Source organism: Solanum dulcamara, chromosome 5 (genome assembly GCF_947179165.1).
Source record: "Solanum dulcamara chromosome 5, daSolDulc1.2, whole genome shotgun sequence".
Classification (NCBI taxonomy): domain Eukaryota; kingdom Viridiplantae; phylum Streptophyta; class Magnoliopsida; order Solanales; family Solanaceae; genus Solanum; species Solanum dulcamara.
Genome location: NC_077241.1, coordinates 38,310,984 through 38,383,072, shown reverse-complemented (window position 1 = coordinate 38,383,072; position 72,089 = coordinate 38,310,984). Strand labels below are relative to the sequence as shown.

The 72,089-nt window shown below is 35.0% G+C and overlaps 1 protein-coding gene, 1 long non-coding RNA gene and 1 pseudogene across 8 annotated transcripts; 2 read left to right on the top strand and 1 right to left on the bottom strand.

Annotated features, from left to right (window-relative positions):
• Positions 1-8,740: 8,740 nt before the first annotated feature.
• Positions 8,741-12,346, top strand: LOC129889140 (EIN3-binding F-box protein 1-like). The gene is made up of 2 exons (XM_055964321.1): positions 8,741-9,024; positions 9,629-12,346. Exons 1-2 carry the CDS (start codon positions 9,000-9,002, stop codon positions 11,611-11,613), a joined length of 2,010 nt encoding a protein of 669 aa, XP_055820296.1. The 5' UTR covers positions 8,741-8,999; the 3' UTR covers positions 11,614-12,346.
• Positions 12,347-25,476: 13,130 nt separating this feature from the next.
• On the bottom strand, positions 25,477-25,998 carry LOC129890543 (uncharacterized; annotated as a pseudogene).
• Positions 25,999-28,795: 2,797 nt separating this feature from the next.
• On the top strand, positions 28,796-54,696 carry LOC129889139 (uncharacterized). 7 transcript variants are annotated; one of them, XR_008766811.1, is made up of 6 exons: positions 28,796-28,938; positions 29,825-29,886; positions 30,707-30,775; positions 31,578-31,687; positions 45,153-45,233; positions 54,469-54,696. It is a non-coding gene; the product is annotated as an uncharacterized LOC129889139 (long non-coding RNA). The 7 variants fall into 7 exon arrangements; XR_008766813.1 differs by lacking the exon at positions 30,707-30,775 and having other exon boundaries at positions 45,153-45,212; XR_008766809.1 differs by lacking the exon at positions 30,707-30,775.
• The last annotated feature ends 17,393 nt before the right edge of the window (positions 54,697-72,089 follow it).

Sequence of the window (72,089 nt, the reverse complement as noted above, 5' to 3'; positions counted from 1 at the left end):
GTGCGGTCTATCGCTTGTGGTATAGATTGAGTCTAATTGGTATCCTTGAATTCTAATTGGTATCTCAACGAGGTAAACTGGACGTCGTTGTCACGGTTGAAGGAACACAAGTAAAGAGGTTGGAACCAAGAAGGTTCCAATTGGTATCTTGCCTGAGAGGCGGTGAGAATGCATGGATGATCAACTAATGATCATCCATGAAGCGGACTTAATTGACATATTTTAAACTTGCTTGAGTTATGTAGCTGGTATTTATTTGTTTGCATAGTGGTTTTTGACTTAATGTGTGAAACACCTTTGCCTGTGAACTGAAACTACGTGATATATGCTTTATAGTAATTTATAAGCTTGATGTCACAAAAGAGTCATAGCTGAATTATGTGCACTAGTCTTCTGTGAGATCCGAGTTGATTAGAGAATGTATTTTAATGTGTTAAATTATATACTCATGTGAGGAAATGCAGCCTGTAAATGGTGCATGGACTTACCATTGGTAATAATTGGTAAGGGAAATTAACAAGTGGGGACTGTAGAGAAACTCCAATTTTGGGGCAGTCGAAACTTGGTTGGAAATCAGGTGAGAAAAAGATTTAGTGTTGAACATTGGTCTAATAGTGATCATGAAAGATCATTAGCATATTTCGCACTTGAGCCAAAACAAAGTGTTGCTGAATTATGTCTATTTGATGTAAGGGATTGAACCATTGGCTTGAGTTAATAAGAACTTGATGTCACAAGTTATTTTAAATGATGCGTTGTTTATGTTGATGTACGTGGTCTAATGGGGGTGATAATCTCCTATGTGTGGTGTTGGGTTCGACTCTGGGACAGTTCATGTCAAGATTCTCATGGAAAAAGGAGTTAAATGAGTTAAGTTTAATCTTGGGAGTCTAAAGGAGAGTATGGGGCGGGAAAAATGCCTAAGGGAATTCTCTGAAGTTACTGTCTCGACGAATCCTGCACCAGCAGAAATATCTCGCCAAAGCGGGATTTCTTGAGACAGAATCCTCAGAAAGAGGTCCCCTGGTTTTCCCCTATTTTGGCAATGATCTTTTAAGTGCGGTTGGCTAACTCTAAGGTTGTGTAGTGATCAACTAAGACTATATAGAATTAAAAACGATAGTATTAATACGTACGATGATGTGAGGGGATTAAAAAGCATCCAGTGCTAACAAAAAATAGGATAAATAGTAAAGGAAAGAAATAAATATTTTGTTTCTTTCCCAAACGGGGGAAGGAGGGGAAGTGTCGTCATTAGAGTCCAGCCTCTTCAGAGGGTACTCGCCAGCCCAAGCCTCGTTCAGGAAGTTGAACCCTCGAAACATCTCTGGGCTCCTCGGTGGGGATATCTCTTTTGAGAGAGACATAAGAGAAGATGACCTTAATGGTCTTCCACATCCGCACCATAAGACAGTCTCTCTCTATGATCTTCTTCCTCTCCCACCACAGCTGGAGACAAAGCATCTCCACCTCCATAGCAGTAGCTGGTGGTACTAGGGTAGGGGTCTGGGCAAAGCGGCCTCCTAGTCTCCTCCGAACCGCAGCTAAGTCCTCATCCAAGTGAGGTTCAACTAGTGGCTGTGACTGAGTGGGAGGGGAAGAATCCTCGTCCTCATCCCCTACTGCTGCTGCTCGACTGCTCTCAGCCCCGTTATTCCTCTACTTCTTCAACACCCGGGAAGAGGTTCTCCTAATAAGAAAGGGGGTAAAGAGGGGGATCCATGGAAAGTACCTCAACTGAGTCCAGCAGTGGCACCCCCGTTGTCTTGCACATGGCAGTGATCAAATCCGATAGGAAAAAGGCTTTTTTATTACTGTAGTAGAACATCTTCCACTAGGACACAATCTGAGCCCCCATATTCAGGCCTATCCTATGAATGGCGCAAGTCACCACTAGAGCGCGTGGAAAGGTCACGTTTGTGAGGTTTCTGGAAGAGCGGATCCTACTAGCCACCAAGTGTAGCCACCTCTTAGCATCGTCTAACCAGTCAGTACTAGTGATACCCTCTGTACTGGGCCAGTAGACCCTGCTCTGACGCTCTGGGATCACTAGCATGTCCCATAACCATTTCAAGTTCATCTCCCTCAGTTTGGCCTTATACTCAACATTGGGGGCCTTGAGTATTTCCAACACAACATTAACATAAGCGGGACTCAAGGGGATATTCACTCCTCGGATGCAAATGGCGGGGTCAGGGTCATCCCAGCGAATCGTGGAGAGTATGGCATATAACTCCCTCACCTAACTGGTGTGTACTGAGGGAGGGGATTCGGTTAAAGGACCCCACCCAAACTCCTCCAGTCGGGCATAGAAGGTAGGGAGCTTGTCGGCCACACCAAACATGTGAAAGCCCCTCTCGGGAAGGAATTTGTTGTTTTGGAAGTTATGGTGCCTTTCCTGAGAGGCAGCATCGGGGAACTGGACAAATAGGAGGTTGGCATTGTCGTGGTGAGCCATAGTGAGGTACCTGCAACTTCCACAAAAATTCCAATTAAGATCAAATAGTATAAGTGTGAAATCAGAAGCTGAAGGAAAAAGGGGTCCCTTAGGCGAGGCCACTGCCTGGCAAAATCTCGCCACAGCGGGCTTCATCCTTGATGAACTCCAGGTGCGGTTATGACGCCTCCCCACCCCAAATCACAAATTTCCTCCAAAATTTTGTAGATCAGTACTCCTAAGTGTCCTAACAACATTATCTACAAAGGAATTTGGGTCAAAAACTCCAAATAACTAGCTTAATCAAGATTTGGGCCAACAAAAACCTTTTAACTTCCAACCCCACATTCTAGTCTGATTTGGGTGAAACTTATTGTTAACCTTATGCCCAAGACATCAAGGAGACATTATGGACGTAAGGGGAGAGTCCATGCGACGCTAATCTAGTAAAGCAAGTGAAATATTTCTAAGGGAGTTGAAAACTACCTTATTAACCTTTGATTTTATGAATTCCTAGCATGATTAAGCATTGAATGTAAATGGTAGCATGAAGTTAAAGTTAAGAACGAGTTCTTATGATTACACAGGCGATCGGAGTGGAATGTTTGAGAGAGTTTTGGGAGATTTTTAAGTGAGGGAATGTGAAGAATGGGAGAAATCATTCTTCTCCCATCCTTTACTGATTGCACCCATCCCGCTAGGGCGGCAGTATCCCACTCCAACGGCGCTGCTCCATCGAGAATATTCTCATCAAAGCGGGATGAGTTGGGTGAGTGTGGTTTGAAAAGTGGGTCTACCTCTTTTAGGTAATTCTTATCGAGCATGTATTGGAGGTGATTTCATTCGTACCATAATTCGGAGTATGCAAATTTTCCTTAGATTATGGACAATGGTCGTTTCCTGTAGTGTTCCCTAAACTGACTCATACCTTTTCTTACGTGTTGTTCAAGGACGAACGAGGGGTAAATTGATATCTATTATAACAACCTGAACTGTCATTAATTTTAATTAAAAAAATCAAAAGAATCTGGCTTGACTGGGTCCTATTATCCTACCAGAGGAGGAATATGGCTGCTAGAGCGGAAGATCGTGGGACAGAACTTAACTCGTGAATTTCTTATTTTCTCCACTTCTCCCAAGTGTGAGTTAGAGGTGAGGGTTTCTGCAAAACCCTCCAAAAAGGCTGCTCTTGAATGAAGAAGAGGAGGGGAGGGAATCTCAACTTTTGGAAGGCTTCAACCCGTGGAATTCAATTTGATCTTGCCCGTGGAATATCTGAAATTAATGATTTCAGCAGTGTTATCTCTCTGCGAATTCTTGGCGCCCAGGTAGGCTAGGCTTCTTCTTTTTTTGAGTAGTAAATCTATACTTACTATGTAATATAGAAGGAAAATTAATGAGAATTCATATACTAAGTTGTGGATTATGAGTTACGGGCAGAGATCCGATTGTGATAGGGTCAAATTTGAATGTGACCTGGGTAGAAAGGTGCTGCAGTGAATTGAGAAGTTATTGATTGTGATATTTTTGTGTGCATCTAGTTAATTTATATCGGGCATAGAATCTCATACCGAAAAGTAAAACTAGTAGATTTTGAGGTTAGACCTATAAGGTTTGCTAGGGTAGACATTGATTGTTCCCGGAATTGTCTTCAATATGTAATTGAGTTACTTATGATATGCCTAAACTTATACAGATAAGGGTAACAAGTTAGTCCTTATATAAATGAGCACTTGTTGGCCTATTATTGTGATGAACCTGTTCTTAGTGATATAAATGATGTGAATACTGAATATAATTGTGAATGTGGTATGTTGAGTGTCACATTCCGACACATATATGGATTGGGTGTCACGTTTCGGCATGTATTTGAATTGGGTGTCATGTTCTAATTCATTCTTGAATCGGAGGTCATGTTGCGACACAAATATGACTGAATTGGGTCCCCTAAGAGGGCCAAGTATGTGTATGTGGATGGTCCCATGAGAGGACCCGATGATATATGTATTTTCATGTAATAATAAGGTTAGTAGTAGATGAGCCATAGACTAAGAACAAATAAACTCTTGAGTTGAGGTGTGCTATATATAGAGAATTATATCTATTGGGGTGATGGAATAATAGTAAGGTGGGTCCCTAACCCACAGGTTTTAAGTTGTGACTAAGGTGGTAGTGGAACGGTGTTGTGTAGGGTGGTAAATACCCTAAGAGTGAGAATAAGGAGTGCACTTATTGGGCTAGGGTGACTAAATTGAGGAAGTTTAAGTATTATGATATCTATTATTTCTCTTTTCATATATTATGCGGTGGATATCAGATTGAACGATGATGCTTACCAGTTTGTGTTGTTTGTACTGATACTACTCTTGTTATGCCATTTGGCATAGTCTGGTTGAAGAGTCAGTTATGTCTCTTAGGTGAAAACAAATGTGATCCTCCAGCAGCTTCTATTTTTCCCTTATCTTGATAGAAGCTGAGTCATTGGTCTTTTATTTTATGTCTACTCTTAGTAGCTCTTGTACTTGTTTATATTAGTATCCTTGGGAGATTTTGTATAATTATATAAATTGGTCTTTAATATAGTTTTCTTTAGAAATTTTAGTTTAATTATTTAAGTTTGTTTTAAATTCCGCAATTGTTCTTATATAAGGGGTTAAGGGTGTTGACACTCAATTTTGACACTCCACAACGCAAATTAGCTATTGAGTTTTTTTGAATTTCAAACATTTTTGAAATAGATAGCTTTTATAAAAACAAAGATATTTTCATGTTATTCTTAACTATTTTTTTTAAAAAAATTAGTATAATATACATATTTTTATATATAACTATATCTTTAATTACTATTTATGTGGTTATTCAAAAATTATCTCAAAAAAAATTATTTTTAACTAAATACAATGTTAGTTAGGTTAGTTTAATTATAATTTGTATTTTTTAATTTTTTTAGTTTTTTTTAAAAAAATTGAAAATGCACTTCTCCACATCGAAAATGTATGAAAATTTGGGTATTTTGGAGCCTATATAAATGCTCATATTTCATTAAGAAAGAAAAAGAAGAAGTGAGAGGTTTTTTAGCCATCCCAAAGTTAGAAATTTTCTTAACTTGACTAGGATTTTGGACTATTGTCCCCAACCTAAAAGTTGTGAAAATTTCTAGCTTTCAATCTATATTTTTTTCTTCAAGAAAAATAAGAGATTGAAGTCGAAATTTACGCTAAGAACAATGTTCTTATAACATCGAACTCACGAAGGTTCGAGTCTAAATTTTTAATTTTTTTTGTAGATTGGAGTTCCATCAAGCTCTTGGGTGGTGGTGAAATTATCTTCCACTCGTCGTCTTTAGTCTCACTGCTCGGAAAGAGGTAAAATCTTTTCTCAACTTTATTTCATGTTTTATATTTAGTTGATTCGTAGTCTTATTTTTTTTAGTTAACATGTATTAAGAATAATTAGATTAATGATAGAAATTTCTTATAGTTAGCATGTGTTAGGCTTAATTAGCTATCATGTGTTAGGATTATTTCATGAAAGCTCTTAGTTTTGTTCATTATTTTTTCAAGTAATTTTTTTTGACAATATAGATTTTCATGTTTTTAATTTCTTCTTTTAACATGATTTAGATAATAAAAATATACTTAAAGTTGTTATTTACGTAATTTTATTTTGGTGTATGTGATATCAATTCGAGTCCATCTTTGGACTCCATCCTTGTATATCATTGAGTTTTGAGTCTCCCATCATCTTGCTCGAATTGCTGAAAAGTTGATACATGGAAAGGAAGCTAATATACATGATTTGAATATTGATATTGGGATGTATACATGGAATACAGGTGAAAAACAGTGTCATATACACTGATATACAGTATCTATACTGTCTGATATGCAAGAAAATAATATTGTATACACTGATATATAGTATATATACAGTCTGATATATAGTGATATACGACAGATACAGGGAACAAACAAGTGGTATATAGTGTGTATGCAGTTCGATATACAGAAATAAAATTACGTAAGGGTTCTCCTACTCAGGTCATAAAGTGAGTGCCCGCACGGCCCGGTGGCTTAGATTGTGACAATCGCGAATCAATAAAAAAATTGTATGCATTATAGCTATGATTTTTCATCCCATTTCCACAGGCCAAGCAGCTAGGAAGAAGTGCAACGAACGAAAGTTGTTGGAACTGAATGATAAGCATGTTTGATAGTCTACGTTATATATGTTTCTATCCCAAATGGTATTTGATTTTATGCTTTTAATAGGTACTAACAACATATATGTGATGACTTTAATTGACCAAAAAAAATGCAGTTGAAGATGTACATGCAAAAACTCGGTTCAATGAGATGCTGTTGAAATACCGCTGTGTATAAGATAAGAGACTTTAGTATTAGACTACTGGTCCAGAGCATGCTGACTTCACCGTGAGAAATAGAAACATATGCTCTTAATATAAATAGATTCGCTTTTAATCACTTCATCTCCTTATTATAAAGTGATGAAATTGCTTCATTTGGTTGCTGAAAATGGGTAAAGTTAAATACCAAGTTGGGACATGCATGCTTTCCTTTTCTTACCCAACTGAACTAACCTGTTGTCATAGTTAACTAACCACATACTCCATCCCATCCGTTTCATATTACTTGATCACTTTTTATTTTGCATGATATTTAAGAAATTATAAATAAAAAGATTATTTTACTAATGGGTGAAAATCATTTTCACCTCAACTTTGCTTTTAAAATCAACCCCCCCTCTAAACTTTGAACAATAATCAAACTTCTCCCTTTATCCTATACATTGTCCAGTTTACCCTTATTATATCACATCTATTTAATATCTCTTTATATTATGTATAATTTACTTTTTAACATAGATATTTATAATTTTTTTCTTTAAGTTCTTTAACATTATAAGTAGAATAATATTTTAAAGAATTTATCATAAAATTTAATATTATTTTTATGACCGTTATTTCAATACAATATGCGTTAAGTGTGTGTATATGTATGTATACGCATATTTTTTCTTTTCTCCACTATTTCACTTCATGCGTTTCATATTACTTGACTCTTCTTGATATATATGACACCCCTTAAAAATTAATTAAAAGTGTATTTTACTAAACTAACATTATTAATAATATTTTGAAACCTTAAATTTGACTATTATTACTTTATGCAGTTATTTAAATAGTAAGGATAGAAATAAAAAGATATTAAAAAATTCTTAAATTTCATAAATTGGACAAGTAAATTTAAACAATTATTTTTAGAATGAGAGTCAAGCAATATAAATGGTGGTGGATATTGTCTTCTCTATAAATAAACAAGTTTTGATTGACATTGATGGAGTATTACATAAATTATAATCTAAAATAATTTAAAATCTAAATAATACAATCTTTAAAAATTTGTCCTTAATTAAGTTAATTATTTGTATTTTCTACATTGAAATATATTTGTATAATTATTATTCTATGCTATTTTCACTTCTATAAATAAATATTAGAGTTTTGATTATTATTAATAAAATTAATTTTCTCATTATGCTAATTTATTGCATTATAGAACATCATTAACTTATATACTTAATTAGTATTTTTCACTTTTTTGTCAAAAAAAATAATGTTTATACTTTTATGAAAAATTTGTAACATTAAATTTCAAAAATGAAAATATCATAATTTCTAAAGAAGTAAAAAAAATTGATAATAAAAGGATCTAATAGACATTTTAAAAATTTAATTAGGATAAATGAAGAGTTTTATTATTGTTCAAAGTTGAGGGGATAATTTGATTTTAAAAGGAAAGTTGGGGGATGAAAATCATTTCCATCCTTTTACTAATTCACTTCTTAATTTTTTTTTTGAAAACTTTATAAGCATATACGAACATTGAAAGAATAATATAAAAAAAATAATTAATATTTTTTGATGAATAATTAATATAAAATAATTATTTTTAGTATAAATATCGATTAATATGGGACGGGGAGTATATGTGTTTGATGGTTAGCCAATTTCATTGAAATTTGTGGATTCCTTGATAGGTAGGTCTTTGGGTTAAATAAAATGAATATTTTCCACCATTAAATAATAAAATAAATGCAAGGAACATTGAACATTAGCATCATGTCGAGATCATTTATAGATTTGGTTCATTGTATCTGAATGAGATACTTTTCTTCTCTCTTTCCTAATAATAAAATAAAAAATAAAAAATAAAAAATAAAAAATAAAAAATGGAAAACCTTAACCCCACTTTACCCGAACAAAAAATATAGATAGACAGCACCACCCACACAAAGTTCATAATTTTGTACCTCATCCATCCCCCACCTTCTAATCTCTCTTTTTTTTCTCTCTCTTTTTGCCCTATTCAATAGGGTTTCCATACGATCTCTTGCTACCCTGTTTTCTGATGCAATCAGTTGTTCAAGCTATTTTTATTGTGTTTCTGTTGGTTGATCTGTCGATTTTTGCCCTCCATCGAGGGTTTTTTAGTCCTGGACAGTGCAGATTCTACCTTCCTAGTGTTTTTCAACCATACTTATGTCTAAAGTCTTCAATTTTAGTGGTATGCTCTTCATCCTTATCTGGGTTTTGCTTAGAAATTCAATCTTTTTCTTAAAACTTGTGTTTTAGATTTTAGTTTTTTCTGTTAGAGTTCATCTGTTTTTAATTTATGTTAACTTTCTCTTTGAAACTAGTGGAGTTTCTACATCTGGATCCTTGGTTTTAGTCAAATGTGATTTCCACTTCGATCTATCTAGATATGATACAATTTAATCTCTATTTTTCCTTTATATGTCGGAATAGCAGTTATGTGCTTATATTATGTTGAAACTAGACGTACTCTACTATGGATATTCAGATTCACAAATTAGCTGTTAATGATATGCTAATCTGGAAAAAAATATGCCAATAATGACCAGAAAACTCATTAATGGATATATGTTGAAAATAAATTTTTTTTCATGGTTGACTGAAATTTTTGTCTTTACACAACTCTTCAAAAATTGATTAACCTGGCATAGGAAGTATCTTGTATTTCTGTAATATATGCTCTAAATCTGAATCTGAGCAGACTTGTATGTGAAGTGAGTTTGGCCTTTCTCAAGATTTGTTTGGTCTCAGCTGTGATCTTTGGCTGATGTTCTTTACCATCTTCTGGGTTTCAGGTGATGGTGCTTTTTACCATGGTGGGGCTGTGTACCCAAGTCCCAAGGAATCCAGCCTATTTCTGTCCCTTAGGCATCATGTGGATGTCTATTTTCCTCCTTGCAAGAGGTCTCGTGTTACGGCCCCTTTCATTTTCACTGAAAAGCAGCAGAAGTTGTCTTCCATTGACGTCCTACCTGATGAATGCATTTTTGAGGTATTGAGGCGCCTTTCTGATGGCAAAGAGAGGAGTGCCTGTGCTTGTGTTTCCAAGCGCTGGCTTACAATTTTAAGCAGCATCCGCGGGGATGAAACATTCATCTCAGATCCCAATCCATCTTCGGAGACCCAGGAAAGATCTATCCAAAATGCCCTTGTTAAGCCTGTGGACTGTATTAAGAAGGGTGAGGTTGTGGACCCTAATGGTGTAGAAGTTGCTGAGGCTGAATCTCAAGATATTGAAGGAGTGGGTCATCTTTCTAGGTGCCTTGATGGAAAGAAAGCAACAGATCTCCGACTTGCTGCTATTGCTGTTGGAACTCAAAGCCATGGAGGGTTAGGGAAGCTTTCTATTCGAGGAAGCAACCCAATCCGTGGTGTGACTGATACTGGCCTCAAGGCTATTGCTCGAGGTTGTCCTTCTCTCCGGGCTCTTTCCCTGTGGAATGTATCTTCTTTCAGTGATGAAGGTTTATCTGAGATTGCTCAGGGATGTCATCTGTTAGAGAAGCTTGATCTTTGCCAATGCCCTGGAATTACTGATATGTCTCTGCTGGCTATTGCAAAGAACTGTCCTAATTTGACCTCTCTAACGATAGAATCTTGTTCAAAGATTGGGAATGAAAGTCTTCAAGTTGTAGGTTGTTTTTGCCCGAAGTTGAAGTTTGTCTCTCTCAAAAACTGCCCACTCATTGGAGATCAAGGAATTGCAAGTCTCTTTTCATCAGCTGGTCATGGTTTGACAAAGGTGAAACTTCATGCATTGAACATCAGTGACATCTCCCTTGCTGTTATTGGACATTATGGCATTGCTGTGACTGACATAGCCCTTATTGGTCTTCAAAACATAAATGAGAGAGGATTTTGGGTCATGGGAAATGGCCCAGGTTTGCAGAAGCTGAGGTCGTTTGCAATAACTGCTTGCCATGGAGTTACTGATTTGGGACTTGAAGCTCTTGGTAAAGGTTGTCCAAACCTGAAGCTATTTTGCCTCCGAAAATGTACAGTCCTGTCAGATAATGGCTTGGTTGCTTTTGCCAAAGGTTCTGTCGCACTAGAGAACCTCCAATTAGAAGAATGCCACAGGATCACCCAGGCTGGGTTTTTTGGTGTTCTTTTGAACTGTGGTAAGAAGTTGAAAGTTCTGTCCCTGATGAATTGCTTTGGTGTTAAAGAGTTAGCATGTCGATTTCCGTCTGTGCTGCCTTGCAACTCACTGCAGTCTCTGTCTATTCGCAACTGCCCTGGAGTTGGTAATGCTACCCTAGCCATAGTGGGTAGGCTGTGCCCCAAACTGACTCATTTGGAGCTGAGTGGCCTTCTTGAAGTAACTGATGAGGGTCTTTTCCCTCTTGTGCAGAGCTGTGAAGCTGGTTTGGTCAAGGTGAATCTAAGCGGATGTGTTAATGTTACAGACAAATCAGTTGCATTCATAACTGAGTTACATGGGGGAAGTCTCGAGTCTCTGAATGTTGATGGTTGTCGATATGTTACTGATGCAACCTTGTTAGCAATTTCCATAAACTGTTGGTTGCTCAATGAACTTGATATTTCAAAGTGTGGAATAACTGATTCAGGTATTGCATCTTTGGCCAGTGCAGTGCAACTTAATTTGCAGATCCTCTCACTGTCGGATTGCTCTATGGTTTCAGACAAAAGTGTACCCTTTCTGCAGAAGTTGGGACAGTCACTTATGGGCTTAAACATCCAGCATTGCAATGAGGTCAGTAGCAACAGTGTTGATCTTCTCTTAGAACAACTCTGGAGGTGTGATATCCTTTCTTAAGTGGACAGGGTTTAAGAATCAACACAACTTACAAGTTGATGGCCTTTGAAGATGGAGCTTAGGAAGGAAGTTTAACTAGTCTTTCTTGGTTAGTGTTAGTATAAAGTTTTTTGGTCCATGATCTTGGGTCTTCTAATGGTCCAGTCCCTCGGCCTCCTTTTTCCAGGGTTGCGGTTGGTTCTTTTTTTTGCAGCTTCTACACTAAAGCTGTTTTTGGGAATTTTTCCTGTTCTTCCAACCATACTTCCCTGAGATGCAAATGCTGAGTTTTTGGATTAAGAGTCACGTCCGGTACTAGTCCTTGTTGCCTCTAGTAGTTTTTAGCTTCTAGCCTTGCATTGATTACCAACTCTTGCAGTGGTAGAAGCTTTTCAACATTGTCTTAGTCTTTTATGTGTGTGTGCTTCTAGTTTTACCGAGTCTTGCATGTCGTTGAACCTTTGTGTTAAAGTTCAGCACGTGATGGTTGGGTTAAGATTGTGTCTTGTTCTTCTGGTTGATTTTGGGCAGTTCTAGGTATAGTGCCTCACTTTCATGGGCTTTTGGCCATGGCAGCAAAGTTTCCTTTCTGCCATGACAACCTTCAGGGGTTGTTTTTTCTTTTCACCAAGCCTTAGTTTTGCAGGCCTCTCTTGTTCTTGAACTCCCAATGCAACTTGTTTTTACTCATGAAAATGTAGTTTGTATTTATGCCTTTTATTAAATTAAAAAAAAAAAAAAAAGTTAGGTTGTATATCAGTGTGTTTGATCTCTAGAAATTGGTTTCTAGATTCTGCCCTACTAGTGTTTTTTTGGTCTTGAATCAAATGAATTCTTAGTTGAGATGATACAATTGAACTTTGCCGCTAGAATCATATATTTCCTTTCCCATGGACTCCTTAGTATTTGATAGAGGAAATATGGGTTCAAGATTATATATATATATATATATATATTTCCTTGGAATTGGGTAGAGTATAATAATGAATGTATGATATTGTAACGACCTTTGGCTTTTGTTGGGGTCAATTGAATGTGTACTTGTCCTTTTCTTCAACACGGGAGCGTAGCCTTTAGGATCAAGGAAGAAGATGTCACTCAAATTGAATGGTGGAAAGCAGCCTCTCTTTTACGCATACTTTTTATGTTTCCTCCGTAATAAGGAAGGTGCCTTGCCTAACCATATTTATTGGAAATTGACCACATCATTGACAACGAACATACACCATTTACCACATGGCCTTTCCTTCAATTTTTTATAGCAAGGTTTCAACCAATAAAATTTCAACAAAAAAATAATTCAAACAAAAATATATTTTTTTTATTGAAAGGTGTTTTTGAGGGGGGGGGGGGGGAATGCGACTTTAGAGATAATGTTGCTTACCTACATATCGTTTGAAAACATGTTTCTCCAATTTAGTTAATTAAATACTATTTTTAACCATGATTAATAAATCTGTATTACCATTATTTTTAATATCGTTTGAAATCAATCTTGAAGGCTACAAATAAAAATAAAAATAATAAGTGGCTTTGCCACAACTTTTAATTTAAATAAATACATGTCGTTTGAAAGTATATTTCCCTAAGTTTCTATTTAAATTTGTGCCTATTAAAATATTAAAGGCCCAGGTTTAATTATATACTAGTTTTAACCATGATCAAAGTCCATATTACCATTATTTTAGGGAATAAGTAATTTCTAACTTTGGTAAGCAATTTCATTTCTAATTCTAAATTTTAAATAAAGTATATTAAGTGCATCTGTTTTATGTTTCAAGGATTATTTTCTTTTCAATAAAGTATTATTATTTTTTAAATCATTATCTTATATTAATAAAATCTCAATGGTTCAAAAAGGGTGTGGGGATGATAATTTTCATTTTGCAGTCATTTTAGGCTATGAATTCCTTGAATACACGTTGCAACTTTCTTATTTACCGGTATAGGTGGAAAAAAGTTAAAGCGGAAAAATGCAATCCAATTTTTCTAATAGATGTTAAAAAGAAGTATTTCTAGCCAATTATTTTTATTTGCTTAATTTGTGATTTTATTATGCATTCTATCATCAATTTTAGATACCAGATGATATTCTTCTGTGTTATAGTAGCATGTTTCCAAATGTTTTTTGGTGGCTGCGTATAAACACACACACACTCTCTCTCTCTCTCTCTGTAGTGGCGGCTCAAACATTTCAAGGACAGAAAGTTAAATTCGAATAGAGGCTTAAATTATTTTTTTTTTGATAAAGTTTATTGTAGTCAATCCATTTAATCTTTTTGAGACATATAATATTATAGATTTTTCAAACTTCTAATAATTCTTTCTCCCTTATATAAAAAGTTTATAATTTTTAAAAATAATACTCAGTATTTTCTTTAAAATATATTTATAACCTATTATTGCTTAAAAAATGAGGCCCCTCAAATTAGGGGGCTCATGGCTAATAATGTCTTTTTTTAGGTTATATATATATATATATATCCGCGGTTTGCGGGTATGAAAAACACCAGTAATTTTAAAGAAATTTTTAAAATAAAATATTGATCGAGATAAAATTTTCAGTCATAATATAAATTTCAGAATGTATTAATGAATGACAAATATAAATAGTTTTTGAAGAAAATTTGCAATTTCTTATATATGTCTGATGGGATTTAATACGTAACTATATTAATTCAATTAGATAACTAATTATTGTATTTTTTTTAATAAGATAGAAGATTAAATGTTGTGTTTTCGAAGCTTGCTCTATTCATATAATAAAAATATGAAATCAAAAGCAACTTATCCCAAAATTAAAAATAATGAATAAGTGGCAATGCCAAAATTTGTATAGTTTATTCATTGACTTTTGTTAAGTATTTATTTCTCTTTTTCTTCTTTTTTTGTTAGATAATTTCCCTCTCAAGTCTCCATCCTCTTCTCTCTATTGTCTTCTCTCTCTTTTTTATTTTCATTTTTTCCCTCTCAAGTCTCCATCCTCTTCTCTCTATTGTCTTCTCTCTCTTTTTTATTTTCATTTTTTCCCTCTTCATACATATTAGGATTACTATTATGTGTCTTTGTAAATTTTAATGGCTGAAGTATAATTTGATTTATTTTCTTATTATTATAGTAAATTACTATTAATAATAAGATTGAAATAAAAATGTTAATATTCATGCGGAAAGAACCCACCCGTCAAAGTCACGTTGTTTGTCTGAGGAAAGCAAAAATCATTCCATTGATTTCTTTTAATTATTCTTTTCTTGTTAGAATATTATTATTTTCTATTTTAGGCAATAAATTCTTTACCGGGCATAAAATAATTCACATAAATTAATAACAAAAGAAGAAGATCAATACTCATACTTTGACGTACAAATATATAATCAAAAGATTATAGTTACTTCTAAATGCATATCATATTCATTCGATTATTGTTATTATTATTATATAATAATGAAAAGCAATTGATAGATACAATATAGCTAATGATTTGTGGTTACCATGTGTCTACACATGAGTCTTAGCATTTTATTTTTCAAATCTTATTATTAATGACGACTTAATAATATAATAGAAAATAAATCAAATTAAATCTCATCCCTCTAATCGTTATATGTTTACTTATTATTTTCTTCGTTTATATTTCTTTGACCTATTTAACCTAGCATTGATTTAAAAAAGTTAGAAGATTTTAATTAAAATCTTGTGTTATTAAATTAAATATATGTCAAATATATTAAAATCTTCTTTAATTTTATAGTCTTAAATATATCATGTGAAAATTTAAAATTAAAGAGTTGCTAAAAATGAAAGAATCACTCTTTTTAAGACGGACTAAAAAAATAGGTCAAATAAATTGAAACAGAAAGAATACTAAACTTAAACATGCATTGAAAATTAATGGAGCAAGTTGTAACGTAGCAGAGCCCCTAAGAAGTCGTTACAAGCCGAACTGCTGCTCTGCAAGAATAAGAAATTAATTTGACAAAAACCAACTAAATGAAGGTTCATTAATTGGTACTACAAAGTAGGAGCCAATTGCAAATATGAGTGCAGTGATTCCGTTTCTACCCCTATGTCAAACAAAAAGATAAGACTCATCAGAGGTTGGGTATGGAGAGTTATAAATGCCACAACAACACACATAAACTCAAGAAAAGATAAGTTGAAGAGCCATACAAGGCGCACACGACCTGTGTCCTTTCTAGTACAATCACAAGAAGCCAACGGTTCCAAATAAATAAATAAATTAGGATATAGGACACAACTTTTTGAAATTTTTTAAACAACTAAACCGAGAAGCCAATGTTTGGAGAAAAGGTTAGTAATTAGGATACGACACAACTATTCGGATTTTAATTTTTGCAGTTTTTATTTTTCAAATTTTAAATGTAGAAAAGGGTAAAGATTTAAGAAAAAAATAAAAAAAATGTATTATGGTCTTACAGAGTGCCACATCATCAAGCCAAATATTCGCTTATATATATATATTATCGAAAAAATTACTTAATTAAATGTGTTTTAAAAAATATTTATCATTTTTAAATAGACTTTTATTTTATTATCATTTTTAACAATTAGCAACAATACTTTAATTAAATAAGACATTATATACATTTTTTATTTGAGGAAAAGAAAAGGGCGTTATCTTTCTCTTTCTCTAAGGGTTTTTCTTCAGTTTCTGCGTCTCTCTCTCTTATTCCTTCATCTCTTCTTTATTCTTCCCTTATTCCTTCATCTTTTTGTTTGTTTCAGACGGAACTCATAGGTTTTAGGTACACAATTGTAATGAAAGGTCAGAAATCTCCTAGAAGAAGCCCACAAATTTGAATTGTTAATTCAACCGATAGTGGTGAAATGAATGTCGGTCCTATTTTTAGTTTGAGAATTTCTGCAAATCAATCTCCAGAAGAAGCTGGTGGTGAGGTTAATCAAAATTTTCTAGCATTGCATGTGAAGAAAAAAGGAGGTAGATGTAAGAAAAAAATCAGTGAATTGAGTTCTAAATCTAAATCGAAAAGAAAATGAGTTGATGTTGCATCGGCATCTAAGAAATTTATTGACAGTGATGATGATTTTGAGGATTTACCTTCTCAATTTCAGTCAAAGAAAGTGAGATCTACAATTGCTCAGGAGAAGAATCCAAAAAGTCGAAATCGATTGTGCAAAAATACGGTTCTATCGGAGAGTTTATATCCGGTATGTCATTCTACCAACACATTATTTAACTGATAGCATTTTCAAGCTGTTTATGTGTATTTTCTTAGTTTGTTGTTGTTTTGAACTTGTGTGCTAGATGTTGAAGATTTTTTTTTTGTATTTGATACTTTTATTATAGTCTAAATTTATTTGCTAAAGTTTATTATATCAGTGATTGTTGAGAGTTTTGCCATTAATTGTTAGATCTTTTGTGTTACAATTTTTTTTTAAAAATAAATAAATATAAATGAATTAAACTTTGAACTAAAATGTATTACACATACATTAAAGTTGAATTAAAAGAGAATTAGAGATGAATGAAATCTGTAGTTAATTGAAAAAAGTTTTCAGTAATCTGTACAACACAAAAATGAATTAAACTTTGAATGAAAATGTGTATTACACACACATTAAAGTTGAATTAGAAGAGAATTAGAGACAGTGATCTTTAATTCTAATATGAAACCTATGTTAGCATCTTCCTACTTATTGGAACAATCAATAATCTCATTCATCATCCTTCCATAAATCTAATGTTTTTAGAACTAGCCACATGTAGACCAGCGAAAATTGCAGGCAAAAATGAATCCAAAACAAATTTCTTTACCATATGATCCTTCAAGCTTATTCTCCCTCACAACTATTGACTTTTCAATGAGAATAATTTAATCTAAGCTAAGTCTGCTTTCAAGTTCCATTATTAAAAGGGGAGTGAAAAGGAAACAATAATATCCCTTTTTTTTGCAAAAAGCAAAGCAATCATTAAAGTTTAGTATGTTTGTGATGATGTGTTTTCCTTGAAACTTGAGGAGTACACATTGGCAGTAGTTCATTTTTAAATAAAATATTTGATTTGCTTTTATTTTAAATTGGAGCCATGTCTGTTTTTTTTCCTTTTTCCTTGATTGCTGAAAAAATCTTTAGATGTATAACTATTGCATGACTAGCTCCTTTTTATATATCTACACTCTACAGTATCTCTGTATGATCACTTTAAATCAAGTGTAGTTTGATAAAATTCTGATTTATTGTCGAGTGTAGTTTCTCTGTTTTGAAATCACTTCTTACGTTAGATTCATAATCCCTTAATCTTTTGTTTTATCTTATCTTATTATTGAGCTTAAGACCAAAGACAGATTTGATATCAATAAATAGATCTTCTAAGATCATTGCTTTGTATTATCAATTATTGTCATATAAAAGACATTCTAATATAAAAATAGTCATGGGTAGAATTTGCAATCTTCTGTTTTCTCTTGCAATTTTTATTATGCTTCATCACCATACTTCTTCACTAACTAATATTAGCACCGATAAAGCTACTCTTCTTTCCTTGAAATCTCACATATCTTTTAAGTTCCATTTGAAGGTTCATATTAAGATATAATTATCTATAGTGATAGATTGATATTATTTATATGCAGGATCATAAATTCTGGAGACATCCAGATATTTTGTATTTTTCAAGTAGGTGGTCGTCATATACTAATTATGACGTGATTGAGAAAATAAAACTTTCTTTATCTGAAAAACAGCTCGAGTTGTTTAGGAATACTTGTTTTGGTTACTTTCTTGACCTTTTGAAAGTGACCACACAACTCCAACTTATTCATTGCCTTATGAATAGGGAGTTAAAACACATACCAGATAATGTGTTTGTTGTTGAATTAAATGAGAAGAGGCTATTTTTCGGGCTTAGGAAATTTGAGTTAATTACAAGCTTAAATTGTGTTAGTGATGATTGTTCTGTTAATGTTCCAGATTTTCCTTGTCGGTTGTTGAGCAATTATTTTTCTGAACAAATTACTGTTCAAAAGAATCATCTGCGCGAGTTGTTTTTATCAAAAAAATTCATAGATGATGATTTCTCCGTTTCACTAGCTGTTTTGTTCTTTATTAATAATTTTTTGTACTCATATGAGAACAATGAATACCAAATTAGTAATAGAGATTTCTACATTGTGGAAAGTGGACATTCAATTCTTACCCATGGGGTTTAGATGTCTATAAGAGGTTGCTTGATAATGTGAGGCGCAAGCTTAATTCAACCAATCAGTACTATAGATTAGGTGGATTGCCTCTTGCCCTTCTGTCACGACCCAAGCCTAGGGCCTAGACGTGACATAGCGAATGAGAAACTCGAAAGTACCTCAAACAAGCCTCTTAGCATTCTTTTAGCCTTTCATAGGTAATGATGATAAATAGACAAGCGGAAATCATAATAATAAATATTCAACTTACATATGTCCAACAATACCTCTAACTATTAGATTTAATGGGGCTAAGACAAGTTCCTAGCTCACCCTCAATCATAATAGAAGAAATGCCATAATAAAATATCTTAACATATCATAAGCTAGAAAGACAAAGGAGTATTGTTCCCGGAACATGGGAACTCACCAAAAGTAGTCTTCGATGGAATATCAACTAGCACGTGGAGGAGAACGAGGAGGAGCACCGATCCCTACATGGTGATATCATGTAGGCAAAAGAGTATGCGTTAGTACTTTGAATGTACTAAGTATGTAAGGATGCATGAACATTGAGAAAATATTATAACATTTATGTAATATGGAACATAATGTAATATATGCATAATAAATCATATGGATATCCTTTAAAACATTCATTTTGTGGGAAGCTAACCATAACCGACATTTAAGACCATGCGAGCTATTACATGGAATCCAACATAACCCCCTACGTTGGCCGGGGAGACTACTTGCCAGGTAGAACTCCGTCAACTTCATTCATTTCTTTAACTTTAATTTTAAGGGCTATTTATGGATCCATTAGCCTAAGCCTACAAGGGCTCCTATGTTGGCACATAGTTAATGAGACAAGGGGCTGCTACTAGGATTCCCTTACCGAATCCCACCTCAATGCCTCATTCGGTGCTAAGTCAATCCCACGGAATAGTTTAATACTTCAAAATATTTATAGCATATAACTTGAGAATTCAAACATCATATTCGGTAGAATAGCTCATTAAAACATTTGATAATTCAAATATGCAAGAATTGTCCTTATTGCATAAAGAATCCATCATTCATATCATTTCATCATTCTTTCATTTCATAAGACTCCCTTTTTGATCATAGATATTGCTTTCATAAACATTTATTTGGAGTCAAAGCTTTCAAGTCAAACTTTATTAAAAACATAGTAAAACTAGGTGGGATCAAATCACTTCAACTTGCAAATATGTATGTAATTAAATATACATAAATACTTTAAAAATCATTAATTAAAAATCATGCTTTAAACAACCCACCATGAATTTTAAGAACCTTTAAATAGATAAATAGAGGAATTACTTGCAAACTATAAATTCATATATATAAAATTACGTTGTATCAAAATAGAGCAATAATCATTAGTTTAACCATGATTCATACTATTAAGTAAAAATAAGAATTAACATAAGAAAATATTACTTAAAATCAAGATATTTAATTGAAAGAGTTTTTGGACTACATGGATGGAAGAATTCATGGATAAACACCACATAACTTAGAGTAAAGCTTAAAGAAAATAAATATAATTTATCATATAATCAAAATAATTTAGACATGAGAGTGGAAGGAATACTCTCATTGAAACCTTACATACCTGGAAACCGAAGCTTTAGTTGATACCGGAAGACTTAATGAACACTCTTGAGTCCTAGCTTCTCTCCTTGCCGGAATGTTTTGTGTACTACCCGGAATATATGAATCACCGGAATAGTATTTCTTCACTACTAAGAACTAAAACTATATTTGAGAATGTGTATAGAGAGAAGATTTGCTTGAGAAAGCTTGATGAATAAAATGAGGAAATAAGGTGGGTATTTATAGGTGGGAAAGATGACCTAACAATAAATAAAATAATTATAAATAAAAATCTGAAAATTTAGTGGAATATATTGATGTCATGGATGATGTTAAATGGAGGACAATTTATGTCATGAGTGATGTCAAATGTATCTAGATCTTTCTATGGTAGGTGAAATGAGTTATCTTTGACAGAATACTCTTTTTGGAAGCTGCGTTTGAATAAGATAAATTCCTTCTTAGGATTTGGTGTCTTCATAAGAATTGTAGATATGGAAGTTTAGTTTCATATCGTTCAAGAATCAACCAATTTGGATAAACCTACAGTGAGATATGATTTTTCTTCTATAAACACTCATTTCCGTAACAGCATCCTACCTTACAAAGATTAATTTATTTGACCTACTTAACCTCCGAATCTTAAAATATGGTCTTCATAAAAGTTGTAGGTAATGATCTTGTGGTTACTCAGAAATTTGAATCACTCAATTTGGATATTTCTATGAAAAGTTATGACCAAAATACAGAGGCTGTATCATGTTTAGGCAAAAATTGAAACATCGTATACAACGTTTTTAGGGGATATTGCACCTTCAAATTTGGATTTTTGAGTGTTTTTCTAAAGTCGATGAAGATTTAGCTCTTCGAATTTGTGATTCTATTCCAAGAATTTTGAGGTGAAAAACAGTTGCTGAAAGTCCTTGGCAAAAACATATTAAAAATGACATCTTCATGCCTACGAAATGCAAGGTATCTATAAAAAGTTAATACAATTTATGGCACACACACACACACACACATATATATATATATATTAGTTCAACTCAAGTTAATACATCTATTTGTTTCTATATTTTAATTTCAGTTAGAATATAGTTGCAAGTGAAGATGAGATATCTAAATTGAGGCTTTCTGAACCTCGTGATTATCATTCTGAAATCTTGAAATTGAAGCCGAAAGGATCAAAACATAGTCTAGATATGTTGACCATGGAGGTGATAGAGTTGAGAAAAGAACTTGTAAAGGTATAAGCTAACTTGGCTTTAGGCTTTATCTTTTTCAAAACTGTTATTCTAATATTTGTGTTATATTTGATTATATACTAGGCGAATGAAAATCACAAAACTCTTGAAGAGAAGATAGACTTACAATCTATTCAAATGAAAGAATTTGTGATGAATTTCAACAAACAATTATTGAAGGATATTTTTTTGTTGTTTGCTAAGAGAGACATTAACAGTTCTTTTACTCAAAAAGTCAGGGAATCATCTAACAAAAAGGCTGGTGAGACATTTTCGGGTGGATTAGACTTCAATGGAAGTTCTTTTATATTTTTAATACATCTATAATATCTTGTTTTGCTTGCTGGCAGGGAGTTAACTAGTAGTTTATTTACTGTTTAGAGTATTTACTTATCTAAGTTGTAGTTTAAGCTTGAATTTTTTATTCGCATGTTTTTCTTGTAATATATTTTAATTACACACAATATTTTCTCCTTGTGTTGATGCATAACATGTGTCAAGAGGGCATGACACTCACGTTGTAGAATCAAATCAGCATGAAAAATCTCAAGTATTTAAAGCTTCCATTAAATTTGCTACTGTTGGGAATTCTGAAAGCAAAATTGGTAATGAAGGGTTTAATACAATTATAATACATATTTTATATGTTTTCATTCAACTTTGTTTAAATTGTTCATGTTATGTACATATGAAGATGTTGGAGGAATTGCTATTGAACAAGTTTTATCTGAGGTTGTTGCTGATATAAATGGTATTAGTTTTATTTTGAAAGTTCAAATAAACTTCTTTGATCTCTAATTACTCTATCTGCTCCCCCTTAATGCATTACTAAAAAAATTATTTTGTATATAGGAGAAGAGACTGCTGATCTTAATTCAGTTGAGGCGCAACCTAATAGTAGTGCAGCTAACAAAGGTGAAATAGATTATGGTGCATCTACTGATGCCAATACGACAAAGGGTTGTCAAAAAACTCCTCAAACGCTTGATAACTTCATGTTGTGTGCTAAAGATCTTTCCCAGATCCATAAGGTAAAAGCATAATATCTAAGAAAGAAAGCCACTGTTGAGGAAAACAAAAAGAAAAAAGAAGCCACTATTGAGAAAAAAAAAGAAAAAGAAAGCCACTGTTGATGAAAATAAAAGAAAAGCGACACCGAAGAAGCGTGCAAGATTTTTTTTTCCAGAAAAGTCAATTAAATCTCCTTATATACAATATTTTAAATCTGGAGGGATTTTATGTGTAACACGTCAAATATTTGAGATAAAACATCCCTTTTCACTTGTAATCGGAGTAGATGATGAATCTGATTTGATAGATTCATTAACTTCGTCGCTTTATACAGGTACAAAAAAGAGGTAATTTATTTATGATTGTTGTTTTATATGTCAAAAATTTTCTTTAATTTAAATGAGTTAACTGACTGAAAATTTTATTTTTTTATGCTTTAAAGGGGAAAGAAACCGTACCCAGATGTTGTTAATGTCCTCAAGCCAGCATTTGAATTAGGTATTTGCAATGTATAAGCAAAAAAATTGTTTTTCAAATTGAAACATTCTGGTCAAGCATGGAATGATGAGATTAGTTATGTAAACTCCAGTTGAACACTCTCATTTTTTGAATCAACTTCTTCTCCCATTTTTCTGGACAAGCTTTAATGAGCTCACTGAATTGACACTTGCTACAGATTTGAAGTATTATCTGACACTTGACATCATTTTTAATCTTTTGCAGTATCTTGACGTCATTTTTTATTATATTAGAAAGAAGAGAAAGTATGAAACCAAAAATAATATTTGATTTACAACTACTGATTGTCTATTCAAGAAAAAAAACTGCTCAATCTTATTTTAACTTTATGAAGCTTATGAAAATAAGAAGAAATTTAGAATCAAAGCTTCAGATGCTATTAGAAAGGGCAGCCCGGTGCACTTAAGCTCCCGCTATGCGCAGGGTCCGGGGAAGGGCCCGACCACAAGGGTCTGTTGTACGCAGCTTCAGATGCTATTGCTGAGTATATATGCGGACGCCGTTTGTTGGCAAGCACCCCATGGGACAAAGTGGATTATGTTCTCTTTCCAATAAACATTAAAGAGGGTTATCATTGAATTTTTGTTGTGTTTGATATTGTTCAAAGGTCTTTGAAGGTGTATGATTCATTTTCGGCTAGAAGGGGGGCGAATTTTCTGACTCAAAATGTTGTTGGCATGATTTCATCGGTTTTACCATACTACTTGAGTGTGATCAAGTTCTATGATAAGCGTCCTGAATTGAAGAAATCACCTAAATACAATGGAAAAAATGAGTTTGATCTCATTGAATCTAAGTTCATAACTGAAGAAATTCCTATACAACAAGAAGATTCATTGTAAGTTTAATTGTTTATCAAATAAATACTATTTTTTGTATTGGTCTTATTAAACTCAATAGTATTTTTATATTTTAAATTTTGTAGGTACTTTGAAGTTTTTTTGGATGCATTTGCGGAGTTAGTGAGCAATGGTCAGGATATTGCAAATCAACAACTAAGTGCAGACAGTCTCCGAAAGAGGTTTGGAGCTCTACTATGGGAATATGCAGTAAAGAAGCAAAAGAGTAACCTTCAAAGTGAATATAAAAGATCACATAAATAAATAAATGTAGTTATATTAGTTAAAATTTCTATGAAAACTATTTTGTCTAAAAACAGTTTATAGTTGATGTATTAGTTAGGTTTTGAAGATTGTTTTGTGCTATCTTTTTTAAGATAATTTTTATTCATGTAAAATACACTTTTAATATAGTTTTTTGTTCATGTAAAATATATCTTCTTCTTTTTTTATAATGCAATACATAGCTACATTAATGTTGAAGTGTTTCAGTAGTGTTATCAAACTGAAATCTGCATTATGAATTAAACTTGAATGAAAAATGAATTAAACTAGAATGAAAAATAAATTACATACATATTAAAGTTGAATTAGAATAGAATTAGACATGAATGAAAAGTGTAGCTAATGAAAAAGCCTTCAGTGATCTATAGAAACACAAAAATGAATTACATACACACTAAAGTTGAATTAGAAGAAAATTAGACACGAATGAAAAATGTAGTTATTGAAAAAGCCTTCAGTAATCCATAGAACACAAAAATGAATTAGAATTGAACTAAAAATGAATTACATACATACTAAAGTTGAATTAGAAGAGAATTAGATACGAATAAAAATTATAGCTACTGAAAAAGCCTTCAGTGATCTATAGACCGCAAAAAATGAATTAAACTTGAACTAAAAAATGAATTCTTGTAGCAAACTAATGACCTAAAACAAACAGAGTTTATTCTTTATTTCAAATGTCATTCTTTATTCTTAATCCAAAGGCTTAACATTCTTGCAAGTCTTCCTGTTGTGACCTTGTTGTCCATAATTTCTACATGTTATTTTTGATTTTTTGAATTCATCTTCTCTCAATTGCGTATGTCTTTTATATTTTGGCCTTCTCTTTCCAAGTGGTGGAAGTACAACCTCTTCAAGAATATGTGGTATATTCCAGGTGCTTTCATCTGGGAGGAAATTCAAGTGAAACTGGTATGTCAACAATAAATTCCCTCTTGTGTAGTAATCAGAGCAATATTTTTCATAACCAGTGTGTTTTGTTGTTAAAACAGCCAAAGCATGTGGACATGACAACTCATCCAATTAAAATCTCCCACATTTGCATGTACATTGTTGAAGATATACCGTGAATCGTGTAATGCCATCAAGTACTGTATACACATATTCATTTGTCTCCCTAACCTATAAAAAATAAGAAGAAATATAAGCAAGAGAGATGTTACATGTGAATCAAAAGAAAAAATATTAGCAAAAAATTTTTTACAGATACCATACTCTTAATTTCTTCGATGTAGTTTTGTTACGTTGTAGAAATTTTTCATACTTTTTCTCAAGGTAAAATCCTGAAAATATTGCCTTTGACCTATTATTGTTATTCCATTTTTGAATAAGTTGTCTCATGAATTCTAGGAGGTGCAAGACTGTAAGAACTTTGGCATGTCTTGTTCTTGAATTGACTGATTCTGCAATGTTTGATGCCATCATCCAAGTCCTATTTATCTGAGCATGAACACGTGATCATTTATTGTATTCAATATTCAGCAAGTAGTCTTTAATTCTCTTGTCTATCTTCTCAACAATTGCCATATATTGATTAAACTCTATCGTGGTGTATGTTTTTATCATAGAGTAGAACAATTCCGTTATCTTTTGCTGACTCTTTCTGAAGTTTTTCATTATGTTTTGCAACAAGTGCCATATACACGCGAAATGAGGTATTTCATCATAGACAGTTGAAGTTGCCTTAATAATGCTTGCATGCCTATTCGAAATGATACACATCTCTGATCTTTGAACAAATGCCTCTCTGAATTGTTCAAAATGCATCATTCTCTAAATCAACAATGGCATAAGAAAGGTATACTCCCTGCATTAGGTATAATGTTTAATACATTTTTGTTTCATGTGTAATACACTTTTAATATATTGTGCAGACTTTTAATACAAATTAGAATTTCATTTATAGAAGCATTAGTATTGTATTCAAAAAGTCTCACCTGCTGCATCTAAAGTATTAGCTGTTACTATTGTCCCTTTGTATGCTCCTTTTAGAAAAGTTCCATCAACAACTACAATTGGTATACAATACTCCCATCCTTTTATCGATGTAAACAGAGCGACAAATATATATAGGAAATGGTCATCCTCTGATTTGTGCAATCTTATATAAGAACCAGGGTAATTTGCCTCTATTATGTGAAAGTAACTTGACAACTTTGCATATGATTGAGCTAGATCACCTCAGAATAATTCAAGAGCTTTTTTTTAGCTCTACAAACTTGCATATATGTGAGCCGCACACCATATTCCTGTAACATGTCATTTAGTATATCTCTTGGTGTGTAATTGGCATCTGGATCAATACATTTGGCAAAAATAATACTCCCAATAACTGTCTTTGTTGCTTGTCTTTTCGATAATGAATTATGTAGCAACAAACACGTGTGTTCACTTTCAAAATCTCTAATAGCGAATATTTAAAATTTATTTACGCTTGAAGCGCATAAATTCCAACTACAGTTTTCTCCGAGACATTGTATTGAATAGCTATTGAATTTTTTTTATTAATAGACAATCAATAGTATAAACTAACTTGAATTTGAGTCTTACCATGTTGAGCTTGATCTCAACGTCTTGAATTCGAAGTGTTTAAGAATGGAATGTCTTTTTAGTGCACTGGTAAGGACATATTTATTTTTGTAAACTTGATCTTTCTCAAAAAAAAATTGATTGGGGTTAATAATGATGCCTGGTTGTATTTCTTCTTGCTCATCAACTTCCTCAAATGATCCAAAGCCAATTACCTTTAGCGCACCACCGATACCACTAAATGCGTAGAAAAGTATGAATTGTGTGTAATCCTCATGTCTTCTGAAGTGTCTGAACATAATAGTGGAATTAAGGTGGAATCACTCTCCAAGTTGATCGATTCAGTTGTTGTGAAACATAAAGGGTATTTTGACATATCTTTATGTTCTTTTTTGGTTTCAATATACACTTTTACTTCCATATCGTTATGAATTTGAATTGGAGGAGACCTTTTATCAATCTTATATCTGATTTTAACTTTACTTGTTGATGTGTCTATTGACAATTGAGCAGCAATCACAGAAACGAGGCTAGCAAATGTTGAATCGATACTTATCAACACACCATCTGCCAAGTAATTAATAGACTTGTTGCTAAAATTTCATCGGCCATTGAAGTAAAGTAGCACAGCCAGATTAACCATGTTTTTATCCTGCATTTTTTTTATTGCATTAGAAGAGAATTAGACACGAATGAAACATGTAGCTAATAAAATCAGCCTTCAGTGATCTGTAGGCCATAAAAATAATTAAACTTGAACAATAAATGAATTACACATACATTAAACTTGAATTAGAAGAGAATTAGATACGAATAAAACCTGTACTAATGAAACCAACCTTCAGTGATCTGTAGGCTACATAAATGAATTAAACTTGAACAACAACGGTATTACACACATTAAACTTGAATTAGAAGAGAATTAGACACGAATGAAATATGCATCTAATGAAATCAGCCTTCAGTGATCTGTAGGCCACAAAAATGAATTAAAGTTGAGCAACAAAGGAATTACACACACACACTAAACTTGAATTAGAAGAGAATTAGAGATGAATGAAACCTGTAGCTAATAAAACCAGCCTTCTCTGTAGGCCACAAAAATGAATTAAACTTGAACAACAAAGGTATTACACACACATTAAACTTGAATTAAAAGAGTATTAGACACGAATGAAACATGTAGCTAACAAAATCGACCTTCAATGATCTGTAGACCACAAAAATAAATTAAACTTGAACAACAAACGTATTACATACACATTAAACTTGAATTAGAAGAGAATTAGATATGAATGAAATTTGTATCTAATGAAACCAACCTTTAGTGATCTGTAGGCCACAAAAAATGAATTAAACTTGAACAAAAACTGTATTACACACACATTAAACAAGTAAACAAGTAATTGTGATAAACGTAGAAACAAAAATAAACTTTCATATTGAATCACAACTGAATACAAATCGTGTATCGCTAATGAATTAGATATGCAATCTAATTCAAACCTTCAAACAATTAAACATTCAACCATTCAAATCTTTAAGTAATCACAGATCTCTACTCAAAAATCACAATATTCTTCAAGTGATTCAAATCTGTATTCACCTAAATTTTGCTATTTTTCTGCAATAATCACCGAATACAAATCACTTAATTCCAAAATTGGAGTATTAATGTTGTATAAAGTCATGGTTGAGAAGCTATGAAGGTAAGTATTGCCCTAATTTTGAAGAAAATTATGGGTGAGAAGATTGAAGAGAATATTGGTGTAGCAAATTTAGAGAGAAATAGGGGGTGGGAGTTTTAGAAGAGTAAGGACCGTACTTAATTTAATTCAAATAATTTGCTATATATGATTAAAATAATTATATTACTCTATGTGATAATTTTTTTTTGAATATTGTACATTTAGGTGATTTTTCCTATATTATGCTATTATAAAAGCCATTAATGCTACGACGAACACAATAATAAGCTGTTGTACAAAAAGTTATCTGGATTATAATATTGGTGATTTCTTTTTATTTAGCATCTTCTGTGAACACATGTATTAATTACACTTCAATTGCAGCCCCATGTGTATCACACTTCAATTTCGATTCTCCTTCTTTCTTCAGCCTATGATTCTCTCTGTTAGTTCTCCTCCTCCTCTCTCTCTCAGTGACATTCTTATATCTTCTTCTTTGTTCCTGATTTTCTCTAAAAAAAATTGTAGTTGCATGCTGTTTTCCCCAAATTGTTCTGCGCTTGTGGATTATACCATAAAGATTTAGGTTAACTGTAGTAAATATTTGCTAGATTTATCTTGATAATGCTTTATTATTATTCATAAGCACAATATGGTGTATTTATTAGTTTCCAATTTCTTTGAATAAAATTTTGTACTAGAATTTTTATATACATATTAGTAAGTGTACTTGATTTGCATATGTATCATATCTGTTTGATGAAATTTCTCTTTGTTTTCAACTAAATACTGAAGAACTAGATCATCTTATGAAAATTTTTGAGCTGTGAAAGATCACTGAATTTTATAAGAAAATTGTGCACCCATGATGTTTGATGTTATGCATGAGCCATTATGTTTTGACTATTCCGTAATTTATTTTTTTGTGTTGCAGTAGTGAAATACCTGGGAGCGGATGAGTAAATACTCTTTTTGACTTTGTTCACCATGCTAGCTATTATCATCTTTCACACCCTAAAGATATAAGCTATATTCTTAATTACTTTTTATGAGTATTTTTCTTGCTTTATTTTGATCAACGATGAGAACTTGAGTATTGTTCACTACTACTGTCAAAATCAAAATTTTGGTGTTTGGTATGTTCTACTTTTTCTTTGAATTGAGGAATAGTTAAACTGCAAGAATCGTCTACCATAGGCTGATTTTCTGCATTTAAAAAAATCTTAGAAACCAACTCACTTTGTCCACTAGCAGTTATTAGTCCCATTCTTAATTCAATTTTCTCCGATTATCGACATGATTGCTAACAAAGGTTTTTTCTTCACTTTTAGTTTCAAGCTGTATTGCAGCTACGTTTAAGCAAGGAAAAAAAATAGGGCTTTACTTATAAAAGGTATATTTTGAATTTCCTTCATAAATTAGATTATACTGCCGTTTTGACACTATTCAGTAAAGAACTCACAAAATTATGTTCAGAAACTGAGAGTTCCAGTTTATATGTTTGTTCTTTTATGATATTCATTTCTTTTTCTTTTCATTCTCTTCTTTGACTTTAGAATTTTATATTATATAAAATAATATCTCCTTTATATTTTGAAAGTAGTCTATATAAATCTTATGTACCATTCAACTTTATTAAGGTCCATGTGACTCAAATTCCTATGTGATAGAAATTATTATCTATTTAATATACGGTGAGGTACAAATGTAGCATGTACCTAAGAGAGTATCAACAGAATCGTTATTGAAAGAATTCATTATAATGTTATTGTTTTTTCGCTTGCTGTTAGTCTACGACAATTGCCACATCTAAACATAAAAGTGGTTATGCTCTTGAACATAAATGGGGTTAGTAATTTGTTATAATTAACGAAATCTGATGAGGAAGCATTCTTTCATATCTACATTAGGTATTTCAGATTTAGATAATAGTTGCTTGACTAAAATTAAGTTCATTTATTCATTAGTGGTGAATCCACATCTTCTTTATAATTTGTGATCAATCTAAATAGAAGAGGTAAAAATGTTGATTCTTGTGACATAAGATAGTTTATACAATGTTACTTTTTTTAGCTTAATTAGTTTTCGAAGATCAAATATCATTCTATAAAAATAATGAAGGTCAAAATGTTATTTTAATAGATTGATTATATTATATTCAAATATGATTTTCTTAGTGTAATTTGATTAGCATGTCATTTGAAAACTGCTAGATAATCCTGTGGTTGGTATAATGACTTTGACATTTGGTTGGCTTTGGAAGAGAAACTCCCACATTACATGTATGTGAGCTCTCTTCATTTCGTCTTTGTTATGGTTAGGTTCTTTTTTTCTTTATCAGTTTTCGTTCTCCTTAAGTAAATATGTATGGGTGTTCTTTATAGAGATGTTCAAAATGGTATGGGGAGTTCTCTGCTTTTTTATTTGTTAATAACTTTTTTAACACTGCGATATCTAATTGTAGTACAAAAAAATAATGTAAATGGTGCTTTATACTTGAGACATTTGATTGGGTAGATATTTTTGGGCTATTTCTGTTATAAGGTGTATTTGATGTATTTTTCTGAAGCAAACGTATGTGCTATAATTCTATTCATAGTCTTTGATTATTTTACTATCCGGATATCTGCTCCTTCATCTTTCTTCATTTCCCACTTATTCTTTCTTTTTCGAACTTCTCATTGATTTCTTGAGCTCTCTTTATTTTTTCAACTGGTGTTACAATATTCAGGTTTCCTCTCTCACCCTTGCCAACTTCTGCTCTCTTTTTTTTCCAATCTTTTTGAGGGCTTTCTTTGTCCGTCTGATTTCACCTTATGGAGTTAGAGAGTAGGGGGTGAGGGTGAAAAGGGTATAACTCGGCTCTTTATCGAAAATAATGGTGAAATTTTGCTATGCTTTTAAAAAATTACTTTACAAATTTTCAAGAATTGTAAGTGTAAATTATAACAAAAAAGGAGGTACATAATGTTTTTTGTCACTATAGTTTTTTTTGTGTTTTTGAATCTTTTCTTACTTGATTCTGCATACACATATTCTCTTTTGAATATTTGGTGTTAAATTTTTTGATTTTCTCCAAACTAGCGTTCTTTGAAAGGTCGCGAGGAGATCTGAGAGGGCTGTAATGGATATTGTTTTAAAGATTTTTCCTCTTCTGCTAAGTTCTTCAACACAACTGATCAAAATTTTCGAAGGTCAGTAATAAATTTAAGTTCAGTCAATTATTTTATTTGCCTATTACCTTATTTTTTAGACTAGATTGGAGTGGACAATAAAAGGTTATTTTAGCTCTTCCTAAAAATAAAAAATAATGTATTTTATTCTAATTTTGAAGAGTTAACTGAAAACAAGAAATAATTGAGCTTGAAGTAATGGCAATTATGCTGATAAAATGAGGCGAGTCCAAAATGGATAGTAGACTTTGGTCATCATTTCCTGAAATTCTATGTTCTCTGGGAGAGAGAATGTAAAACATGTTTCTCATTGATAATACTTTTTTAGTATTTTATCTATGTATTTTTGTGGTGAACATGAAAGAAAATATGTTTGGAACTACAGTTAGAAGTATCTATACTTTGGTGATAACTGAAGCAAGTTATGTTTCATTGTTTTCAACTAATTGTGATTTCTCTGCTAAAATATTTAGTAATTTGATTGTTTCAAGCATTTGTAGTATAAAACTATAGGAGGCATCATGGACCTATTGAAAGAAGTTTCACAATTCTAACATGTGATACTGGACCAGTACTCAAGTAGAACGAAGAATTCCTTCTTTCAAACAAATGACTCCTATAAGCAACCACTGTTGTGCATCTTGCATAATCATTCTTTATGTTGCATTATGAGAATAGTATTACAAATTTCACCGCAATAACACAAGATAAGGTAAATTCCTATAAACGACTTTCTTTATAGGAGAATTATTCGTGATAAGTAGCTAACGTAAGCAGTAAATATATCCTCAAAACAATGCTCCGCTATAAATTTGTACCTACTCATAGCTAGGCTTTTAGTGCAACAAAAAAATGATATAGTATGTGATGTTCTTCTAATAGACTTATTGACACTTCCATTATATTCTGTTTGATGGTTATCACTGGGATGCGACATTTTTAGTGTTGGTATTACTTTTTCTTGGCAGTACTCTTTTTCATGCCTCTGGTCTCCTTTTTATACTTGAAAAATGCTAATATTAGTTCAGAGATTTTTGTAGACCGACTGGTGGGGTTGTTTAATGCATATACTTTGAAATAAGTTGTTAAAACTTCTAATCTGTACAGTTCTACCCTATAGAGTTAAAAGAATTTCAATGCACATAATTTTATTCATAGAATCAGGCTTTTAGTAGAAATATACTAACTCGCAGAAAGCTATTAACGTTAAGAATATTACACGTAAATCATTTGTTGTAACGTTTTCTAGGGAACTTCATATGGGCCATCTGACTGCCACCTAAGTCACTTGAGCTATGGGCATACGAGGTTAGACCATACTTAGAAAACATTATGCTTTTATGATAGAATTTGGAAAATGTCATACAAGTATTAGTCGGCGGATTAACGTACGGGATTAGGCTTGGAAGCCCTTGAGCTAATTTTTGAAGCCAAGTTATGAAAGGCTGTGAGTATTTGAAATGCTTCTACTTTCTTCTTTTCAAAACGTGTAACTTCTAATGTCTTCCACACATGTTGTTATTGTTGATTGTGACTGAATATCAAAAAAAACTTTATGTTCTGATGTTAAAGTTTGACAGTTATCATAAAATATCCCTATAAGTTGGATAAACCTGACAACTGATTATTGACTTAGTTCTCTCTATGAAACTTTTCATACTTAGCCTACCTGCATTTAAATTGCTTAGGTATGAAAATTCATTTGATATGGGTGATGCTGCATCTGGGATCAAGTCAGAAATCGTTGATAGCAGATGCATCAGATGTTGTATTATTGTTATACTATCTATATGATCTATATATCTCAACTCTCTAAAGCCTCAACTTTTCAGTTACATAAATTACATACATGAATAAGGTGTATTTAAGATTAAGCCTTATAACTTTCACATGCAAATCTTTATTTAGACATTACATATGTAATATAAAAATAGTTCTAAGTGATTTTGAGATCTAAACATCGCTTCTTATGTTATGCCTAATGATGATTAGTTCGCGCACAATTTATTTAACCATTCCCTTATTGTGTCTATTTATTTTCTAGAAAAGAAGAAAGTGTCATATTTTTGTAGAAAAATTATGATGTTTCATAAATTAGAAAATCTCAGTTGAATTATGGAATCTCAGTTAATTTAAAACATTTTAGAGGTTAGAAAAGGTGCATGTATTATGCATTCATCCTTCAAAAGATATTTTTCCCCCATAAACCTATATGACACGCTAAATTGGGAATTTTCAGATTCACAACTATCAGGCTTGCAAGTATGAGCAAAGACATCCAACAATTACCTTGAAAACAGACTATTACATGAAGAAGTTGTCTCAAGACAATTCACATTTTCACTGGAGAGAAACTTTGTGTTTGATGTTGCAATGATACCTTCTCTCTCAGTTTGCAAATATGTCTATTGTGCCTTTTCATTTTAGATTTTCTTGACATTGAGATATGGGTTATGCTATTGTAAGGCCTCAGAAGTTGAAAAGTTGAAAAGTCGAATGAAAGAGAATTTAAGGAAAATTTGAACTGTCCCTAAGTCTACGAGTGGTTTATGACTCGTAGGGATTCTTACGAGTCGTAGAGATGACTCGTGGAAGTGAGATCAGGATTGAAAAATTTATTAAGTTTGGGAGGAAGTCTACGAGTCAGTGTATGACTCGTAGAAAGACTTACGACTCGTAGAAGAGAGTCGCACGGTCAGGGTTGAATTCCTGCAAAGCACAAAACTCAGTATTTTCAAGATGACTCGACAGGACGAGTCATAGAGAGGAAGACAACTCGTAAAGACGAGTCATAGTGAAATTTCAGAGACTCAATTTTTACGGATTTCTCAGAACCTGCTGGATGAATCGTTCCTACTACTCATCAACGTATCTATGATTCGTAGGAAGTCGTTCGTGAATTCTTCCGACTAAGATTAATGAGGGGTAGTTTGGTCATTTCTCCATATTTTATTAATGTACATAGATGTTTTGAGGACTAGATCCATGATATTAACTATCCTAAATATTCCTAAACCCTTTTCATTCCCTCATTAACTCCCAAACAACTTTAAGATTTCTCTCTCAAGGTTCCTTCAAGAGACCATCTTCTTTATCAAGGTTTTGGCTAGGGTTTCTTCAAAAACAAGTCTTCTCCTCTCAATTCCAAGGTCAATTCACCAAGGTATGTGTGGATTCATCCATGGGTCCTTCCACCAATGGAGTCCCAAGGTCCTTTTTCAAAGTATTCTTTTGGTTTTTAATTCAAAAGCCTTAATTTTATGTCACGACCTGACCTAGGGCCTAGTCGTAACACGACGATCGAAATTTCGAAGGGCTCCAACCATGACTCTTGTCATATCATATAGCATGCATAAGATAAAGTAAATGCGGAAAGATCATAAGGGAGTATAGAATATGAAACATAATGAAGAATGTCACTTGACAACATAGACTCAAAATATATGTCCAATTAGATGCCTCTACTCATGAACATGGGCGGGGGACTAAGATATGTCCCTAGCTCACCCTCATAGTAAGGAAATAAATGTCTTTGGAAAGATTAACTCATAAACCGCCCTCGATAGATGATGACTCATCGAGACTTCACCGATACAAAAGCTCAACTAGCCACGTGGATGGATATGATCCTCAACCTTAAGCCTAACATTATGAGACAATGTAGGCAACAATATGTGTTAGTACGTTTGAATGTACTAAGTATGTAGGCATGACATGCAATGTAAGTCATAAGATGCAATGATCAAGAATATATGTGATAAAAAGGTTAAGTAAAGTCATGAGGAAAGTCATAATGATCAAACCATTTTAAAGGACATAGTTGAAGATCATAAAGTAACATAATACTCATATACATATGTGGGATAGGAACCATAATAGACAATAAGACCATGCGATCTATAACATGGAATCCCGTTTTCTCCCCGTACAACAAAAAAAGGAGAATCTACTTGCCAAGGTAGACTCTACCCTACTAGGCGGGTAATGTACATACGCTATATGTGGATCCACTAGCTAAGACATAAAGCAACCTACAGTGACACGTAGTTTATAGGACATGAGACTGCTACTAAGGCTTTTGATATGGCCCCCACCTGAAGTCCTCTCGGTTCTAAGTCAAATCCAACAGAATACATACATAGCTTAGTATTCATAGTTAACCTATCATAGACATGATCATAGGATTGAAATTCGTAGAGTAGCTCATTTGATAACATAAGTGCAATGTGAGTATTGTCCATCTACATTACAATTCATACATACATAATTCATGTCATTAGGCCTTAAGTCACCACATAGGGCCCTAAGTCACCTATCTTCATACTTGTATGAAAATCATAACTTGAATGTATTTGTAATTCATGATCGTACTCATACTTGAAATTTGGGTAAAACTCATATACATAATCAATTTGATCGAAAATCATGAGAATACCTTAAAAATATTGAACTCCATGAACATAATGTATAATTCATCATAGGAAATAGCTGTATGCATGGGCTTTCATAATTCAACTTGAAATCATATAGTTTATGTAGAAACATACTCATAATGATCATAAACAATGATTTAAAACGAAATTGAAGCAATCCAACAAAATTCATCAAAATTGAAGTTAAAAAATAGTGAGATTTCATGAGATTTTGAGATTAAACCCGACTCCATGAGTGGAAGGGACTCATGAATCAATCTACACATACCTTGCTTGAATTTTAGACTTGAATTTGAGAAAGGAGACTTGATTTTGAAAAAAACCTAATCAAAGCTTGATGAACTCTTGAGGAACCTTGGGAGAGAAGTCTAGAATTCATTTGGGAAATAACGAGAAAAATAAAGAGTTTAGAAGTATTTAGGATCCAATTCGTAATGAATCTAGTCCTTAAAAACGTCCACATATATTATTAGAATGTAGGGAAATTACCAAACTATCCCTCATTAAAATTCCAATCAGGCAATCCTATGACTTGAGTCTACAGGTCGTAGACATGGTGACGAGTCGTCATTACGGCTCGTCCTGCAGGTCCTCAGATAGACCTAAAAATAGAGCCTCCGTACTTTTGCTATGAGTCGTGTTTACGACTTGTCATCCTCTCTACGGGTCGTCAAAATGACTCTTCTTGCAGGTCTAAAAAACCTGCAAGTTGATTGTATCTGAAGTTTCATCACGACTCATCTTGAAGGGTCGTCACATCTTCTACGACTCATCCTATTGAGTGGATTCTGAGGGTCAATGGTTTGCAGGGTTTGAGGCCTGCACTACAACTCATTTCTACGAGTCGTAGACACGTTTGCTAGTCATAATATGACTTGTAGGCCCACACTTTACCTTAGTAAATTTCCAATCATCTTCCTAACCTCTACGAGCCATATTTACGACCTGTAACAACTAAAACGAGTCGTAGATTGGCTCTTAGGTCTGGGCGGTTTTCAAATTTTCTTTGAAAATTTTTCTTTCGTTCGTCCTTTCGTCTTACGAGGTCTTACAATAGCTCCCCCCTGAGAATATTCGTCCTCAAATGAGATTCAACTAGTATAGAAAGGACATGGAAAGAGGACTAGCAATTCAACATGAACATAAGGACACCTTAAAATGCATAAAACATATAAACATCATACTTAACATAAAACATGGCTTTTGGAAAAAATATCACTTTCATGAACCATGCATGCATATAAATGCCATATGGAACTGAAATGTAGGAGTTTAATCGATTTGATCATGAATAACTTAGTACATTTAGGCTTGAGTGGAAGGAAAGAGATACGAATAACACTTCATCATGTCCGCCTCCGTTTTTCATGTAGCACTCTTTACTTGTTGATTTCTCCACAACACCTTGACGAATGCAACGTCTTTATTCCTTAGCCTCTTCACTTACTGGTCTAAGATTTCCACCAGAACCTCTTCATAAGTAAAATTCTCTTCAACGTTTACAATTTTCAAAGGCACAATGGAGTTTGGATCATCCACAAATTTCCTCAACATTGATACATGAAATACCAGATTAATCATAGCTAATTCAAATGGCAAGTCTAACTCACATGCTACATTACCAACACATTTCAATATTCTATAAGGTTCTACATATCTAGGACTCAACATCCCTTTCTTCCCAAATTGTGTTACACTTTTCATAGGTGAAACCTTCAAATACACCCAATCATTCATATCAAATTTAATCCTTCTCCTCCTAGTGTCCGAATAAGACTTTTGATGACTTTGAGCCATCTTCAATCTTCTCCCATACAAGACTTCAAAAGGAGCTATTTGGATTCTAGAATAATAACTATTATTGTAGGCAAACTCAATCAATGGTAAATGCTCATCCCAACTGCCTTTAAAATCAATCACACATGCTCTCAGCATATCCTCCAAAGTTTGAATCATTCTTTCGGCTTGTCTATCGGTTTGAGGGTGGAAAGCGGTACTTAATTTAACTCGAGTACCAAGAACCTTTTGGAATGACTTCCAAAAATATGAAGTGAATTGAGTACCTCTATCTGATATGATCAACAAAGGAACACCATGAAGTTTCACAAGTTCACGAATGTACAACTTAGCATAATCTTTGGCACCATAAGACGTCTTAACCGGTAGAAAATATGCTGATTTAGTCATTCGGTCCACAATGGCCCTAATAGAATCATGTTGTCTCCTAGTACGAGGTAAACCCGTTACAAAGTCCATATTCACATCTTCCCACTTCCAAGCAAGAATCTCAATGTCTTCAGCTAAACCTCCCGATTTTTGATGCTGAACTTTAACTTGTTGACAATTAGGACACTTAGCCACAAACTCCACTATGTCCTTCTTCATGCCATTCCACCAATACACTTTCCTCAAATCACGATACATCTTGGTGGATCCCGGATGAGTTGAATATCGAGAACTATGGGCTTTATTCAATATCAACTCTCTTAATTCATCAACATTCGAGACACACAAACGACCTTGGTAACATAGTACCCCATCTCCCCCTTAGGAGAAAGCCTCAACGGCTTTTTCGACAACCGACTTCTTCAATTCAACCAACATCGGATCATTTTCTTGTTTGGCTTTAACATCCGCCCCAAGAGACAATTCCGAGCCATTATGTACAAGAACACCTCCATCATTGGAGTCAACCAAACGCACACCTAAACATTCCAATCTATGAACATCTCTGACCAACTCCTTCTTACCTTCCTTAACATATGCAACACTACCCATAGACAACCGACTAAGAGCATCGGCTACAACGTTTGCCTTACCTGGATGGTATAGTACACTCATGTCATTGTCTTTTAGGAGTTCAAGCCACCTATGTTGTCTAAAGTTCAAGTCCTTTTGGCTAAACACATATTGAAAACTTTTATGGTCAGTGAACACATCAACATAAACCCCATAAAGATAGTGACGCCATATTTTCAAAGCAAATACAACCGCCGCAAGTTCAAGATCATGGGTTGGGTAATTTCGTTCATGCACTTTGATTTGCCTACAAGCATAGGCTATAAACTTACCATGTTGCATCAAAACACAACCCAAACCAACACGTGAGGCATCACAATAAACCACAAATCCATCCGAACCTTTGGGCAATGTCAATATAGGAGCTGACGTAAGACGATCCTTCAATATTTGGAAACTCTTCTCACACTTGTCCGATCATTGAAATATCACTTTCTTTTGGGTCAACTTGGTCAAAGGTGAAGTGATAGACAAAAACCCTTGAACAAACCTTCTATAGCATCTGTCTAAGCCCAAAAAGCTTCTAATGTCGAAGGAGATAATGGTCTAGGACAATTCTTTACCGCCTCCATCTTGTTTGGATCTATTTTACTCCTATCACCGGACTACATGGCCAAGAAATGCAAATTCCTTTAGCCAAAATTCACACTTACTAAACTTAGCAAATATTTGCTTGTCTCTCAATGGTTGCAATACAATTCTCAAGTGACCCATATGAGAATGTGAGTAAACCAAAATGTCATTAATAATTACCATCACAAATATGTCCAAGTATGGATTGAAAATACAATTCATCAAATCCATGAAAATAGCAGGAGCATTAGTCAAATCAGACGATATTACTACGAATTCAAAATGACCATACCTTGTTTGAAATGCCATTTTGGAAATATCGCACTCCCTTACCCTTAATTTATGATAACCGAAATGGAGATCAATCTTAGAGAAGTAACTCGCTCCTTGTAATTGATCAAACAAGTCATCTATCCTTGAAATTGGATATTTGTTCTTTACGGTAACCTTGTTCAATTGCCGGTAATCTATACACATTCGGAGTAACCCATCTTTCTTTCTAACAAACAATATGGGAGCACCCAATGGTGAAATGCTTGGCCTTATAAAATCTTTATCCAACAAATTCTTCAATTGCTATTTCAACTCCTTAAGTTCCGTTGGAGCCATACGGTAAGGAGGAATATAAATAGGTCGAGTATCAGAAAGAAGATCTATGCCAAAGTCAATTTTCCTTTTCAGAGGAACACCGAGTAAGTCATTGGGAAATTCATTAACTATAGAGACCGACTCAAAAGTAGAAATTTCGAAATCAACATCCCTAACTCGCACAATATGATAAAAGCACCCTTTGGAAATCATTTTCTGAGCCTTAAGACATGAGATGAATCGACCCTTAACCACTGAATCATTATCCTTCCATTCAAGAATAGGCTCATTAGGAAAGTGAAACTTAACCACACCGGTCCTACAATATATAGATGCGTAAGCGGCATGTAACTAATCCATACCAAGAATGATGTCAAAATTGATCATGTCTAGTTTAACAAGATCACATGGAATAACTTTACGCAAGACCAACATGGGATAACTTTTATAAACTCTCTTAGGTAGTACCGAGTCACCAACGGGAGTATAAACCGAAAAGGGTTCTGATAGCACTTCGGGGCATACATCAAATCTCATAGCAAGGTAAGGAGTAACAAAAGACAAGTTGGCACTCTGATCAAGCAATATATAAACATCAAAGTTAAAGACCCGTAACATACCCTTGACCATATCAAGAGTCTCATCCACATCTTGCCTAGCATGAAGAGCATAAAATTGATTGTTGCATTGGCCACCCTTAGGTTGAGGTTGGGTGCCTTGTTGCACTTGACCTTCTTGAGGACGACCTTCTCCACTCTTGTGGGCAACATAGGGTCACTCGGATTACTTATGGCACATCTTTCCACATTCATAACAAGCATCCGTTTCCATCAAGCATTTTCCTCCATGATTCTTTCCTCACTTTGCACACTTAGAAAAAAAAGGGCTACTAGCATTCACACCTCCTTGTCCTTGAGCTTTAGAGGGGCGCCTTATCCTTATAAACTTCTTCCCCGAACCTTGGCCTTGTTGCGAGCGACCACTACTACCACCACCGGTCCTAGCATTGGGGAACCCACCTTCATATCGGACCCTCTTAGAATCCCTCATTCTCATCTCCTTGAGATTTACTCCTTCAATTTGTTCGGCAAAAGTCATAAATTGAGATATGTCCAACTCTTTCAAAAGCATGGCGGTACGACATTCCTTAGCAACCAAGTTGGATACCCCAGATAGGAATTGACTCATTCGGGCACGTGGATCGGCAACCAATGAAGGAGCATACTTGGATAGCTTAGTAAACTTGAGGGTGTAGTCCCTCATTCCCATATTACCTTGTCAAAGATTAATGAACTCCAACACCTTAGATTTCCTTAGCTCAAGAGTGTAAAAGTGATCAAGGAAAGTGAGTTTGAAGGCTTTCCATTCAATAGGACTTTCATCTACCTTTTCTATCTTCCATTAGGCGTACCATACTTGTGCAACACTCTTAAGTTGATAGGAAGATAACTCTGCTTTCTCTTTGGACGACACCCCCATAATGCTCACTATCTTGTAGACCTCATCTATGAATTCTTAAGGATCCTCATAAACCATTGAGCCATGAAACTTCGGAGGATTCATTTGTGCAAAGTCCCTCACTCTTGAGGCTAGAGTAGAAGCATTGGGAGGAGACGCAACCCCTTGGTTGGATACCACTTGGGCTAGCATAGAAATAGTAGTCCGAAACTCCGCATTAGTCACTTGGTCGGGTAGGGGATCATTGTCTCAAGGAACCGGGGGAATTTGGGCTTCATTTATCATTATTTCCCCTTGGCAATGGTGGTCTTGTTGGAGGCATAGTTTCTGAAAATTGCATAGGAAGAACTTTAGGGAAAGGAAGTCTTAGAACACACTCTACCATATGACATAGATCATTAAAGAAGTGAAAATTCCTAAAATGTCTTATAGCCTCCTAATCATAGGTGTGTAGCGCTTCACAACCATGAATAAGACTCTACTTGACGCAACATGTTGGATACCCTAGGACGTCTTATACCTTGTGCTCTGATACAAAGTTTGTCACCACCTGGCCTAGGGCCTAGTTGTAACACGATGATTGAAACCTCGAAGAGCTCCAACCATGACTCTTGTCATATCATTTAACATACATAAGGTAAAGTAAATGGGAAAGATCATAAGGGAGTCTAGAATATGAAACATAATGAGGAATATCACTTAACAACATAGACTCAAAACATTTATCCAACTAGATGCCTCTACTCGTGAACATGGGCGGGGGCTAAGACATGTCCCTATCACACCCTCATAGTAAAGAAATAAATGTCTTTGAAAATATTAACTCATAAACCACCCTCAATAGATGCGGACTCACTGAGACTTCGTCGATACAAAAGCTTAGCTAGCCACGTGGATGGATATGATCCTCAACCTCAAGCCCTACATTATGAGACAATGTAAGCAACAATATGCGTTAGTAAGTTTGAATATACTAAGTATGTGGGGATGACATGCAATGTAAGTCATAAGATGCAATGATAAAGAATATACGTGATAAAAAGGTTAAGTAAAGTCATGAGGAAAGTCATAATGATCAAACCATTTTAAAGGACATAGTTGAAGATCATAAAGTAACATAATACTCATATACATATGTGGGATAAGAACCATAATAGACAATAAGACCATGCAAGCTATAACATGGAATCCTGTTGTCTCTCCGTAAAATGAAGAAAAGGAGAATCTACTAGCAAAGGTAGACTCTACCCCGCTAGGCGGGTTATGTACATACGCTATATGTGGATCAACTAACTAAGCCATAAGGCAACCTACGGTGACACATAGTTTATAGGACATGAGACTGCTACTAAGGCTTTTGATATGGCCCCCACCTGAAGTCCTCTCGGTTCTAAGTCAAATCCAACAGAATACATACATAGCTTAGTAATCATAGTAAATCTATCGTAGACATAATCATAGGATTGAAATTCATAGAGCAGCTCATTTGATAACATAAGTGCAATGTGAGTATTGTCCATCTACATTACAATTCATACATACATAATTCATGTCATTAGGCCTTATGTCACCACATAAGGCCCTAAGCCACCTATATTCATACAAGCATGAAAATTTTTAACGTGGATGTATTTGTAATTCATGATCGTATTCATATTTAAAATTTGGGTAAAATTGATATACATAATCTATTTGATCGAAAATCATGAGAATACCTTGGAAACATTAAACTCCATGAACATAATGCATAATTCATCATAGAAAATAGCTTCATGCATGGGCTTTCATGATGCAACTTGAAATCATATAGTGTACGTAGAAACATAGTCATAATGATCATAAAAAATGATTTAAAAATGAAATTGAAGCAGCCTAACAAAATTCATCAAAATTGAAGTTAAAAAGTAATGAGATTTCCTGAGATTTTGAGATTAAACCTTGGACTCCATGAGTGGAAGGGACTCATGAATCAATCCACACATACCTTACTTGAATTTGAGAAAGGAGACTTGATCATGAAGAAACCCTAATGAAAGCTTGATGAACTCTTGATGAACCTTGAGAAAGAACTCTAGAATTCGTTTGGAAAATAATGAGGGAAAATAAAGAGATTAGGAGTATTTGCGATCCAATTTGTAATGAATTTAGTCCTTAAAAACGTCCACATACATTATTAGAATGTAGGAAAAATCCAAACTACCAATCAGACAACCCAACGACTTGAGTCTACGGGTCATTTACATAGTGAAGAGTCATCATTATGGCTCGTCCTGCAGGTCCTCAGAAAGACCGAAAAATAGAGCCTCAGTACTTTTCTACGAATCGTCGTCCTCTCTATGGGTCGTCAAAATGGATCATCTTGCAGGTCTGAAAAACCTGCAAGTTGATAGTCTCTAAAGTTTCATCATGAATTGTCTTGACGGGTCGTCACATTCTCTGCGACTCATCCTATTGAGCCGTACAGTATATTCTAAGGGTCAATGGTTTGCAGGGTTTGAGGCCTATGAGTCGTAGACACATTTGCGAGTCGTAATATGACTCGTAGACCAACACTTTGCCTTAGCTAAATTTTCAATCCTCTTCCTCACCTCTATGAGCCATGTTTACGACCTGTAACAACTAAAACGAGTTGTAGACTAACTCGTAGGTCTGGGCAGTTTTCAAATTTTCTTTGAAAGTTTTTCTTTCATTTGTCCTTTCGTCTTACGGGGTATTACATTTCAATGATTATGCATTGTGTTTTCTTACTTATACTGAATTTTCTAATTGATATTATTTTCATGAATTGTGTATGGGTTGATAAAAGTAGTATGATCATGCATGTTTTCAATACAATTTCTTGGTTTTCAATCATATTGGCTATGTATACAAGTTATACCCTAATTTCAAGTAGAATTATGATAATAGAGTACAATTATGTTCAAGATTTAAATTTCATGCAAATTATGAAGAAAAATGACTTATGATCCTTAATTGGTGACCTAGGAACCTAATGACATGAATTACACAAGTATGATTTGTGATGTTGAAAGACTTTTACTCACATTGCAAATATGATATGAAATGAGCTATTATATGAGTTTTGAATTTATGAACAAGTTTATGATATATGCTAAGTATGATTACTATGTTATGTATTCCTTGGTATTTGACTTAGAACTGAATGAGGCTTGAGGTGGGGGCTCAACCTATGGGATCCTTATGTAAAATATCTAGTCTTATAAATATGTGCCTTCTTGGGGTTTGTATTTATGTCCTAGCTAGTGGATCCACATATAACATATGTTCATGACACCCGCCTAGCAGGGTAGAGTCTACCTGGCATGTAGATTCCTCTTTCGTCCATTGTATGGGGAGACATCAGAATTTTATGTTATAGTTTCGCATGATTTTATTATCGGTTATGGTTCTATCCCACGTATGTATACTCTCTTTATGTTTTCTTTTATGATTTCAATTATGTCTCTTAAATGCTTTGATCATTATGGTGTACTCATGACTTTACTCATTCTCTTTTATCATGTACGTTATTTGATCATTGCATCATATGATTTATATTTCATGGCATGCCCACATACTTAGTACATTCAAATGTACTAACACATATTTGTTGCCTACATTGTCTCATGATATAGGGGTTGAGGTTCACATTCCTTCCACACGTAGCTAGTTGAGTTGCTATCCTATGAAGACTGGTGAGTCCTCATCTATCGAGGGTGAGTTATGAGTTCGTTTCTTTTGAAAGACTTTTGTTATATTCACGTTGAGGGTGAGCTAGGGACATGTCTTAGTCCCCCACCCATATTGATTAACAAAGGCATTATTGGATAAATGATGTCGAGTCTATGTAGTCGAGTTTACACTCTTTTTTTATGGTTCATGATTTAGACTCTTTATCTATGTTATTTCTACATTACTTTATCTTATGTATGCTTACGATATGTCAAGAGTCTTAGTTGGAGACTTTCGGGGTTTAGATTGCCGTGTTACGTCTAGACTCTAGGTCGGATCGTGACAAACTTGGTATCAGCGTACAAGGTTTAAGATGTCCTAGGAAGTCCAACATGTCACGTCAAGTAGAGTCTTTTTCATGGATGTATGCATGCCACATCTATGAATAGGAGTCTATAAGGTGTTTTTAGGAAATCCTCACATCTTTCTTGATCTATTTTGTGCGATAGAGTATACTCTAAGACTTCCTTTCCATAACAATTGTCCTTTGTAATTTTCTGAAATGCCTCCAAGAAGAGCACCTATGCAAAGAGGGGTCAATGCTAATGAAGATTAAGCCCCTACGGTCCCTCAAGACAATGGTCCCCTACTCGACCAAGTGACTAATGCGGAGTTTCAGATCGCTATTACCATGCTAGCCTAAGTTGTGGCCAACTAAGGAGTTGTTTCTCCTCCTAATGCTCCTACTCCGGCTTCTAGAATGAGTGACTTTACAAGGATGAACCCTCCCGAGTTCCATGGTTCGAAAGTGGATGAGAATCCTCAAGAGTTCATTGATGAGGTTTGTAAGATAGTGAGTATTATTGGGGTGACTTCGGAAGAGAAAGCAAAGTTGGCGGCTTACCAACTGAAGTGTGTTGCTCAAGTTTGGTATACTCAATGGAAGTTAGAAAGAGTGGATGAAGGTTCTATAGATTAGGAAGCCTTCAAGATTGCTTCCCTTGATCGCTTCTTCCCTCTTGAGCTAAGAGAGGCAAAGGTGTTGGAGTTTATCAATCTTAGGCAAGGCAACATGGGTATGAGGGACTAGCCCTCAAGTTCACCAAGCTATTCAAGTATGCTCCTTCATTGGTTGTCGATCCTCGTGCTCGAATGAGCCAATTCATATCAGGGGTGTCTAACATAGTTGCAAAGAAATGTCATACCACCATGCTTGTCAAGAAAACAGACATATCTTAGCTAATGATTTTTGCCGAACAAATTGAAGGAGATAAATTCAAAGAGATGAGGATAAGAGACTCTAGGAGGGCCTACTATAAAGGTGGGTTCTCAAATGCTAGGACCAATAATGGTGGTAGTGGCCATTCTCAATAAGGCCAAGGTTCGGAAAAGAATGTTAAAGATAGGGTGCCATACCCTAAGAGTCAAGGTGGAGGTGTGAGTGAAAGTAGCCCCACTTTTCCAAAGTATGCTAAGTGTGGAAAGAATAATGGAGGAAGGTGTTTGATGAAAACGGGTGCATGTTATGGATGTGGAAAGATGGATCATAAGTAATCCAAGTGCCCTAGTGTTGCTAACAAAGCAAGGGAAAGTCGTCCTCAAAGCCAAGTTTATCAAGGAGGCCAAGTGTAAAAAGGTGCCCAAGTCAACCAAAGGGTGGCCAACGTACAACTGATTTTATGCTCTTCATGCTAGGCAAGATGTTAAGGAGTCTCCCGATGTGGTCACAAGTATGTTGTGGGTCTTTAAATTTGATGTTTATGCATATCTTGATCCGGGTGCCAACTTGTATTTTGTTACTCCTTACCTTGCTATGAGTTTTGATGTGTTCCCTGAAGTCTTGTTAGAACCTTTTTTGATTTATACTCCCGTTGGTGATTTGGTGTTAGCCAAGAGAGTATATAGAAATTGTCCCATGTCGGTCTTGCATAAAGTTATTCGTTGTGATTTCATTGAGCTTGACATGGTAGATTTTGATGTTATTTTGGGGATGGATTTGTTACATGCCTCTTATGCATCCATTGAATGTAGAACCTGTAGGGTCAAGTTTCAATTTTCTAATGAGCCTATTCTTGAATGGAAGGGTAACAATTCGGTGGTTAAGTGTCGATTCATTTCATGTCTTAAGGCCTAGAAACTGATTTTCAAAGGGTTCATTTACCATATAGTGCGAGTTAGGGATATTGATTATGAGACTTCTACTTTTGAGTCGGTCCCTATAGTTAATAAGTTTCCTAATGTGTTTTTCGATGACTTGACTGGTGTTCCTCCCAAAAGAAAAATTGACTTTGGCATAGATCTCTTTTTCGATACTCAACCTATTTTTATTCCTCCTTTTCGTATAGCTCTGGTGGAACTTAAGGAGTTGAAAGATCAATTGAATGATTTGTTGGATAAGGGTTTGTTAGAAAGAATAATGGGTTGTTTTCGATACTCAGTGTTGTTTGTTAGAAAAAATAATGGGTCACTCCGAATGTGTATAGACTACCAACAATTGAATAAGGTTATCGTAAAGAACAAGTATCCTACTTTGAGGATACATGATTTGTTCGACCAATTGCAATGGGCAAGTTACTTCTCAAAGATTGATCTCCGTTCCGGTTATCATCAACTAAGGGTGTTTCAGACAAGGTATGACCATTTTGAATTTTTAGTCATGTCATTTAGGTTGACTAATGCTCCTACTATCTTCATAGATTTGATGAATCGGATTTTCATGCCATACTTGGACATGTTTGTGGTTGTGTTTATTGATAACATTTTTATTTACTATTGGAATGAGGAAGATCATATGGGTCACTTGAGGATAGTGTTGCAAACATTGAGAGATAAGCAACTATTTTTCAAGTTTAGTAAGTATGAATTTTGGCTGAGAGAAGTTGCATTTCTTGGGCATGTGGTGTCCGGTGATGAGATCAAGATTGATCCAAAGAAAATGGAGGTGATGAAGAATTGGCTTAAACCATTGTCTCCTTCAGATATTAGAAGCTTTTTGGGCTTGGCCGGATACTGTAGAAGGTTTTTTGAAGGGTTCTCATCAAAGAAAGTGAAGTTTCAATGGAAGAATGAATGTGAGAAGAGTTTCCAAATATTGAAGATCATCTTACATCGGCTCCTATCTTGACATTGCCCAAAGGTTTGGATGGGTTTGTTGTTTATTGTGATGCCTCACGTGTTGGTTTGGGTTGTGTTTTTATGCAATTTGGTAAGGTTATAGAATATGCCTCTAGGCAACTTAAAGTGCATGAACGAAACTATCCAACCCATGATCTTGAACTTGCGACAGTTATGTTTATTTTGAAAATTTGGCATTATTATCTTTTTGGGGTGCATATGGATGTGTTTACTCACCACAAAAACTTGGAATATGTGTTTAGTCAAAGGGACTTGAACCTTTAGCAAAGGAGATGGCTTGAACTTCTAAAGGATTATGACATGGGTGTATTGTACTAGCTGAGTAAAGCGAATGTTATAGCTGATGCTCTTAGTCGGTTGTCCATGGATAGTGTTGTTCATGTTTAGGAAGGTAAGGAGGAGTTGGTTAAGGATGTTCATAGATTGGCACGTTTATGTGTTCGTTTTGTTGACTCTAAGGATCGGAATCGTCCCTTGTGGCAGAGGTAAAGGCCAGACAAGATTATGATCCGATATTGGTTGAATTGAAGAAGTCGTTTGACGAAAAAGCCATTGAAGCTTTCTCCTAAGGGGGAGATGGAGAACTTCGTTGCTAAGGTCAATTGTGTGTACCAAATGTTGATGGTCTAAGGGAATTGATATTGAATGAAGCCTATAGGTCTTATTATTTGATTAATCCGAGATCCACCAAGATGTATCGTGATTTGAGGGAAGTGTATTGATGGAATGGCATGGAGAAGCACATAGAGTAATTCGTAGCTAAGTTTCCTAGTTGTCAACAAGTGAAAGTTGAGCATCAAAAACCGGGAGTTTTAACTTAAGACATTGAGATTCCAACTTGGAAATGGAAAGATGTGAATATGGAATTTGTGATAGGTTTGCCTCATACTTAAAGGCAACATGATTCTATTTGGGTTGTTATGGACCAAATGACTAAGTCAGCACATTTTCTACAGGTTAAGACTTCTTGTGGTCCCGAAGGTTATGCTAAGTTGTATATTTGTTAATTGGTAAAGCTTCATGGTTCCCTTGTCTATTATATCAGATTGTGATTCTCAATTCACTTCACATTTTTGGAAGTCCTTTCATAAGGGTCTTGGTACGAAATCAAGTTAAGTACTGCTTTTCATCCTCAAAACGATGGACAAGCCGAAAGAACGATCTAAACTTTAGAGGATATGTTAAGGGCGTATGTGATTGATTTTGAAGGAAGTTGGAATGAGCATTTGCCATTGATTGAGTTTGCTTACAATAGTAGTTATCACTCTAGTATCCAAATGACTCCTTTTGAAGCCTTGTATGGAAGAAGATGTAGATCCTTGGTGGGATGGTTTGAAGTGGGTGAGATGACATTGGTTGGTGCCGAATCGGTAGTAGATGCAATGGAGAAGGTAACGCTTATAAAAGAAAGATTGAAGACAATCTCAAAGTCGTCAAAAGTCCTATTCGAACACTAGAAGAAGAGAGCTTGAGTTTGATGTGGATAATTGTGTCTAATTGAAGGTTTTGCCCATGAAGAGTGTAATGCATTTTGATAAGAAAGGGAAATTGAGTCCTAGATATGTAGGACCTTATCGGATATTGAAGCATGTTGGCAAGGTGGAATATGAATTAGATTTGCCATTTGAGTTTGCTATGGCTCATCCGGTATTTCATGTGTCAATGATGAGAAAGTTTGTGGATGATCCAAACTTGATTTTACGATTGGAAAATGTGAACGTTAAAGAGAACTTGACTTATGAGGACGTTCCGGTGGAAATCTTAGACCGGTAATTGAAGAGATTAAGTAACAAAGAGGTTGCGTCCATCAAGGTGTTGTAGAGAAATCAACAAGTAGAGAGTGATACATGGAAAGCGAAAGTGGACATGATAAAGCGTTATCCGTATCTATTTCCTTCCACTCAAGCCTAAGGTACTAAGTTGTTCATTTTCAAATCACTTAAATTCCTACATTTTAGTTTTGTATGTCTCTCATATGCATGCATGTTCATGAAGTTGGTTTTAAAGTCATGATTTATGTTGTGATTGAAAATCTCATGGTTTATCTTTTGCTATGTGTCATTGCATTCATGTTGGGTTGCTAGTCCTCATTCCATGTCCTTTTCGTGCTAAGTTGATCTCATTCGAGGATGAATGTCCCCAAGGGAGAGATATTGTAAGGCCTCGAAAGTTGAAAAGTTGAACGAAAGAGAATCTAAAAAAAATTTGGACTATCCCTAAGTTTACAAGTGGGTCTACGACTTGTAAGGACTCATAGAAAGTCTCGAGGAAGTAAGATTAGGGTTGGAAAATTTATTAAGTTTGGGAGGAAGCTACGAGTCAGTGTACGACTCATAGATAGTCTTACGACTCGTAAAAGAGAGTGGTAGGGTCAGGGTTGAATTCCTGCAAAGCACAAGCCTCAGTACTTTCAAGACGACTTTACAGGACGAGTCATAGACAGGAAGACGACTCGTAAAGACGAGTCGTAGCGTAACTTTAGAGACTTAATTTTTTTAGGGATTTTTCAGAATCTGCAGGTCAATTCGTATCTAGTCAACGTATCTACAATTCGTAGGAAGTCATTTGGGAATTCTTCCGAGTAAGATTAGTGTGGGGTAGTTTGGTTATTTCCCCATATTTTATTAATGTACGTGGATGTTTTTAGGATTAGATTCATGATGTTAACTATCCTAATACTCCTAAACCCTTTTCATTCTCTCATTAACTCCCAAACAACTTTAAGACTTCTCTTTCAAAGTTCCTTCAAGTGATCATCTTCTTCATCAAGGTTTTGGCTAGGGTTTCTTCAAGAACAAGTGTTCTCCTCTCAATTCCAAGGTCAATTCACCAAGTTATGTGTGGATTCATCCATGGATCGTTCCACCCATGGAGTCCCGTGGTCCTTTTGCAAAGTATTCTTTTGGTTTTCAATTCAAAAACCCTGATTTCAATATTATGCATTGGTTTTTTTTACTTATGATGAATTCTATGATATTTGACTAAATCACCTATCTAATTGATATTATTTTCATGAATTGTGTATGGATTGATAAGAGTAGTATGATCATGTGTGTTTTCAATTCAATTTCATGATTTTCACTCACATTGCAAATATGATATGAAATGAGCTATTCTATGTGTAACACCTCGAAAATTTCTATGCCAAGACCCGAACCATTCTTCAAAGGCGTATAGGCTTGAACTCATCAAATTCTAATTTTACATATGAGTTAGGATCAATTACTAAGTACTTTAAGTGTATTAGATGTGTTTTAGGGTCATATGAGATCTCTAACACCAAGCCAAGTCTAAAGAAGTTTCATCGGCTAAGTTTTCGTATGAGTTCAAAATAGGGTCAACTTCAAACACCCATATCTCTTATTATATAAGGAATTAGGTGTTGCATGACCTATCAAATTAAAGGTCTTTGAGTCCTATTTTCAACGCCATCAAGTTCGCCTCATTCTGAGTTCAGAGTGTCAAAAGTTATGATCATTTTACCAAAGACTACCACTGCAGCAGTTATGGGCTTAGCGCGGCGCGCCAACAGAGCGTTCGAAATAAGCTGCAGTAGTTTGGCATGTGGCGCGGTGCGCCACTATCGCGCCTGTAGGGTTTTGAGCCTGTTTTCTAAATTTGTTTATGAAGAAAATCTTGGACAATTACCTAATAACATATATATGAACATGGACACCTTTGGGATCATTTTTTGCTGTGTTTTGCCTCCCCAAAATTTTAAACTTCATCCTTTTCTCTCTCAAATCATCTCCAACACATTTTCTCTCAAATTCAAGGATTCAAGCTTCCCAATTGAAGGCCTAACATCAAGACTTCTCCAATTCCTCTTCAAGTTCCTCACTCAGGTATGGGGGTTTTCATCGATGGGTTCTTCCACCCATGGAGCCCAAATGTTTTCTCAACTTAGTATTAAAATTTTAAATGATGAAATCTTATGGGCTTTTATATGATGGTTTCAAATGCATAGATTATGGTATATTTTAAGTTTATTTACTCCTATTGATATATATGTATATTGACTCTCAATTTCAAGTGATGAGTTTTTATGAATTTTCATACTACGATTTCAAATACATAGATTCTTGAATATTTGAAGTTTATTTACCTATATTGACTTATGTTGATTCTTATTTACATGAAATGGATGGTTTATCAAGGTTCTTATATGAATACTTGAAAGGTAGTTTTAAAGTGTATATGGTGGGTTGTTTAAGATGTTTCATATGATGCATTTCCATCACTCTCATGCATTAAATGTGTTTGGAAGTTATACGAAATGAACCCTCATAGTCTTCTTATGTTGAAGTAAAGTTGAAATGAAGTTTGACTCCAATGAATGTTATGAAGTAAATGCTTATGAAGGGGAGTCTTTATAAAATGATTGATTGATGAAAAAGGTTTCTTAGCCAAAGTAAGGTTTTAATGTGAAAGGACATTTCTCACATTGAATCAAATGAAATGTTTAAGGTTATGATATGACATCCCTATATGCCGTCAATACTTTTGCACATTTTTTAAAAAGGTAGGTCCGATTAGCATGGTACCCGGAATATCATCACTGATTATAGACCTAACTTTCTTATAAATCAAGGTTCATTAGTTGGATGATAAATAGGGCATGACAACCATGATGATATTATAAACCAAAGGTTTTAATGAGCTATTCTACCGAGTGTGATGTTTGAATTCTCAAGCTATATGATATGACTATTTTGAAGTATTATACTATTCCGTGGGATTTGACTTAGCACTGAATGTAGCATGTAGATGGGGACTCGACCGAAGGGGTCCTTAAGTAAAGTCTCATATTGCATTAACTATGTGCCACCATAGAAGCCCTTGTAGGCTAGGCCTTTGTAGCCATCAAATGTTAAATAATTGAATGTAAACTGAATGGAGTTCTACCCGGCAAGTAGTCTCCCCGTGCCAACGTAGGGGTTATGTTGGATTCCATGTTATACCTCGCATGGTCTTAAATGTCGGTTATAGTCATTTTCCCACATATGTCTGATTTAAATACTATCTACTTGATTACTCATGCATGCTTTCACTCAGGTATTTTACCTTATGAATATCTTAATGTTTTATCATATTGCATGCCTACATACTTTGTACATTTAAAGTACTAACGCATACTTTTGACTATATGATATCACCATATAAGAATCGATGTTGCTCCTCGACCTCCTCAATGTGGCTAGCTCAGATTAGTTTGAAGATTGCTTGTGGTGAGTTCTCATATTTCGGGAACAACCTCCTTTTTATTCTAATCTTATGTTATGAAGAACATTAAGACTTTTGTTAAGAAATTTCTTGACACTTATTTTGAGGGTGAACTAGGGACATGTCTTAGCCCCCGCTAAGTCTTTAATGTAGAAGGTATGGTTGGACATAGAAAAAGATGTTATATTGTCTTTGACTCTTATTAAATGTGAAGCCCCTTAGTCCCTACATCCCTTTTGTTTTCTGCTTGATTTGTTTATCATTACCAATAAAATGCTTAATTAATGCTAAGAGGCTTGAGTTAGGTACCTCCGGGTGTCTCATTCGTTGTGTCACGTCTAGGCCCTAGGCTTGGGTCATGACACTATGAGTTTTGAATCTATGAACAAGTTTATAATATATGCTAAGTATGATTACTATGTTATGTATTCCGTGGGATTTAACTTAGCACCGAATGAGGCTTGAGGTTGGGGATCGACCTATGGGGTCCTTATGTAAAGTCTATAGTCTCATAACTTCATGCCACCGTAGGATTTACTTTTATGGCCTCTAGTGGATCCACATATAGCACATGTTCATGTCACTCGCCTAGCGGGGTAGATTCTATCTTGGCGAGTAGATTCTCCTTTCGTCCGTTGTATGGGGAGACATCGGATTCTACGTTATAGCTCGCGTGGTCTTATTGTCAATTATGGTTAAATCCCACATATGTAGACTCTCTTTATGTTGTTTTATGATTTCAACTATGTCTCTTAAATGCTTTGATTATTATAGTTTTCTCATGACTTTACTCATTCTCTTTTATCATGTATATTATTTGATCATTGCATCCTATGATTTCTATTGCATGGAATGCCCACATATGTAGTACATTCAAATGTACTAACGCATATTTGTTGCCTACGTTATCTCATAATGTAGGGGTTGAAGATCACATTTCTTCCACACGTGCTAGTTGAGTTGCTATCCTACGAAGATTGGTGAGTCCTTATCTTTCGAGGGCGAGTTATGAGTTTGTTTCATTTTAGAGACTTTTGTTATATTCACATTGAGGGTGAGCTAGGGACATGTCTTAGCCCCCACCCATATTGATTAGCCAAGGCATTGTTGGAAAAATGATGTAGAGTCTATGTACTCTAGTTTAAACTCTCTTTTATGATTCATGATTTAAACTCTTTCCCTATGTTATTTCTGCTTTAATTTACCTTATGTATGCTTAGGTATGTCAAGAGGCTTGGTAGGAGCCCTTCGGGGTTTCGATCGCCATGTTACGACTAGGTCCTAGGTCGGGTTGTGACAATTATGCATTTCAAAGTTAGTAAATCAAAGGTTTAGATGCTTCAAAGCTTAATTGTCACGACCCAAGCTAAACCCTAGGTGCGACACGACGGTTAGAATTTCGAAGGGCCCCAACCAAGTCTCTTAGTATATCATACATGAGCATACATAAGTTATGTAAAGCAATCAAGCTATGACATAGACGCGGAAGTAAAGTCTCAACATGAAAAGTCCCAATAAAAGAGAACAAGTCTCAAACTCGAGTGAAAGGAAACACAAACTCTATGACATCCAACATGCCTCTACTAATGAGATGGGGACATAAGACAATATCCTAGCTTACTCAATATAAAAGATAGAAAAGTCATAAAGACATAAGGAAAGTAAAATGTCACGTTCTTGAAACATGAAGATTCACCATAAGTGAAAGTAACAAGCTCAACTCTACTCATGAATAAGAGGTGCATGATGATCGTCCAACCCTATATTATGATACAACGTAGGCAAAGAGTATGCGTCAATACATGAAATGTACTAAGTGTGTGAAAACTATACATGGACAATAAATATAGGGCATAATCAATATGAATCAGGAGATGTATGACTAATATTCTCAAAACATGAGTAAAATCTTGAAAATCTTAAAAACATATCATCATATGGTCATTGCATCAAAACATCATCATGATAACTTATACCTTTTCATTTACCTTGATGTGGGATATGATCTTTAACTGACATATAAGACCATGCGAGTTGTAACATGGAATTCGATGTGCTCCTACATTGAGAAGGAGAGGATACTTTGCCAAGGTAGACTCTATGATGACACTTTATCTAACTTTGTGCTATATGTGTATCCACTAGCGAGACCATATAGGTATTATAAATCTACGTGGACAATGTAGTTAGGGACTAAAGGTTACTACTAGGATTCTCTTAGGTAGCTACTATGGCTACCGGATCGAACCCCACCTTAAAGTCCTCTTGGTGATGTCATTATCCCAATGAAATTTCATAAAAATATAGTCATTAACATCATTAGAAAAGAAAATAATAGATATAAATCCTCATCATAAGAAAATCTTAAGAATAACTCATTAACCTTATTGATTCATAAGAATCTATGAGTTAGTGAGAATGTCCTTTCACCTCTTTAACATAAATGTATGAGAACTACATTATCACACCATAACTTCTTGCTTAAAACATCATTGAACATCATTTATAATCTTTCATGAGTTATTCATAAACCTTGGTAATCCTTCATAACGCTTTTATTGAAATAACTTGAAATTCATGATCATAGTTCCTTGAAAACATACTTGAAATAGCATATAACATGGGTCATTGAAATTCAACTTGGAATCATTCCATATGATTTGAATTATGCATCATTTAAACAATAATCATGAGATAAATCATAAGTAAGAAGACCCAATGCAAACTCATGAAATTAAGAATTTTCGAACAAGGATTCATAAGTAGTTTTGAGAAGAACCTTGGGACTTCATGAGTGAAGGGACCTATGAATAAATTCCTACATACCTTGAGTTTTGAAATCCCTAAATTTCTCTTGGTTTGGGAGCTTAACCTTGAATTTCTCTTTGAATTGCTTGAATTGCTTGAGGAGGAGGAAGACTCTTGATAGAAAGCTTTAGAGAGAGGATTTTGGGATTTGAGTGTTAGGTTGAGAATGAGAAGGTTATGAGGGCTTAGGGTAGTTAATATGATAGAATAAATCCTAAAAACTATCTACATTTATTAATGATATTATAGAAAAAAGATCAAAACATCCTTAACTTAACTGAAATGACATTTGTACGGAGGCCCCACCATAGCTGGTAAATCCCACCAAGGCTTGTGGTGGTTTTTGGTTTGAAGGGGTGACCTCTATGGAGGCCATCTGTTACACCCCGTACTTTGGTACCTTAGAATGCTTCCTAAGCTTTTCAAGTTTCTGGGAAGGCTCTTAAGTTTCTTAAAAGTCGTTATGTGAGTCAGATAGTTAATAATGCTATCAAATAACTCCAAGGAAAGGAGAACGAAATGCTTCATAATAAGGAAGATTGGAAATAGGGTTATAAAAATTTGAAAGGAGTTGGAGGCCGAGAAATGAGTCGTAGGACTCGATTGACTCGCGTAAACTACCAACTTGGAGGTCTTACATACTTAAGATACTTGAGTGCGTGTTGAGACTAAGTAGCAAGGAATACATAGGCTCTTAAAGTGCGACGAAATTACGAATCCACGGAAGAGAAATAAGGAAACGACGCACCTACTTGAAGGTGACTCACCTACTTGACACATGGAAGCACATGGTAGGTACACATGGCATCACATGAAAGTGACACATGGAAGCAGGTGACACACCACGGGGTGGACCCCACCTGCCACGTGGCAACCATGGATTGGTTGCATAATTGAGGTGGCTGCCTAAGGGTGTGACATGTGTCACCCTTAGGGGATGACATGTGTCACTCCCCCAAAAAGATATATATCTATTTATGGATGACTACTAAGTCATTTTTTATCCAAAAACTGGAACAAAATAGAGAGAAAAACGTGGAGAAGAAAGCAAAGGCAGCCATGATTTGGAGAAACACTGAGTTGGTAATATGAGTATAACGCCTTGTGTAAGGCTTCTTTTTGAGTGATTCAAGATGTTTGGGAAAGATATTTCATAGGGATACAACTTTCATTTAGACTCTACAACCCAGTTTTGCTTTTCTCTATTCGAAAAATGGTGGTGAAGCATGGGGGAGCTGCTACCCAGATTTTGCTTTGGAAATCCTACACGGACAGCTGTGAGTATTTTGGGCATATCTTTTCGTACAAAATTGCTGTAGGGGTAATTCAAAATTGTTTGCGACCTTGATACACATGTCTATAACTTTTATTGAGGCCACAAATCCTTTTTCCCTCAATTAACCCTCCGAAATTAAGCGACAATATAAGACAGTGGGCTGTCCAGATTTCACGTTTTGGATAGTTTTGGCGAGTTTGACAAGTTTAATGTAAGTGAGGCCTTTCCTTTTAAATTGGAGTTTATGTTGTTGTTATAGAGGGTATTATACATTGTGTAGGTTGCTGGAAATGTGAAAATATGATAAATATGGTTGACGTCCGGACTAAACTAAATTGGAGTCGCTAGAAGTAAATTGTCGTCGAAATAAAGTGTCGTTCTTGTGAGTTGTTGCTGCAGGGGTGTAATGTATTGTTTCAAGGCCTAAATACATTCTAAAAGGGGTGTGTATGCTGCTGGTTGAAGCCACACGACCCCTTATTTCGTATAGTTAAAGGCGTTACAAAATAAAGGCTAGACGCCCTATTGTGATACCGTATTCTTGAATAAGTCGTTTGGAGTTTATGTTGTATATTGTTGGTATGAATTACTGCAGGTTGTTGTTTTTGGTGGGCTGTAGGTCTTAGGGACCTAATTGGAAATTCGGATAGGGCACATTATAGGGGAGGTGCTGCCCAATTTTCGTTAACGCCTTAACAAACTAAAGAACTAGTCGAGGAAACGACTAAGAAAATAGATTCTATTGATGCTAAGGTGTAACCTAAGATGCTGGAAAGTTAAGAAGGGTTGATATTCATATTACTTTTATGTTGGATAGGTTCAAAGGACGATGAGGAGAACAGGATAAGGAATAACTCAGACAAGGTATGTAAAGCTTTCTCTTGGCATGTTTTGGTATAAGTTCGTACAGCTATCTTTCTTTCCTTTTGGCAATGTTTAGCCTTAAATGAATTGTATATGAAGTGCGGGGATAATTCCGTTCACAGAATTCCGAGTACGCCTCATAACCCCTATCTACTGTTCAGTATTAAAGTTCCTGTGAAGATTAAGTATTGCCTAGTAGGGCCTCTATGTGTCAGAATGTAATGTATGGGAAGCTATCTCTCATTTCCATTGAGATGTATTTGATACGAAAATAAGATTACAATGTCATAGTGGTTCACCGAGTCCCTGAAGATCCGGGTATGTAATATGTATATGAAGATCACCTGAAGGAAAGTACAGACTATATAGAGTTCATTCTCTTTCTTCTTTTGGCATACCTTAGCTATAAGTTAAACATGATATGATCTCTGAGGTAATGATCTAGCTTGCATATGGTTACTTACTACTCTGCTTGTGCATATGGTTTACATATCTTTACCAGTCCCATAGAGGGCTGGGTACGACCAAAGTCCCAAAAAGGGGTCGGGTATGATATAAGATGATATAAATATTCACCGAGTCCCAAAAAGGGCCGGATATGACCGAGTCCCACCAAGGGCCGGGTATGCTATATAAATGCAATGATAAGATGACATGATTATAGACTGAGTCTCATTAAAGAGCCGGGTACGGTATAGTTATGCATATGGTGACATAAGGATAGATTTGTAACACCGAGTCCCGCAACGGGCCAGGTGTGGAATATCATATTGAGATACATGACCTCATTTTAGATGCTGCAGGTAATGTGATTTACTAATTGTTATAATTGTTTCCTGCATCCCTACTTCAGCTATTGTCTCAGTTGTGAAATGTTATGCTTTATATACTAAGTACATGTATCGTACTGATTCCCTTGCTTCGGGGGGGCTGCGTTTCATGCCCATAGGTACACATGTTCATTTTGGAGATCCATCAGCTTAGGATTTCCTCTCAGCTACGTTGGAAGTGCTCCATTTTTCTGGAGCCTAACTTTTGATACTGGTCATATAACATATATATATTTGTATATTCAGGGGTACGGCGGGGGCCCTGTCCCGCCATATATTGCTGTTACTATTCTTAGAGGTCTGTAGACATATTGATGTGGGTTGTTTGTGAGTTCGTTTTGATTGTGCCTATACGACATATTTTGAATATTTCTATGTTACAACAGCCTTGTCAGCTTGCATGCCCTTATATGTTATGACACGAGTAAAAGGGGCCACCAGTACACAAAAAAGTTTTTACCCATTGGGGTTTTTTGTGAGCAGCATCACTTTGTTCATAGTCCAATTTGACTATAATTGACAGTTACGTAAATGGGGGTTCAGGTCGGACCCCAATAGCGGCCTACGGGGTTGGGTCGTAACACCACCATAGATTGTGGTACCTCTTGTGGTCCTCACCCATGATCCATGTTGCACCAAGATGGACCACGGTTGATCTTCACATCCCGTGGTCCTCTACATGACCTGTGTAGGGCTCCTGAAGACCACCTAGTGTCAAAAGCTGATATTTTTCTGGAAACTCCTCTTAAATATCATATCCTGACTCTTTCAACTTTTGGAGTCTTACATTGATTTATGTTAACGGTTCTTAAATGCATACTATTGTAGTATTGAAAAGTTTTACATATTATTTGGTCATATTATAGTCATGTATCCTACTTGTATGATTCGTTTAGTTAGTGATAATGATTCTCTTCAAATTTGATGTTTATGATTTTTGAGTTTATTTATAATGCAAATATTGTGGTTGTTGCTCACTTACATTAAGTGGGGGGAGATTTGTTGTTGGTGGACCTATATAAATTAATTTTCCTGTGACTCTGATACACTTATAGTCTTGCGTCTTTTAGCAAATTCAAGAAACATGCGTGCAAGTTTGTGGCGATTTCTCTAAGTAAAAATGTATTTCATAGTTGGAATATACTTCTTTTGTTCAATTGTCACTGTAAGATCACCGTAAGATGTAAAGTCCAATGGAAGAAAAATTTTAAGAAAAGACCACTAACCCCAAGTCTATGAGTGGGTCTACGACTCGTAGGAAGGATTACGGGTCATAGAAGCAAGTCGTAGACAAAGGGTTCAGGGATGGAAATTTGTCTAAGGCAAAATATGGGTTGACAGTATATTGATGACTCATAGAGGAAAGACGATCCGTCAAGAGGATTTATAACAAAACTTCAGTCAAATTAATTATGTATATGAGTTTTCACTCTAAATTCAAATATGAATTATGACTATGAATCCTGAGCATATTTCCAATTATAATTTTCATGCAATTTATGGAAAAGGGTGACTTAGGGGCCTATGTGGTGACCTAAGGCCTAATGACATGAATTATGCAAGTATGATTTGTAATGTGGAAGGAAAATATCCGCATTGTACTTATGTTATGAAATGAACTACTCCATGAATTATGAAGCTATGATCATGGCTATGATATATGTTAACTATGATTGCTATGCTATGTATGTATTTTGTGGGATCTGACTTAGCACTGAGTGGACTTGAGGTGGGGGCCCTACCAAAAGCCTTTGTAGTAGCCTCATGTCCCATAAACTATGTGCCACCATAGGTTGACTTTATGGCCTAGCTAGTGGATCCGCATATAGCATATGTACATGACCCGCCAAGCGGGGTGGAGTCTACCTTGGCTAGTAGATTCCCTTTTTGTTCATTATATGGAAAGACAATGGGATTCCATTTTATATCTCACATGGTCTTATTGTCGATTATGGTTCCTATCCCACATATGTATAAGAGTATTATGCTATTATATGATCTTTAACCACGACTTTTAAATGCTTTGATCATCATGGTATTTCTCATGACTTTACTTAAATTTTTTATCATATATAATCTTGATCGTTGCATCTTATGATTTATATTGCATGTCACGCCCACATAGTTAGTACATTCAAACGTACTAACGCATATTATTGCCTACATTATTTCATAATATAGGGGTTGAGGTTGAGGATAATAGCTATCCACGTGGCTAGTGAGATTTCTATCGGTGAAGTCTTGGTGAGTCCTCTTCTATCGAGGGCAAGCTAAGTTATGAATTGTTGTTTCTTACTTTCAAAGAATTTTGTTATGTTTTCATATTGAGGGTGAGCTTGGAACATGTGTTAGCTCCCACCCATGTTCATGAGTAGAGGCATCTAGTTGGATAAATATTTCGAGTCTATGTCATCACGTGACATTCTTTATTTACTGTTTATGGTTTAGACTCTCTTATGATGTTTTCCCTTTTACTTTACCTTATGTATGCTTATAATATGAACAAGATGCTTAGTTGGATCCCTTCGGGGTTTTGATTTTCGTGTTACGATTAGGCCCTAGGTTGGATCATGAAATGACCCGACCTAGGGCTTAGTCATAACACAATGATCGAAACCCAAAAGGGCTCCAACCAAACCTATTGACATATTGTAAGAATACATAAGGTAATGTAAAGTGGAAATAACGTAGGAAAGATTCTAAAACAAGAATCATAAAAGTATAGGAGTTTAACAATATAGACTCTACATCATTTGTCCAACGAATGCCTCTGCAAAATAAAAATGGTGGGGGCTAAGACATGTCCCTAGCTCATCCTCAATATGAATATAACAAAAATATTTGAAATAAACCAAACTCATAACTCGTCCTTTATAGATGAGGACTCACCAATCTTCGCAGGATGGGAGCTCTACTATCCACGTGTGGAAGGAATTTGATCCTCAAACCCTACATTATGAGATATTATAGGCAACAATATGCCTTAGTATGTTTGAATGTACTAAGTATGTGGGCATGCCATGCAACATAATTCATAGGGTGCAATGATCAAATATCATATATGATAAAAGAGGATAAGTATATCATGAGAAAAATCATAATGATCAAAGCATTTAAAGGCATAGTTGAAATCATAAAAGCACATAAGAAAAGTGAACATATGTGGGATATAGCCATAACCGACAATAAGATAATGCGAGCTATAACATGAAATTACGATGTGTCCCTATATAATGGAAGAAAGGAGAACCTACTTGCGAAAGTAGATTCTATCCCACTAGGTGGGTCATGTACATACGCTATATGTGGATCCACTAGCTAGGACAAAAAAGACCATCCTACGGTGGTACGTAGTTATGAGATAAGAGACTTTATATAAGGAGCTCGTAGTTCGAGCTCCCACCTCAAGTCATCATTCATGCTAATTCAAATCCCATGGAATACATAGCATGGTAAATCATACTTAACACAAATTATAAACTTATTCATAAACTTCATAATTCATAGATTAACTCATTTTTATATCATACTTGCAATGTGAGTAAACACCTTTTAGTATCATAATATCATAGCTACATAATTCATGTCATTAGGTTCCTAGGTCACCAATTTTGGATCCTAAGTCACCTTTCTTCATAACTTGCATGAAATTCATATTTGAACATAATTGAAATTCTTAATCATAGTTCATACTTGAATTTAGGGTAAAACTTGAATATCTTGTCAATTTGATTAAAAACCATGAAAGACTTGAAAATCGTTGAACTTTATGATCATAATACATGTAAATCATTATTGAGAATAGCGTCATGCATGGGCATTCAGAATTCAATACATAATTGAAACAACCCAATGCAATTCATCAAGACTAGGGTTAGAAAATCAATGAAATTAAAGAGATCTTTTGAGGAGAAACTTGGGACTCCATGGGTGGAAGGAACCCATGGATAAATGCCCACATACCTTGATGAATTGACTTTGGAATTGAGAGAAGAAAACTTGTTCTTGAAGAAGCCCTAGCCACAAACCTTGATGAATAAGATGATCTCTTGAAGGAACCTTGAGAGAGAAGTCTTAAAGTTTTTCGGTAGTTAATGAGGGAATGAAAAGGGTTTAAGAGTATTTAGGATAGTTAATATCATAAATCTATTCCTAAAAATGTCCACGTACATTAATATGGTATAAGGAAAAGACCAAATTATCCCTCATTAATCCTTGATGGGCAACCCTATGAATTGAGTTTTGCAATTCATAGACAGGTTGACAAATCATATAAATGACTCGTCTTGCAGACTTCCCAAAAACCTTGAAAACCCTGAGTCTCTGATCTTTCTTTATGAGTCATTCTTATAACTCATCAAAAGGGTTACGAGTCATAGACCCTCGTCATCCTGCCGGTCTGAAAACCTGCATATTTTGAGCCTCTGAAGTTTACCTACGACTCATACTTACGAGTCGTAAATCTTTCTATGACCCATCCTGTTGATTCGTACAAGAAGTCCTGCAACTCGTGTTGGTAGGAAATCAGGCACTGATCCTATGAGGGACTTCTATGAGTCATAGACTCTTTCACAAGTCGTCAAACAACTCGTAGACCCAAACTCATGTCTTATCAAATTCCCCAGCCTTAGACTCACTTTCACGAGTCACCCCTATGACTCGTAAGAGTCCCTACTAGTTGCAGACTCATTCATAGACTTAGAAACTGTCCTAATTTCATTGAATTCTCTTTGCTTGACTTTTTAGCTTCCAGGGTCTTACAATTCAATGTATAGAAACGATTCAACTATTTTTATATATTTTCAGATTCATTAAAATAATGTGAGATCTGAGTTTTTATAAAAAGGAAAAAATAATACCAGGTTACATTTTGCTTGCATCAATCATATTAATATATACATTTGTGCAATTTGAGCATTATGATCTTTAAAATAGGTAAAGATGATGGTAGAAATATTAATACTTGAAAATATAAAATATTGGGTCCATGCTAAGCACGGGCCATGCCTATCTAGTATATATATGTTGGCAAAAAAAGATGGGCTTTTCTCTAACTAGCACGATTGAAATAGATGGTTAGGAAGGTACGAAGTGATTCGATTCTAAAAGAGAGGAATGATGCCGTAGGATAAGGTTAATTTATTCCTCAACCTTTGGAATTTCATTCTTCTGAAAATTCGAGTTGTAATGAATTTCACGTCCCAAGCTTACCCCCTATGCGTGATTGACACTCGAAAATTATTATTGGCCCCAATCGAGCCCTTAGCCTGGCTGACTACTGAGAAGAATACTAGACATGAGCTTTAAGAGATAAAAAATTATAATTATTTAAAGATACCTCATACAAAATTCTGAAATCAAAAGAATATAAATAATGATATTAATAATAATAATGTTTAAAACTCTGAATACAAAGACTGATATGACTCACTAACTTTGACTATGTATGAATTCTGTACTAACTAAAGATTGGTGCTGAGACAAGGCCCATAACTACCTGACTATAAAATAAATAAAATGAACTAACTAAACCAGCGCCCTCAAAATAAGGAAGTCTGGCCAATTGTTGATGGGAAGATAGACAATCTATTGACTCATTTTTATAGTTTTCACACTTTTGTATTGCCGTTTTTTACTGCCGTCTTTATGTTAATACGATTTCCAATGATCTTAATGAATGTATGCTATCATGAGTACCTGAATTTGCATCATAAAATAATGCATCACCAAATGACGTTAGTACATGGAATGTACGGTGTGGAATAAAGCTGAATGAAAATACTGAACTGAACTAAATACTTACAAGGAAGGGAATACTGAAAATAAACCGATTGAAGTATAGAATGCAAGTTTAATGAAAACCTCAAAACTTTACAACAGAAATAAGGCAATATATGCAATCTTGAAATAATAATAATAACATTACTTTTCTTGAGAGTTTCGTTAATCGACAACCATCACTATGAGCGTCTTGATGATATAATATACTTCTCATGTTTCCATAATCATCCAATACTGTAAGATACTGAAATTTGGAAAGATGAAAAATGAGGATCAAAAGACGATTTCTTAGAAAAATGCAGCTTTTGGCTCAAGGTGATGACTATGAAGGCCATCACAGGCCGTATGTATCACCACGGTCTGTGGTGTTCCACTGTGGTGAAGTTTTAGAAACTTAAACCCTGCAAGGAAGAGTCCACGACAAGGACCACGGGCCTTGGTGAGCACCACGAGCTGTGGTGCCCTCCATGATGACCTCTTTCTGAGATATTCAGAAACCATTCCAAGGAAGTGACTAAGGACCAACCAATAGGGGCTGTATTGACCTTCATAGACTATGGGGGGGGGAGGGTCCATGGTAGTCACCCTTGCATACCCTCTTGTCAGTTTCATCGCCACAATCCTCACCACGGGCCATGGTGGGCTTCATGAACTATTATGGTCTCCGTGAAGAAGGTCATGTAGGATTTATTTTTTTCTAAAGTTTAAGGAATTGAACACAGACACCACAATAGGCCTTGGTGAAGTTCATGGATTGTGGTGGGTCCCGTGGTGGGCAAGGCCCATTTTTAGAAGTCGAAGTCTAACTTCACAATGGGAACCACAACCCATATTGGTCTTCACGGGCTGTGGTGATGGTCCATTTTGGTTTTAAATTTTATTTTAAGTTGGGGTTATTTTGGTCTTTTCCCTATATTTCATTAATGAATGTGAACTATTTTTGGGACTAGGTTCTTACCTATTAACTACCCTAAAGTCTTCTAACCCGCTTATTGTCAACATAACTCCCAAAATCGAAAACCTCCTCTCCTAAGTTTTCTCTATAAGGTCTTCTTCTCTCTCAAGAAATGCAAAAGGGTTCTTGAAGGTCAAGCTTATATTCTCTTAAATTTAGGGCTCATAAAGGTCAAGGTATTTTAGACTTCATCCATGGGGTCCTTTCACCATGGAATCCCAAAGATTTCTTCTCAATTTCTATTGTGATTTCTTTAATTAAAAGCTCTAATTTTATGATTTACATTGGGTATTCTCAATTATGATATATTTAAATGTTATTAGTATAATTATGCATAATTCACATCAATTGCATGATTTCAATTTGAATTTCAATGACCTATGCTATCTACTAGTTTCAAGTATGATTTATGAGATATGATCATGATTTTCAATTTATGTTCTCTGTAAGCTTTATGAATGAGTTTAAAGATTCTTTATGCAAGTAAGTTTATGAAAGTTGATTCTATGATGTTTCAAGTAAAGTTAATGATAGGGAAAGTTCAGTCTTTGAAGATTTTTATTATCAAAGCTTTGTAATGATGGAATTCCTACACCCACATTGCATGAGTTATATGATAAGTGAGCTTATGCTATGATTTTACTATGATGCTAGATGAGCTATTCTTATGATGTTTTTAGAAAGATGGATTGATATTTATTATTTTCTTTCCGTATGATATTTATGATCATGTTTATGTGTTCCATTGGGATAATGACTAAGCATCGAGAGGATGTTTAGGTGGAATTTGGTCCGGTAATGCAGTTATTTACCCAAGGGAATTCTAGTTGCAACCTTTAGTCCCAAACTACATTGCCTGCGTAGGTTTACATATGCCAATATGGAAAAGCTAGTGGATCAACATATCAAAGTTAAAAGAGCTACTTAATGGAGTACGCCCTGGAAAGGTAGCCCCCCCATCTTGATACGGGATTCATCAGATTCCATCTATTAGCTCGCATGGTTTTATTGCCAGCTAAAGGTTCTATCCCACACAGGTTTAGTTGAGCTATGAGTTTTTATTATGATTATGAGATTCTTTTGATGCATTGACCAATAAGATAAATATTTTAATATTTTCATGACTTCACTCATGCTTTAAAGATACTAGTTTTGCATCACATGATTTATATTGATTATATCTTATGTTTATTGTTCATGCATCTTCTCACATATTTAGTGCATTTCATGTACTAACACATACTTTTTTCCTACATTGTATCATAATATAGGGACCGACGATCACATTCTCCCTCCTCCCACTCATGGCTACAATTTGCTATTAGCTTCTTATTGGTGACTCCTCAGAGTTCAGGGACATGACATTTATTTCACATTTGATAAATATACCTCATTACTCCTATGTTTTCTATTGAGTGAGTTGGGAGATTGTCTCATGGCCCCATCTAATAGTAGATGCATGTTACATACAAAAGAGTCTATGTTGTCATTTTTTCATTTCAAGACTTATGTTCTATTTGAGATTTTTCTTATGTATCTTAATTTAGCTTTATTGCTTATTTACCTTATGAATGCTCATAAAATATTATGCTAAGAGTCTTGGTTGGGGTATTTTGGGATTCTAATTACCATATTATGACTAGGTCCTAGGTTGGGTCATGACAAACTTAGAATCATAGCACAAGGTTCAAGTGTCCTAGGGAGTCTAACATGGAGTGTCAAGTAGATTCGTGTTCATCGGTCTGAAGTAAGCCATATCTTAGGAAACACTTCACTTCTTTCATGATCTCATTGTGCTATATAGTTAAACTCTAAGGTTTCCTCCTCTAATTCTTTCTTTTTGCGATTACAAAATTATGCCTCGATGAAGTGCTACTGTCCGAAGGAATATTGAAGAGGAGCCATAACTTCTATTCTCCTTTGAATGAACAACTGACTAATGTAGAGTTGCGAGCCGCTTTTGAAATACTATCCCAAACAATTACTTCTCAAGTGAATCGAGGGGTAGATGCTCCTCAAATTGTGACTACTCTGGCTTTGAGGGTTAGAGACTTCACAAGGATGAACCATCCCAAGCTTCATGGATCCAAGGTTAATGAGGATCCCCAAGACATTTTTGATGAATTGTACATGATTATTGAGATTATGGGAGTATCTTCAAAAGAACAAGAGGAATTGGCGGCCTACTAACTCAAAGATGTCGCTCAAGTGTTGTACAACCAATGGAAAATCAAAAGGTTTGAAGAGGGTACCATAGTTTTGGAAAACTTCAAAGTTGCATTTCTTGATTACCTCTTCTAACTTGAGTTAAGAGAGGTCAAGGTGTTGGAATTTATCAACCTCAATCAAGGAAACATGAGTGTGAGGGAGTATGCCTTTAAGTTCACAAAGTTGTCTAAGAATGCTCCATCCTTGGTAGACGACTCTTGTGCCCGAATGAGTAATTTTTTTTTGGGAGTGCCAGACTTATTTATGAAAGAATGTCGAACCGCTATACTCATCAAGGCTCATGACTTATATCGAGCAAATTGAAGAAGAAAAACTTAAGGAGAGAAGTGCAAGGGAGTCCAAAAGGGCTCGATATGAAGGTGGGTTACGTCACAATAAATTTAGTGGTGGAAATGATCGTTTTTGATAAGGAAAAATATTTTGAGTCCAATGTTATTCAAACACTCTGGCTCTAAAATTTGAGAAGGATAGGGTGCCAAATCCTAAGGCACAAGGTGGAGCTTTGGGTGGTCAAGTTGTCTCTCCATGCAAGAAGTGTGGGAAAAACCATATGGGAGTATGCTTAGATGGTCTGGATGTTGTTTCAAGTGTGGAAAGCCCAGTTATCATGCAAGAGAGTGTAGGTGTGGGGCTAGACCCCAAGTCTAGACATAGGCTATGGGTTTTCCAGATCCGCGTGCTACTAGTTCGGGTGGCGATCAGTGGTATAAGATATTTTTTGCCCTTCAGACTCATCAGGGGTTAGTGGATTCCCCCAATATTGCGACTGGTATGATGAAAGTCTTTGACTTTTTATTTTTGCATTATTACATGTGGGTGCTACTCTATCATTTGTTACTCATTACCTTGCTACGAGATTCATTATTAGTCCCAAGATCTTTTTAGAGTCTTTTTCGATCTATACTCCAGTTGGTGATTCAGTTGTTGCTAAAAGAGTTTATGGAAATTGTTCAGTTTTAGTTTTTCATAGAATCACCTCCGTTGATCTTGTCGAAATTGATATGACCAATTTTGATGTTATTCTCGGTATGGATTGACTCCATGCATGCTATGCCTCTATATGTTGTAGAACTCATGTGGTTAAGTTTCAGTTTCCTGATGAGCCAGTCCTAAAATGGAAGTATAGTAACTCTGTTTTTAAGGGTCAATTCATCTCATCCCTTAAAGCTTAGAAAATTATTTCCAAAGGTTGCATCTATCATTTAGTTTGAGTTAGATATATTGACTCCAAAACTCCTACTATTGAGTCAGTTTCAGTTGTTAATGCATTTCTGGAAGTTTTGCCTGATGATCTTCCAGGGATTACTCCAAAAAGGGAAATAAACTTTGGTATCAATCTTCTCCTCGATACTCAACCTATCTCTATTCCTCCTTATCAAATGGCCTGAGCAAAATTGAAAGAGTTAAAGGATCAGTTGCAGGATTTGCTAGATAAGGGTTTCATTAGACCGAGTGTCTCTACATGGAGTGCTTCGATTCTCTTTGTCAGAAAGAAGGATGGTTCTCCTTGTATGTGTATTGATTATTGGCAATTGAATAAGGTCACAGTTAAGAAAAATTATCCCATTCCAAGGATTGATGAATTGTTCGACCAACTTTAAGGAGCAAGTTAGTTTTTAAAGATTGATCTTTGTTCGAGACATCATCAACTTTGAGTAAGGGAATGTGACATTTTAAAATTGGCTATTAAAACTCGATATGATCACTTTGAATTCTTGGTTATGTGTTTTAGTCTAATGAATGCCCACTTCAACTTTTAGAATTTGATGAACAGGGTGTTCAAGAAATACTTAGATATGTCTCTCAGAGGAAGAGCATGCTGATCATTTGAGGATTGTGTTACAAATTCTCAAGTACCTTCAGCTATATAGAAAGTTTAGTAAATATGCATTTTAGCTAAGATTAGTTGCTTTTCTTGGTCACATCATTTTTGGTGAAGGAATTATGGTTGATCCAAAGAATACCGAGTCGGTTAAGCATTGGCCTAGACAATTGACTCTTTTTGATATTCACGAGTTTCATAGGATTACCGATTATTATATATGGTTTGTGGAAGGTTTCATTTCCATTGAATCGCCCTTGACTCTTTTGACCTAAAATAAGGTGAAATTTCAATAGTCTGAGGCATGTGAGAAAAACTTTTTAGAGTTGAAGGATAGGCTTACCTCTGCTCTAGTATTGACCTTACCTAAAGATTTCGATGGGTTTATTGTGTATTGTGATGCTTCACAAGTTGGTCTTAGTTGTGTTCTAATGCAAAATGGTAAAGTGATAGATTATGCTTCAAGGAAACTCTAGGTACATGATAAGAATAACCCAACTCAAGATTTGAAGTTGGCGGCAGTGGTATTTGCTTTGAAGTTTTGGAGACACTAACTCTATGGTGTCCATGGGGATGTTTTCATCGATCAAAATAGTTTTTAATGTGTGTTTACTCAAAAGGATTTGAACCTTCGATAAAGAAGATAGCTTGAGTTATTGAAGGATTATATACGAGTGTGATATACCATTCATGTAAGGAAACTATGGTTGCTGATGCTCTTAGTAGATTGTCCATGAGCAGTATTTCTCATATTGAGGATGAGAACAAAGAGCTAGTTCAGGATGTGCATAGATTAGCCCGTTTGGGTGTTCGATTGGTTGATTTTGAGGATGGTGGGTTTATCATGCTAAATGGTTCTAAATCATCTCTTGTGGCAGATGAAAAAAAAATAAGATAAGGATCCTGCTTTGGTTGATTTGAAGAAAGTGGTTGCCGAAAAAGCCATTGCGGTTTCTCCTAAGGGGGCAATGGTATGTTGAGATACCATAGTTCGTGGTATTCTACACATTCTATTTCCACAAAGATATATCATGATTTGAGGGAAGTGTATTGTTGTAATGGCATGAAAAGAGATATCTCCCTTGACTACTTTAATCCAAAAGAAGGTGAAATTCCAATGGTCTGAGGCATGTGAGAAAAGCTTCCAAGAGTTCAAGGATAGGCTTACCTCTGAACTTGTATTGACCTTACCGAAAGATTTCAATGGGTTTATTGGGTATTGTGATGCTTCACAAGTTGAACTTGGTTGTGTTCTAATACAATATGGTAAAGTGATCACTTATGCTTCAAGACAACTCAAGGTACATGAGAAGAATTATCCAACTCAAGATTTGGAGTTGATGGCAATGGTATTTGCTTTGAAGTTTTGGAGATACTATCTCTATGGTGTCCATGTGGATTTTCTCATCGATCACAAGAGTTTTCAATATGTGTTCACTCCAAAGGTTTTGAACCTTTGATAAAGGAGATGGTTTGAATTATTGAAGATTTATGATATGTGTATGCTATACCATTGGGTAAGGAAAATATTATTACCGATGCATTTGGTAGATTGTCAATGAACATTGTTGCTCATACTAAGGATGAGAAGAAAGAGATAGTTCGGGATATGCATGGATAAGCCCATTTGGGTGTTTGATTGGTTGATTCTGAGGATGGTAGGGTTATCATGCAAAACAGTTCTGAATCATCTCTTGTGGCAGATGAAAAGGCAAAACAAGATAGGAATCCCACTTTGGTTGAATTGAAGAAAGCGGTTGCCGAAAAAGCCATTGAGGTTTCTCTCAAGTGGGCAATGGTTTGTTGAGATATCAAGGCCTATTGTGTGTTCTGAATGTTGATGTCTTGAAAGATATGATATTGTTCGAAGCTTATAGTTCATGGTATTCTATACATCCCAATTCCACAAAGATATATCATGATTTGAGGCAAGTGTATTGGTGTAATGGCATGAAAATAGATATTGTAGAATTAATG

What these genes read in the sequence shown, in the direction of transcription:
- LOC129889140 (XM_055964321.1), top strand. Translation starts at nt 9,000, where the DNA reads ATGTCTAAAGTCTTCAATTTTAGTG. An exon ending in TAAAGTCTTCAATTTTAGTG is followed by an intron (nt 9,025 to 9,628) that starts GTATGCTCTTCA and finishes TCTGGGTTTCAG; the next exon opens with GTGATGGTGCTTTTTACCAT.